The sequence below is a fragment of the Onychostruthus taczanowskii genome, unplaced genomic scaffold (assembly GCF_017590055.1).
Source record: "Onychostruthus taczanowskii isolate IOZ18803 unplaced genomic scaffold, ASM1759005v1 scaffold2, whole genome shotgun sequence".
In the NCBI taxonomy this organism is placed as follows: domain Eukaryota; kingdom Metazoa; phylum Chordata; class Aves; order Passeriformes; family Passeridae; genus Onychostruthus; species Onychostruthus taczanowskii.
In genome coordinates, this window is record NW_024499239.1 from 27,820,184 (window position 1) to 27,891,493 (window position 71,310).

General features: G+C 46.5%; 1 protein-coding gene across 1 annotated transcript; it reads right to left on the reverse strand.

Annotated features, from left to right (window-relative positions):
• Window positions 1-7,642: 7,642 nt before the first annotated feature.
• On the reverse strand, window positions 7,643-43,695 carry DDRGK1 (DDRGK domain containing 1). The gene is made up of 9 exons (XM_041403016.1): window positions 43,553-43,695; window positions 35,247-35,411; window positions 25,921-26,027; window positions 24,248-24,349; window positions 16,437-16,559; window positions 14,457-14,495; window positions 11,346-11,402; window positions 10,595-10,643; window positions 7,643-9,129 (listed from the first exon to the last, which is right to left on the reverse strand). Exons 1-9 carry the CDS (start codon window positions 43,638-43,640, stop codon window positions 8,957-8,959), a joined length of 903 nt encoding a protein of 300 aa, XP_041258950.1. The 5' UTR covers window positions 43,641-43,695; the 3' UTR covers window positions 7,643-8,956.
• Window positions 43,696-71,310: the final 27,615 nt, after the last annotated feature.

The following is a 71,310-nucleotide window of genomic DNA, read 5'->3' on the forward strand; positions in this document are numbered from 1 at the left end:
TCAACAGGAGAACAAATCAGGGGGGCTGGGTTGGAGGGGATCTTAAACCCCATTTCATTCCAGCCCTGCCACGGGCAGGGACACCTTCCACTATCCCAGATTGCTCCAGCCTGGCCTTGGACACTTCCAGGGATGAGAGCATCAGAGTGAGCAGAGAAGTGGAATTTATTGACTCAACAGAGCAGCCTTGAGGGGTTGAAACAACCCCTTCCAAACACTGCCCTTGCCCTCCTTGAGCAGCACTTTGAGATGTGCCCTGACTCCAAGGAAGGATGCTGAAAGTGGGAATGGCTCCCGCTGCCAGAGGGCAGGGGGGGATGGGAAATTGGGAAGAAATCCTCCCCTGTGAGGGTGGGCAGGCCCTGGCACAGGGGCCCAGAGCAGCTGTGGCTGCCCCTGGATCCCTGGCAGTGCCCAAGGCCAGGCTGGACGGGGCTTGGAGCACCCTGGGACAGTGGGAGTTGTCCCTATCCAAGGCAGGGGACAGAATGAGATGAACTTTAAGGTTCTTCCCACCCAGATTCTGTGATTCTATGGGAAACCCCTTCCTTGGAGCTCTCCAGCACAGCTCTGAGCTGCATCCCAGAGCTCCCCACCTGCCCAGGACTGTGGCATCAGCCGCAGATGGAGGGACACGTCCCTGGTGACAGCTCAGGGTGATGTCACACCCGACTGCCAAAAGCTCTCTGTGCAAACCCTGGGTCAGGCACGGTGCTCTCTGCTCTGGAGCCACATTAACAAACGCTAATGAGCTCCCAGCGCTGCCCCTGCCTGGGATCACAGCCCTGTGCTCAGCAGCTCCCCTGGGCTGGGAGGCTGGGAACAGCCCTTCCCAAACCCTGCCAGCCTCTGCTCCCTTCCCAAACCCTCTGAGCCTCTGCTCCCTTCCCAAACCCTCTGAGCCTCTGCTCCCTTCCCAAACCCTGCCAGCCTTTGCTCCCTTCCCAAACCCTCTGAGCCTCTGCTCCCTTCCCAAACCCTCTGAGCCTCTGCTCCCTTCCCAAACCCTGCCAGCCTCTGCTCCCTTCCCAAACCCTCCCAGCCTCTGCTCAGCCACAGCAGCATCTGAACCTGTCACTGTCACATTCTCTGGAAAAATCCCTTTGCCAGGATTTTTCTCTTGGGAAGCTGAGAAGCCTCGGTGAAAAGGAAAACAATTCTTATCTAATTTGCTTCTCCTGTGTTGTGCCCATGTGGAATGTGTTTGGAGATTGTTTACCCACAGGTGATTGTTTCAGTGGTTTCATGTGAATTGTTTTGACTTATTGGCCAATTGGGAGCAAGCTGTGTTGGGACTCTGGAGAGAGTAATGAGTTTCATTATTATCTTTTTAGCCTTCTGTAAGTATCCTTTCTGTATTCTTTAGTATAGTTTAGTTTAGTATTCTTTATCTAATATAATATCATAAAATAATAAATTAGCCTTCTGAGAACATGGAGTCAGATTCATCATTCCTTCCTTCATCTGGGAACCCCACAAATACAAAATAAACCCGCAAACAATTCCCTGCTCCCAGCCTGCTCTGATGACGCTGCACAGCTTTTGGGGTCAATCCTGCCCTTTTCAGTGCATCCAGCGGCGGTGTCATTTCTCCCGTGGCTTTTCCATCCTGCTAAAAGAAGTAAAACTCGGCAATTTTGGTTAATTGAACCCCAGTTGTTGTCACCTCGATGCTGGGCGAGGAGCAGAGCCCTGGGACGCCGGGAGAGGGGCTGGGATGGATCTCCCCAGCCTTGGGGTCGCCCCTCCAAGCTCTGGGGATGCTCGGGGGATGCTTAGCTCCCGTTGCCATGGGAACGCTGCGGGAGGGGGATGCGAGAGCTGCTGCTGCCATCTCCTGGAGGAGCCGGGATGGAGAACGGGGTCAGGGATGGAAGAGCAGGGCGAGTCGGAGATGTCCCGGGCAGAGACATTGGCACCGGGGTCTGGGCACAGCAGAGCTCAGCGGGGCCACCGGAGGCTGGCAGAATGTCACCCTGAATGTGCGGGCTGTCCCCAAAAAAACCATTAATAATTCCAATTAACGGCCATGACTCCAAGTCATAAAGTCATTAAAGCTGGAAAAGCCCTCTGAGATCATGCAGTCTAATCATTAACCCAGCACTGCCAAGGCCACCACTGACCATGTCCCCAAGTGTCACATCCACACGGATTTTAAATCCCTTAAGGGATGGGGACACCAACGCTGCCCTGGGTGAAGTCCCTTCACCCCTTTTGGTGAAGAATTTTTCTTAAATATCCACCCTGACCCTCCCCTGCCCAGCCTGAGGCCGTTCCCTCTGCTCCTGTCCCTGTTCCCTGGGAGCACAGCCCGATCCCCCTGGCTGTCCCCTCCTGTCAGGAGCTGTGCAGAGCCACAAGGTCCCCCCTGAGCCTCCTTTTCTCCAGCCTGAGCCCCTTCCCAGCTCCCTCAGCCCCTCCTGGGGCTCCAGCCCCTTCCCCAATGTCCTTTTTGTCACAGGCAGCCCAGAAGTGCCCCAGCACTGGAGGTGCCCCTGCACGGGGGATGTCCTGGCCCTGCTGCCACCCCAAGGCTGGGACACACGAGGATCGTGCCCAGAACTGCCCACGTTGTATTTTGGGAGCTTTGGGCACACCCTGTGCTGGGCTGGCCTCCCTGGCAGGACCCTGAAGGGCTGCTGAGGTCAGCCCCAGACAGAGAGAGGCTCAGAGGAGGCTGCTCCAGCAAGAGCCCTCAGAAGGAGTTAATGCCACCCTCAGTGCCCTGACGGGAGCAGCAGCAGGGGAACAAACAGATGGGAGGGGATGGCTGGGAGCTTCCTCTGCTGCGTGGGCACCACAGCGAGCGTGGGACGTGCTGGAGCTGCAGCTCAGCCTCGTTTCTCAGGGTTACAACCAAGAGCTGCAGCTTTGCATCCATCCCATCCCATCATCCCATCTCATCCCATCCCATCCCATCCCCGCCCATCATCCCATCCCCTCCCATCATCCCATCCCATCCATCCATCCATCCATCCATCCATCCATCCATCCATCCATCCACCCCATCCCATCCCATCCCCATCTCATTTTCTCTTATCCTGTCTCATCCCAGTTCCATCCCATTGCATTTCCTCCCCATCTCATTTTATCCCACCCCATTTCATCCCAATACCGTCTCATCCCAAATCATCCCAATTCTGTTCCATCCTGTCCCATCCCATCCCATCCCATCCCAATCTGTCAGCAGGAGCTCGTGGATCAGGGATCTCAGTCCCCAGCTTGGAAACCTCAGCTCCTGCTGGTGAAGGCGACATGGGACACACGTGGGGCAGGAGATGGGACACGCAGAGTGGATTCCTGGGATCGGCCATTTTAGGGAGAGCGACAGGAGCTGGAACGTGGGATTGCTTGTGCTAAAGGCCAGAAACACTGAGGTATTAAATGGCCTGAAACGGGGCAGCCTCACGCTGTGCTTGGTCACCATCTCCCAGGGAAAAGTGTCCTCAGGAGCTGCCAGGCTCCTGTGGGATGTCCTTGTTCCCACCCTGGGTTTGGTGGTTTTTTTTCCTGTTTTATTTTTTTTTAAATTTATTTTTTGGGGTTTTTAGTTTGCTTTTTTTTTTTTTTTTTTTATTTGGGGTTTTTTTTGGTGTTTTTTAATTTTTTTTTTTTTAATTTGAGGTGGGTTTTTATTGTTTGTTTTTTTGTTTTGTTTTTAATTGTTTTTAATTTTTTTTCCTGTTTTTGTGTTGGTTTTGTTTATTTGTGTTTTGTTTTTGTTTTCCCCTCCAATGCTCCTGCATTGGAGCAGATGAGAGAAATCCCAATTCTTGCTGCTGCCAGCTCAGCTCCAGCTGCACCTCCTGCAGGGATTGTCCCTTCCCAGCCTTCTCCCTGCTTGGACATCCTGTCCCTGTGATCCCCTCGGACACCTGAGCCCTGCCCTCCCCAGAGAGCTCCTGCCAGGGGGGAGAGATTCACACAGAGCATTCCAGAGGAGCATCTTCCTGGCTGGAGGATGGGGAAAATCCACAGCAGTGTCCCGCAGCTCTGCTGGCTGTGGGAGATGGCCCAAAGGCAGCAGATCCAGGAGACATCCACGTCCTGCTCCGGGGCTGTGGCACCCACACTCCCGACCCCCGAGTCCCTGCAGGGCCACTTCTGCTCTGCCCCCTGCTCCTCATTCAGTGCTGGCAGGAATTTGCTCCTGACTCAAACCAGGAATCTCTGTCCTCTCTGGGGACCTGGATCCACCTGGCCAGGAGGGGTTTGAGGAGGTGCCCACCCTGTGGCATTCACATTCTCTGGAAAATTCCCTTCGCCCAGGGTTTTTCTCCTGGGAAGCTGAGGAGCCTCAGAGAAAAGGAAAACAATTCTTCTCTCATTTGCTTCTCCTGTGCTGTGCTCATGTGGAATGTGTTTGGAGATTGTTTACCCACAGGTGATTGTTTCACTGCATTCTGCTGTGAGTTGTTTTCACTCTTTGGCCAGTCAGTGCCAGGCTGTGTCAGACTCTGGAGAGAGCCACGAGTTTCATTATTATCTTTTTAGCCTTCTGTAAGTATCCTTTCTGTGTTCTTCAGTATAGTATTCTTCAATATAATACAGTATAATAAAGTAATAAATCAGCCTTCTGAGAACATGGAGTCAGATTCATCGTTCCTGCCTTCCTCGGGCCTTCCCTGCAAACACAAACCCACCCCTCCTCCAGCTCACATCTGAGCACACAGCAAGATCCCTCTGCAACCATTCCACCCCTGCTTTTAGGTCACAAACAAATTTCAGGCCACTAAAAGGTCTGAAAAAGAGCGAGCAAAGGGAATTGTGTCTCTCTGGCTGCATCCCCAGGGCAGCTCTGCACAGCACCCGTGGGGTTTTTAGCAGAAAGGGAAGGGCAGCTCCTTGACTCAAGAGAGAAATGAACTGGGTTATTGGACAGTGAATAAATCTGGAGTTGTTCCTCTCATCTCATCCCCCAACCAGTTCACCCCAGTAAGAGCAGCCTTTTGAAGAACCATTTTGGTTTTGGTTTGGGTGGGAGGGGCCCTCAAGCCCATCTCGCTCAGGGACACCTTGCACCATCCCAAACTGCTCCAGGCCCTGTCCAGCCTGGCCTGGAGCACCGGGATGGGCGAGGAGGGCAAAATTCAGCCTGGACCAGGTGGGCTGGGAAGGGCTGGGCCACTCCAGGTGTGGGGCTTCATCCCAGCTCCTCCCAAACCAGCCCCAGGCAGCTGCTGATGCCATTCCTTGTTCCACCTTGTCCCCAGGGATAGAAAATGTCATTTTCATGGATGCAGAGAGATCATTAAATGTTCTCCTGTCTTCAGGGCAGGAAGGAGAAATTTCCCCCCTCCTTTGTTTTACTTTTTCTTTTGTATCAAAGAAGATGAAAAGAATTAAAGTGCCATCCTTGCAGTGCTGCAGGCACAAGACTCTCCTGGGTATCAGGTTTTTTTTTTTTTTTTTTTTTTCAGGGATCCCTGCAGCCACAGATTGGTATTAATGATCTGGATTTGCTTTTGGGGTTAAAAAGAAAGAAATCTGTGAATGCAGAACGTGGCTGTTCCTGTGCAGAGGGGAATATTGCAGCTTTGTAATTCACTGCCATCTTGTGATATTTAACATTTCCCTAAAATGATGAACATGCAACATGAATTAGAACAGAACCCCAAACAAGAATAAAAAACCCCAAATATGTTCCTAGTATCCATAGTTACACAGAAAACTCAGAGACCCTGAGGGTGATGGGTAGAAAAGCTCCTATCACAAAGAAATAAAATGAAAAGTTGTGACATTTTGTTGTTTTTAAGTTTATTTTTTAACCTGTAAACTCTTTGCATAAACTCCATTCTTCCATCAGACAAGAAGCTGGAGTTTTCCTTGATGAGCTCTCACTTTGTGTGCTCTGGAGACAAGGTCTTAAATATATATATATTTTGGTGTTTTTTTTTTTCTTTTGCCTTCAGGTGGAATGGCAAAATTAGGACAAGTTTGCTCCAATGAGCTAATAATAATAATAATAATATAATTCCTTCAATATATATATTAATATTATTATTCCTTCAGTATGTATATATTAATATATATAGAAATTATTATTTCTTCTGTATATATATGTATATATGTGTATATGTGTGTGTACATATATATATATATATATACACATATATATTCCTATATGTACAGAGTACCTGGGAGTCCTGTGCTACTTCACAGGGAAAACATGGGGAAAAATGCTGCATAATGCATGGCAAAGTTTAACAGGAAATAGGGAGTTTTTTGAAAGTCAGATAACAGGGGGATGTTCCACCTTTTTAAAACTGATGAAAGCAGATTGGGCAAAGCAGCAAAAAGCAAAATATCACCCCCAACCTGTCTCCTGCAGAGAGAGGCAGTGGGAGGAGCTGCCCTTGCCCATGGCTCATTTTGATGAGTGATTTGCATTTGGATCACCCCAAAGTGAGGAGCCCAAACTCTGCTGCCCAGAATTTTGCTGCATTTAGCATTTCCCCAGTGTTTTGCTGCCCTGTACTTGGTGCTGACTCTGCCAGGCTGTCAGGGCTTGGCCCCAGCTGGCAGCTGAGTCCCACAGAACCACAGGTCAGCCAGGGAATGGGATGAGGGAATGGGGTAAAAGTGAGAAAAGTCATGGTTTGAGACCAGAGAGTGATGGAATGGTTTGGGAAGAGACCTTAAATCCCACCCAGTGCCATGGCAGGGACACCTCCCACTGTCCCAAGTTTCTCCAAGCCCTGTCCAGCCTGGCCTTGGCACTACCAGGGATCCAGGGGCAGCCACAGCTGCTCTGGGCACCCTGTGCCAGGGCCTGCCCACCCTCACAGGGAGGAATTCCTTCCCAGTATGCCAAACTCTGGCAGTTTAGGTCCATTCCCTGTGTCCTGTCCCTCCATCCCTTGTCCCCAGTCCCTCTGCAGCTCTCCTGGAGCTGCAGGCACTGAAAGGCTGGAGGGAGATGAAGTCCAGCACCCAGACACTGGGGTTTATGAGGAGAGGAGAGCACTCCAGCAGCCCCAGTCTGTTCCACCTCTCCCCCAGGACATTGGGGACAACTCCCAAGTGAGCCAGGACACCCAGGGGTGCCCCTGCCTCAGTGCCAGCAGGGAGGGAACAACCCTCTTCCCATCAGGAGACTCTGGGATATACTGAATTTGTGTGTCGAATTCAGCAAAGAGGGAAGAACTCTCTTCCCATCAGGAGACTCTGGGATATACTGAATTTGTGTGTTGAATTCAGCAAAGAGGGAACAACTCTCTTCCCATCAGGAGTCACTTTGGGATATAGTGAACTTGTGCTTTGAATTCAGCCAGTGAAATCATTTTGGGGGCACAGCCCTGAACTTCTTCCCCCTCCAATTCCACAGACACAGACTGAAACAGCAGCTTAGCTTTGAGCTGCCTCATTTATAACCCATTAAACAAATGGCCTGAAGCCATTGTGTTCCAGACTTTCAGCTGCCTCCTGGGACTTTGGATGCGAATTCCTAGAAAACACCAAAACACTCCTTTAACAGAAACTGGAGCTGCAGTTTTTAGTGGTGGCTGTGGCCCAGGGTCAGAGCACCAACACCCACCTGTCCTCACCTCCTGCAGCCACTCAGGAAACTCAGAGAACTGCAGCAATTCCTTCAAGGCACAGCAGAGCTTGTTCCACAGGAGTTTTTTAGCAGAGTTCTTTAAATATTGTCAATTTTATTACAAGAATACTTTAAGACAGAACAAGAAAACAGTGGCAAACCCAAATATTTTTTAAAAATTTAATATGCAATCCTTAAGTCAGAGACTTTACAAGCCTCAAATGCTAAAAAACCTCTTTGCTGGCTGTGGTTGCACAGCACTCAGGATGTGCTGATCTTTCACAGCAGCACTGGTGCTGGTGGAACTCCACTCTCCTGCACTCTCACATCCAGCAGCAGTGCAGAGATTAAAAGGAAATGTTTCCTTCCATTGTTTTATTGCTGTCTCATCCCACTGATAAGGTGGCTTTTAGTCTGCTCAAGTTTGGCAGAGACAAAACCTCTTGTCCTCCCCAGTCACTGTTTATCCACATAAATTCTGCTGATTTCAGAGAGGAGAATGAATGGAAGATTGAAAAAATAAATATTCTTATGCAGGAAATACACTGACCCATACAATTAATACATTAATAACCATTACCTTGGAGCATTAATTGCATGACTCAGAGTGTCTGAAGCTTTTATTTAAAAACCCCCAGACCTGCAGAACACAGAGGCCACGGGGTGGGGGTGGCTGAGGCCTTCAGACACCCTGAGCTGGCTCTGACTTCAAAGGATGAATCACCAGGATCTGGTTGGTATCACAATAAATGAGCCCAGCCAGCCCTTCCCTGGAGGGGATTCTGTCTCTTGGCTCCAGGGAAATGATGCAGCTTGTCTGCAAGCAAACTTTTTATGTTACATAAACCAAGGAAAACATATTCATGTAGCAAAGGTTTCCTGAAATAGCCCCTGGAATTTTGAACAGAGCAACCATTCTTTCCAGAGTTTCAGGGTATATTTCAGCAAGGACAAACACACACTTATGAGTATTTTCTTTTTACTCTTTCCTTCCAATCTGGGTACAGCAGCCAATGCTGTGTCCATCACAAAGTTAAACAGCTCCACAGTGCAGAGCAAGCCTGGAGAATCCTGAATGCAAACAACCCCCAATTATTTGATACAGACATCAGAATCTGCAAACAACAAAAAGTTTGATTATAGCAACATGAGACTGGCTGCCAGGGGATAAATGACTGATCTTCCTGGGCTACAGGTGCATCAGTGTTTGAGCTTCTGGCCAGCCTCTTGTACAATCAACTTTTACCATTTAATAGCAGCTCTAACAGAAGGAAAAGCAAAAACTTCTGAGTTTGCAGCTGGTGCTCAAAAGATCATCCTACCTTCAGGCACCACCAACGGACCCAGGGGTTCTCGTTTGCTTTTAATTACAACGTGCTTTATTCATTCAGAGGCTCAACTCCTGCAGTGTGCGTCTCAGGCCAGGGTTGGAGCCACAGCTCTGCTGTCAGGCTGGAGGTTGATGAGGGAGTTGCTGGCCTGGGCCAGCTCTGCAATGGACACTCGGCCTCGCTGCTTGATGTACTGGGCCACGGCTGCCATCTCCTCTGCAGTGATGTAGATGAACTTTCCCCTGTCATCAATCACACCTGCAGGGCAAGCACAGCGCTGAGAGGCTCCCCTCACCTCCCCCCAGGCATCACTCACGGCTTTGGGAAGGGATGTTCCAGCTGCTGAGGAACTCCCTACCTAGGCCAGGCAGGGTTTTATCTCCTGGCACTGCTGGGAGCTGGAGCAGGGCTGTGCCAGCAGCCCAGGGCCCTGAGAATGCTCCTTTTGCTCAAAAAACATGTTCTGGCACTGGGAATAGCTGCCTGGGAGCTCCACAGCAGCTGCTGCAGGGATCCCAGGTGTCCTGAGCTGGATGGGACCCACCTGGATCACTGATCCAGCTCCTGGCCCTGCACAGGCCCCACAACAACCCCACCCTGTCCCTTGGAGCGTGGTCCAGACTCCCCTGGAGCTCTGGCAGATTTGGGGCAGTGCCCAGCACCCTCTGGGGAAGAACCTTTCCCTGATCTCCATCCCAAATCCCCCTGAGCCAGCTCCAGCTGTTCCCTGGGTCCTGTCCCTGTCACAGGAGCAGAGATCAGAGCTGCCCTGGGGAGGAAGCTGCAGAATTTGATGGATCTCCCCTCAGCCTCCTCCTCTCCAGGCTGAACAAGCCAAGTGCCCTCAGCTGCCCCTCACACTGGGATCCACATCCTCAAGGGTCTGGATTCCTCTCCAGACCCTTCCCAGCCCTGCTTTTTTGGTGCTCATGTTCCCAGCTCAGCGCTTCCAGCTTCCCCTCTGAAGGGAATGCAGCTCAGTTTCCATATTCCTGTGGCTCCACCCAGACTGAGAGCAGAACTCTGTTTTTATGTATTCCACCGAGGCAGAGCCTCCCTGGCTTTGGGCACAGCCAGCCAGGACAGCACACATCCTTTCTCCCTGCTTTCCAGGCACTTTTAGGGCATTTGAAAGGGTTTCCACATTGCTGAGACAGGCACAGCCAGCCAGGACAGCACACATCCTTTCTCCCTGCTTTCCAGGCACTTTTAGGGCATTTGAAAGGGTTTCCACATTGCTGAGACAGTTGTTCTCCAGCCACGAGGAGCACAAGATCAGGTCAATAAATGTTTGTGCTGGCACCTTCCCCTACTTCACCCTTGGAAAGAAAAGACTGCCCAGCTCTAAACCAGCCTTGTTCCTGCTCAGTCTGCTGCAATTCCAGCTTGGACAGGGCTGGGAACAAGCACTTCACTGGCTCCAGCACCCTGCAGTGCTCTGGGATGTCTGCCTCTCCACCCCAGCCCTGCCTTTAACCCATCCCAAATCATCCCAGTGACCCTCTCAAATTCAGATTTTAGAAGGCCCCATTTGCAGCTGGCTGCTCAGCAACCTCAAAAGGCCTTCAGCAGATGGGCAAATAAATAAAATAAAAATATCCAGCTATCGAGTCCTACTAGATCCTTAAAACAGGAATGACACTGGAATTCTCTCTCTGCCACAGGGAAGGCATTTTCTGCACCAGCAGCTACAGAAAGATCCCCTTTGTGCTTTGGCTGTCACCTGTCAGGGTGCCATCTGCCATCAGGTCCTGGATTCTGTTAATTGCATCCTGTGCAGAAGAGAAAAAGGAGAAACAGACTGATCAAAAGGGAAGCAAAAACCATCCCACACGTTCAGATAAACTCCAGAGGTTTACCTTGAAATCCCTCAGGGTTAAGGAATTCAGTACTGCCTCACAGAGAGGTGGAATCAGCCCCTTGGTCTTAGAGGGATAATTTTTTTTTTGTTGGCATTCAACATTAATTAAATTCAAATTAAATTTTGGGATGTTCAAATTAAATTCCCTACCCCTTAAAAGAGACTTTTATTGCCATTACTTGGCTGTTTCAAGGAGCAGAGGGCTATAGGAATCTTCCCATGGAAAGGCTGTGCAGTGCCATGAAGCACACTGAGATCCTTCTCCAAGGTCCTTGCTCAAAAATTCCACATTTTTTGTATCTTTTCCTGCTCCTTTTAAGAGCAAAGCTATGCTACCATCCCAAAGCAACAACTTGTTGAATTTATGGCTGGGTTTACTCTACAGTTACTCCAAGCATGCAGTTCCACTGCACCTTAAGTGTTGGTTCCTACAGCTCTACCTCTCTCTTTTCCTTGTTACATGACTGCAGAAGAAAATTATAATTTAGATTTTAACCAGATAAATTCCTCTAAGTAACCCACTGCACACTTAAATGGAGCTCTGGTTTAAGAGGGAGGCAGGGATCCAGCAAAAATTAATACTTCCACCCCAAAAAGCCAGGTTTTTTTTTACCTGTGTCCTTAAACCCAGATGTGAAGCCAAGTCCTCCAGCTGGATAACCTTTGTTTTCTGTGGGGACAAACAAGTGTTAAGCTGATGAATGAGAAAGCTGGGATTTTTTTTTTTTCCCATTCCAATAAAAAAATGCATTAAGCAGACAAAGCAGAACCTGTTCCTTTAAGTAACTTTTCCTAGTAAGCACTTTCCTGTGAAGAAAAACTCTCAGGTTACCTAAAGCAGGGAGCTCTGTGGAAAAACTGAGTGCTCTGACCCACTTAGGGTAAGACTCAAACACATCTGCCAGCCTTGATCCTGGACTTTTCCTGACACTGGGATGAGCACAAGGAACAGCCATGACTCTGCTCCCCCACCTCCTGAGTTTCTCAGCTGCTACCTTTAATTTCCAGAGTGTTTTATCAAGATCCCTTTCTTCTTTCAGGGATGTTTCAAAGCACCTTTTAAAACCATCACTGGTGTGTATCAGCACTTGCATAAAACCCAGGCAAGACTGGCAGCATTAAGTGCTTTAGTCTGTTTTACTGATGTCATGGGTATTAATGCCATAATGATCTTCCTAAGCAAGCCAACACCTTATTAAAATTGTCACTGCTGGAACTGCACATTGTCATTTTGCTTTTGACAGATGCTTCCTGCAGCTTTTCTCAGTCAAGGCACAGCCACCACTGCTCACATCTGGTTTTGTGCTTCTCTGGAGCTCCAGAGAAAACACCTGCAGGGCTTGTCTGGAGATACTCGGTTCCCGCTTTCTTCCCTGCCAAAGTTTTAGGAACTCATCTGTTGAGTTGCAAAAGTGTTTGCAAGGAGCTTGGAAAAGACAAAACTGTTGGAAAGCTCAGTTAATATTCAGGTTTACATTGCTAAAATCCATGTAGGTACAGCCACAGGAGCTGCATCTCCAGTAACAAATTAAATACTTCAAACAAGAAAGTCCTTTGTTTCTGGTCTTGAGAGCATACTGGGAGGCCACTGAAGAAATAAAGAGAGGCTGAAATAGATGAATCTTTTTCATTAATAAAATCAGACCCCAAAGAAAGGCACACACAGATTTAGCAGCTGTGAAGTTTGATGCAGCCAAGCTAGAGAACTGAATACCATGGACTGAACACATGGAACTGGAACCAGTCCATGGAATTCAGTTCTCAGAGCTGGGAACTGCCAACATTCGTCACATCTTCTTTTAAAGGGACTGGGGGGGTTGGTGCAAAGCCACATGAACAGGAAAAACAGGACTTAAAGCTTCACTTAAAGATCTTCCCCCTCAATGACCAAGTTTAGTGGAAGCTTTCCAAGACAGATCCTGCTGGGAATGAGAGCCCAAGGGTGTGGGGAGGGATGGGGATGCACCCCCCACACTCTGGAATACAACACCTAGAGGTCCCAAGGGAATCAAACACTGCTCCACATGCATCATGTTCTAGAGACAGGCTCAGCTCCCCTTCAGCAACAAAAACACATCCAACATTCTCCTGAATTAATTTCATTTTAAGGGTGATGCTGCTGCTGTCCTCAGCAAGGCATGAACCACAGCAAGAGGCTGCATTTTGCTCCCAACACCCTTAAGAATGAAGCATGGGGTGAGCTGTCTCCAGTATAAGAAATTATTCATCAGATGAGCTAAATTCAATTTTATTTTTTTAAAAAATGCCAATTACTCTTAATTTAAACATTTTTTTCTGACAGCTACGAGCAGCTCAGCACCGCTTCCTGTCAATGGTTTCTGTGAACAGAACAGAAGATGAGGGCAATACATAATCTATACATTAAGCACACTTTCAAGATTAAAGAAAAATACTTAAAACTTGAGAAAGAAAGCGATGCCCCACTTCTGCAGCTCAGCTCTGCAGAGGAAATCAGGTGTCAAATATTCAGACTTCAGTTTCCAGCCCAAGTTTAATTTCTCTGACGTCAAGATGAAGTGACTGATACAGAATTTTGTGCTGAAACACTCGACTGGGAGCTTGTGACTAATCTGGTCCATCCACCACAACCCCTGGGGCAACGAGCAGAGTCTGCCCTGGCTGTGTCATGCCCTGGAAAGCTCCCAGTGCTTGTGGAAGATCCCAAGGGACACCAGGATCTCCTTTTTTACCCACAGAGGTGGAGGAGAGGCAGAGAGCAGCCCAGCAGAGCTTCGCAGGGCTCAGCTCTGAGCTCTTGTGCAGAACTGCCTGGCAATCACTCCAAAGGACTCCCCAAGGAGAGTTATCCATGAGGCAAATCCCTAAGCCCAGGAGATAAACCTGCTGTACATTCAGGGTTTGGCTGGGATAATGGACGTGCAAAACATGAGATTTTGGGATACAAACTGATTAGCAGCTCACTGAGCGTCCAAGTGATTTGCTTGCTGGAGAAGCCTTTTTCACACAGGACGCACATCCTGAGAGTCCAGATTCCAGTAAAGGAAGAAAGGGATTCATTAGGAAAAAAGATTTGCATGACAGTGTTGGAGCGAGAGGAGAAAAATGCATGTGACCTTTGATATAGCAACAGTGGAGAGCATTTGCCCTCACAGATCAAAAGCATAATTGAACACAGCCCAGGTTTTAAACACCCAGCCATACAATGGGATGAAAGGGAGACTGACACACCCTGTTAAAACAAGGCAGCTGCTTCTTCAACTGCTCTCCTGAACATAAAAAAACCACTGGAAGCTGCATGGATGGAAAAAAAGTGAAGGAATCACAGGAAAAGTTGGGATTGAGCTCCCCAGTGCCAGGGCTGGAGGCTCCAAAACACCCTCCAGGTACAGCAGCTCTCCTTCCTGCTGAGCTCACGTGGAGACTGTTTTTAAATCAGTGGCTGATGCTCACAAACAAAAAAAGCCTGAATGCCCCAAATCCCAATCCACAGCAAACTTTGCTTCCATGAACTCTGAGGGAGATCCACCAGGCCACATCCTGCCCCAAAAGCCAGGACCCAGCTGGAATTCAATTATTTTAGATAATTTAATGTGTTTGTGCTGGTTCAGTAAATAACACTCATTGAAGGGATCACTTTTGACACTTGTTGAATATTTAAGTAAATGAAAGAGGAAGTAAAGATGCCCCTGTTTGACAAAAGGTATTTCACAACATCTAAGGAGAAAATCCAAAGGCACCTTACCTTAACATATTCCAGGAATTCCATCAGAAAGCTGCGAGACTGGAGACAGCAAGAAAAACAATTATTATTTTGAATTAATGACCATTAAATGCATCAAAAACTTGCTGAGTATAAATACTATGGAAGTGTTTAGGTTGCATAATTCCTAAGTTTTAACTACACACACTGAGATATTGAACTGGGAAGAAAACTAATCTAGATTTAATCTTCATAAGGGATTTCTGACAGGTATTGAGACAGAATGTGGCTCAGGTACATTTTAAATGTTTCCTGAAAGGTCACCATACAATTTTTTATTCTCCACATTACAAACACCCTGAAATAAGCACATCTGGGTGAGTTTAAGCATCAGTAAGTCACACACCCAGGCCATTCTGTGCAGAGGAAAACCCAGAGTGACTCAGGAGCTGCGGATGGCCAAGTGCAGCACAGCTGCTCAGCACCTGTGGAGGCTCAAGCATTTCAGAGCCATGCAGCTGAAATCCAGAGAGCAGCTCCACTGCAGGGGCAATGCAAACACTGTGCATTGGAGCTAGAAGGAGATCAGGTTACTCTGGAACCTCAGGAATCAATCAGCCTTAATTAACTGGTGAGCTCTGGAGTCAGGAGCTTGATTTTCAGCACAAGGCAGGGCCAGCTTTGCTGACAGGATACTGAAATGCTTCAGTACTTCAGCCACCACTTAATTTCCTTCTCATTTCTCCTGCCTCCAAATAACTCTGTACCTGTTATTATTTCTGAATATGACTTTTAAATCACCTGCAATTTAAGTTCTAGCTCCCCACCCCTAGCAAAGTGATCTCAGGTTGAGATGCAGGCATGTCAAACTCTTTTAGGTGAGGAACACCCTTCTCTTCTGACATGGAGGGAGATGAATTTCTCCTTGACAGGCAGCTGTAGGAACATGGACAATCACCACATTCCAGCTGCAAAGGGTGTTTGAAGTGGAACACAGCAATATGTAGGGATAATCTCATCTCCTAGCAGGTACAGATTTTTGAAGGAACTGTCAATAAAAATGTGCACTTTGCTGTTCACTGCAATTCCCCATCAGCAGACAGAACTTCTCTTGCTGTTAATCCTGGTGTGATGGAGGATTTTTTCTTGATGGGAAGGGGTCCATAGTGAGAACCTGTAAGGAGTCAATGGTGCTTGAGAATTGCTGTGCTCAAAGCCACTCTCAGCCACACTAAAGCAAATCCATTTAATTCCAGAGTCTCTTCAGCAGAGCAGCAAAGGCACACATGGCCCTGAAATAAATCCTTCCCAAGAAATGCACTGGACAGCTCAAATTGGCAGCTGCAACCCAAGAGCAATTCCAGGATGTGACAGCAAATAAATTGTGTCTAACAGGTTTTCAGCAGACAAAGCAAGAACTCTGCCTCCCACCACAGCAAAACTTCTTCAGGTTTGCTGTGATTTTATATCAAATATCACGTTTCAACCACCATCCCCAGCAGCTCTGCAGGCAGCCTCAGCAGCAGCAGTGTGGGTTTGTCCTGAGGATTCCCTTATCAGAAGCCTTTTGAGACAAGAGCTTGGCTTTTAATTTGATTTCACAGCAGCTCTCTTGGTGCAGAAAATAAAACCAAACCCAAATAACTGCCCCCAAGGTCTGTGGGCACTTTCCAACTCCAAATTCAGCTTTACTGGCTCAGTCTCTGTGGGTAAGGCAGAGTGCTGACAGTGAGAGATTATCTGAATTCCAGAATGGGTTTCAGTTCAGTTCTTAGACACAGGAAGGACAGAATTCATTTCCAGCAAGTTCTCTCAGAGCTCTAAAATACCCTGTAGGAGTCTGGTATGAGGAACAGCAGCACTCCCCAGGAAATATTCCAGGGTTAACCTGTGCCACAGACACAATTTAGCTTTCACAAGCAAAAACCTTTGGCTGACTCCTACTTTTAATTTCATTTTACACCAGACAGAATGCAGCAAGTCTAACAGGAGAAGAGGAACTGCAGAACCAGCCTCACATACCTGCTCCTCTGTCATTGCTTCTTCAACCCCTTCCTCTTCAACCACAAAACTCTCCTTCAGCTTCAGGTACTCCTCATATTCTCTCTTCTCCTCTTCTTCCTTTGCCTTCCTTTTTTCCTCTTCCTGGACAGAAAAGATGACAAGTGGTCAGTTTGCTCTTTCCCAAGTCAGGTTTGAAGTGAAGCAGCATCTTCTTTCTCTGCAGCCAGCACATAAAAAGCTTTTTAAGCTGAGTCTAAACTGTCCTTTGATGGCACAAGGAGTTTCAGAAGGCAGTGACCATCTCACAGCCAGGGCTGGCACTCAGCAGAGCTGACAGAAAACCTCTTAAATAGCAACCTGCCTGCTTCATTTGCATCAGTCTGCTGCTCCTCACAGGAAGTCCCTGCCCCTCCCTGCACTCTGAGGCAACGCTGACAATTTTGGTTACTGGCCCCAGGTCTGCTCTGCCACTGCAGGACACTGGGAGTGCTCACAAGGGACAGTGGATTACACTGGGGGAGAGAAAATGTAAAAGTTTCAGGTAAAATCACGTTTTCAAGGAAAACCTCTTTCTTATGATAACTTTCTTCCTATATGGAAAATATATAAAATTAAATAATACATAAATTATTATAGAAAGTATTTTAGGCACAGGAGGCAAGGCACGATTCTATTAACAAAAGGAGTTTTTAAATTTTACTTTACTTTTTGTTTGCTAAACAAAAGCTCTTAGTTATCTGCAATAAAAAAACTTCATGGCTTTCCCTGAAATAAATAGTAAAGCCCTCAGTAAAGCTGCCCCTCCCTGCACTTTGATGCCACATTGACATTTTTGGTTACTGGCCCCAGGTCTGCTCTGCCACTGCAGGACACTGGGAGTGCTCACAAGGGACAGTGGATTACACTGGGGGAGAGAAAATGCAAAAGTTTCAGGTAAAATCACATTTTCAAGGAAAACCTCTTTCTTATGGTAACTTTCTTCCAGCAAACTGTACCCTCCTGGATAATATATAAAAAGAAATAATATATAAATTATTACATAAAGTATTTTAGGCACAGGAGGCAAGGCATGGTTGTATTAACAGAATGAGTTTTTTACATTCATTTTACTTTTTGTTTGTTAAACAAAAGCTTTTAGTTATCTGCAATAAAAAAAAAAAAAACAAACTTCATGGCCTACCTTGAAATAAATATTAAAGCCTTAAAGGCCACAATAAAGCTGGCCCAGGAAACTCCAAGCCCAGCATCAGTGACCTGGTGATGCCTGGTTCTGTGTAATTCACACCTTCACAAACCAAAATGGTGATTAAACATTTGGGAATGTGACATATTGCTTAGAAAATGTTCTAAATGAGAACTGGTTTTTACTGGGAGCTCCTAAATTTGCAGTTTTCCATTTGTTTTCATTTAAAATTTGCTTTGCTCTTCTCCAAGAGAAGGCTGGACTGACGTTGAAGGTTGGATTTGATGATCTCAGAGGCCTTTTCCAATCTAAAAGATTCCACGGCTCACACAGAATAAAAATGTTTCCCTCCAGGAAATGTTGCACAGAGGAATTTATGTTTGTGCAGCACCTGGTACAAGGAGATTCCAGAAGGATCTGGCCTCTGGCTCCATCACATTCCAGAGGCTGATGGAAGCAAACACAGGAGTTCTTCAAATTTCAGTGACAATCCCAGGGCATTCCTCTAGCATCAGCAGAGAAATGGATTTTTTAAAGAACAATGATATTGATTTCTAATTTGACATTGATATGGTAATTGCTTCCTTAAGTAGCTGGAATGTAAATATTTGTTCCATTAAAAAAACCAAAAAAAAAAACAACAGGGAGAGACAGAACAGGTCATTCAGTATATAGAAAATACATCCATATTAAAAAAGATGTGGTAAAAACCAGAGTATTTGGTCCCCTTTTTATTTAAATATAAAAATTATTATATTATATAATTAATATATAAAACATAAAAATGTTTATCTTTTTATAAGAATAGAAAAATATATAAATATTTATATATATATAGATATTTTTGCATCAAATTCCCAGAAAGTCAGGAGAAAGAGTCCTGCCAACATCCAAGAATGAGAAAAACAGGACTGAAAGGACCTTAGTGTAGCTGCAAAGCCAAATCCATTTTTTAAACTGCTATCTCATGAAAAATCTACAGATCTGAGGAAGCTCTTGAGACAAAACAAGATCATTTTTGGGTCATTCATCACCACCACAATTAATCCAACAGCAGATTTTTTTTCCTTACATGCACTCCAGATGCCAAGAACAACATAACTATATTTCATTTGGAAGCAACAGCAATTGTTCTTTTCTTGTAAGTGCATTAAATTTAATCTTGATCCTGGAAAGACAAGAATAATGTTCTTCCCCTGGTCTATTAGAGAGGCTGTAATTCAGCAGGATTTGAAATGAGGAAAAAAAAAACCTATCACAAAGCCTCAAAATTGCTTTGGTAAATAATTTCTAGGTGATTCTGCAAAAAAATAAAAAAAAAAAAAAAGAAAATATCAGAAGACAGTATCCCATTTGTAACAGGGCAACAACAACTAAAACACATTTTCCTACTTCTGGAATATAAAAAATGAGCAAGGCTCCTTCCTGTGGTCCTTAAACCAGCACCTTGCATTTTTTGGAATTATCCCAGCAGGTTCCCATCAGCACTCCCATTCCCACCCCAGGCAGAAGAGCAGTCCTGCTGTGGGACTGGCAAAGCACTCTGCCCCCAGCCCCTCTTTTGCCAACAGGATTTGGTTTTCCAGATGCTGAATTTTGCTCAGCAGAGCCTTTCCAGGTGCTCTGAGGCACTGCTTTGGCACCTGAGGTGTGTCAGCCCTCAAAGCTTCCTGGTGGTTGTGGCTTTCTCCAGAACACTAAATATCTCCAGCTGCTTTTTTTCCATCTGAAAATTAAAAATTCATTAAGAGCCTCACATGCTTTACAACCTAAATTCACCTATGATTCAATCTATAGGGAAAAAAAGGATTTATTCAAAGTGCAGCTTGGTTCAGAGCAAGAGGAGAGATGACTTTGCACAAGTGCCCAGGGAGAAGCAAGGTGGAGGCTGAGTAGGGGAACCCTGGCACTGTCAGGATGGCTGGGAATATTTATATTTATTTAGATTATTTTTATATATTTATTTACAATATTTATTTCTATTTCTTTAGAATCATTCTATTTATTTAAAGTATTTTTTGATCAACTCTCTTTTCTCTCACGTGCTCACAGAGCAGCTGTGTGGGAGCTGCAGGCTCAAATTTAGGCAGCAGAATTCCCACAAAACTCAGTGCTGTCCACACAAATAACCCAGAAACACCCCCAGCCCCTCAGGGTCTCCTCACACACTGAGCCCAGGATTTTGTGCCAGGCACACAGAGGGCACTGGGCTCAAGCCCACCTTTCCAACCCCACATTTTTGGCACTCAGGCTCCTCCTGAGCTGAAACCCACCTTTCCAACCCCACATTTTGGCACTCAGGTTCCTTTTGAGCTGAAACCCACCTTTCCAACCCCACATTTTGGCACTCAGGTTCCTCCTGAGCTCAAACCCACCTTTCCAACCCCACATTTTTGGCACTCGGGTTCCTCCTGAGCTGGTGGCTCAGAGCAGAGAGTGGCTGGGCACCCCCCAGCCATGGGTGGGGTGCTGGGGAAATCCCAGCAGATGGAAATGTGGTAACTGCAGATGCTCATCTTCAGCTGCCTGCTTTTATTTTTTTGGTTTTGTTTTTTTTTTTTTTTTTTTAAGCAGGCTTGCCTCTCTCCTCACCCATCTAAATGTTACCCAAAATGGGGGCTTGAACAGAGTGAAGATTTCTTTTTCATTAGTTTATTCCACTGCATGTGAAGAACACATTATCCCACTTTGACCACACCTTTATTGAACAAATAAGTAAATAAATGATCACTCAAAGCTCTGTTTTCTTTTTCCCACCCAGCCTCCCCTGCCCACCAAGGACCTGGATGTGCTCTGAGGCTCCTTTCACCCTCTGTTTGCCCCTTGCCTTGATCCCAGGGATTATTTCCAGCACATCTTTTACCAGGTGAAACCCACAGCATCCCAAAAACTCTCTCAGGCTCCCAGCTGGAAGCACACATTGATTTTTGGGATCACAGATTGCTCAGGATGCTGCTTGGGTGGAGCAAACCCCACCGGCAGTGAGGAAGGCACAGCAAACACTGGACACTCTTCAGGCACCACCTGCTGCCAGTTATTCCTTTATTTGTGGCTGTTTCCTGAATTTTTAGGATGAGGAACAGCATCCTGAGTGTTTAGAGGGCCATGGACCAAAGAATTCCTCCTTCTACAGCATCCAGTTTTTGTATTGTCAGGGCAGGTTCTGCAGGAAGCCAAAAGGGACTTTGCAGAGAATAATTTGGCACAGAGCAGATGGATCTGTAGGATTCCTGCCCCAGACAGAATGAGTGTCCTTAAATCCCCAAAATCTGAGGAGAATGAGGTTTTTTGCAAGGTTTTCAACTTGTACTCCCTTAGGAGAAATTAATTTTGAGGGAAGTATGCACACTTGAAAACTGATGCTTAAACTGCAGTTATGGAGTGGTTCTCCATCAGCCTCAAGAAATGCAGGAAAAATGGATATAAATATCAAACAGATAATGAATTAAGAGATCTGCTGAGACACACACAAATCTTGCTGTTCACAAAATAAAACAACTAAAACTTGGTGCCCCTTCTTACATGATCAAAGAGTCAAAACTTTAGGGTCAAACCTTCCAGAGGATCCTTGTGATCCTGGCTGACCCCCATTTCTACAGCTCTGAAGATACAAACCATTTTGATTCAGGCACTTAAATGCAAATTTACCAAAATCTCTGTGCACAGGCAAAGGAAAAAAGAGCTTTTTTTTATTTTTTTTTGTGAGCAATCTGCCAGGTTTTGTCTGAAGACTCTGTTTTGCAACATCAGAGGAAATTCACTCTCATTGATAAGGTGTCAGCTGGTAAACCAGCTCACCACCAAAAAACTCCAAGAGTGAAAGGGAAATCCCCAGGGTAAAGCAGAGCTGAAGCAAATGCCAATTATAAAGGAGCCTCCTCAGGCCTGCAGCCAATCAGCTCAGCAGAACACTGGAAAGGAAACTTGAATTTAAAAATACATGATCTGGTTTGCAACACTCAAGCCAAGGGGCAACCACATTTTATTTTTAAGTGCATACAAATCTATTGACATAGAAGCAGAGGGTATTTTTCTCAAGGCTAGGCAAGATTTTAGCCCCCATAACTCCCTCAAGGTACAACTTTAGTAGCAGTTCTTGGGAAAAAGACTGAAAAAAAAAGGGTTTAAGTGGAATTTAGGTACCAAAGCTGGCTGTGCTTGTTTGGGGACTTGCCCCTGACAGTGAACCTGCAGAAATACTTTGGGAGAGCAAAGGGAAAAGGAGGTACCTGACAACTGCAACATTTCCCAGGCAAACTTCAGTGATAAACTGAATTTTTTTTGTGCCTTGTGGGGTTATATAAACCACAGCAATGTCAGTGAACAAAATGTCTCAAAAAAAAACCAGCTGCCCCCTGGCTTTTATCTCTTATCAGTCACTACTTGAGGTGTCTCTCAGAATTTTGCCTTTCCACCTCCAAATTGAGATGAGGGAATGGAATCATCACATGTGCAGTGCACAAGGCCTTCCTGGTGACAAGCCATTACTTGTGGCAATGAAGAATTCCTCCTCTGGAGGAAAATAAATGACATTTTATCCTGTGTATTCCATAAACCCAATGATCCTCTCAGAGGCTCTGCCTTTTCCATCACACCATCAGCCTGTAACAAGATTGGAAAGATGAGATGTTCTCAGCCTAAGGACAGGCTCTCTTCAATTTCTGTTTCCTGTTACAGGCTCCATGAAGACAAATTTAAAATTACCAGAAAACAGCTGAGCATGGACATTAAATATTGTCAGACACATTTACTTTGATCCACGCTGCAAATGTTCAGCAGTTACTGGATGATCAACTTATACACAAGCAAAAAAATTCAATATTGACAGCACTTTCCTCTGAGAGGCAGAATAATGCTCCTGTTGTAGCCTGGTGGGTGGGCTTGCTGTCCTGATAAATACTGGGAAAACAAATAATTAAACCAAACTAAAATAGTTTAAAATGACAGGATTTAAGTAGGAAAGTACTGGCTGAAGTGACCAAGCTGGATTCTGGCATTTGGAACAACTTTCCAAGTTCTAGGAAGTACTCTGTGGATTGTTGTGCACAATGTTTAAAATAAATAAACAAATAAATAAATAAGATCAGAGCCTTAGTTTGTACTCTTTTTCCCTGAGCCATGTGAAACAGAAGTGCTGCAGTGCAGTCTTTGCTAGGAATACTGCAAACTAAACCAGAAACAATTAAGATTTTCCTAATTCAACCAAAAATAAATTACGCAGCGCTCAAGTGAACAGAAACCAAAGTAAAAGAAGGTAAATAAATATTTCAGTGTGAAGAGATGTCTGGTTGAAATCCCACCTTTATTTTCTACTGAACTTTTCAACTGTGCCTCAGTTAACCCAGCTGAATGGCTAAAGCCCAGGTGAGATCCCAGCAGAACAACTCAGTCCTGTGCCACAGCTTTCCCTGGAGCAGGTTGGCCCAGCTCAGGTGGAATTTGCTTAAAAATTCACCTGCTGTGCTGTGCTGGCCACCCTACAAGGACTGGAAGTTCCAGTGTCACTTAATGTCACTGTCCAGCCAGGCTGTCACAATTCCCCCAAAGCACTGGAGTCATCTCGACTCGTTATTCAGGGTTTCAAGAGTTCTCAGAACTTTAGGAAAATATTAAAAAAAATAAATTTGTGCATCTCTCTTGGAAGGGAAGCTGTGGAATTGTTGGTCCTCTAGAAGTTTGGTGAAGCTGCTTTACAAAATCATACCTTGATGTTGCAGTGCTGACATCCTCCCTCTCCAATTTCTGAAATTCAAGACTTCTACTGATGGAAAGGAACTGAGAGTTCAAAAGGAAAAGGATTTGTGGAGAATAACCCCAGAGCTAAATGGAAATTCACATAAAGATCTCATGGATACAATCTGTATGTGTAATGTATGGGTTATTTTTTAAAATTGCTTTATCCTGCCTTCATGCCCTCGACAGAGGAAAGGAAAAATTGTCTTTTCCTTTTTAAAATATTATCAGCAACACACCCCACTTACACAACCAGCTCTTGGAGCAAATTAAAATAAATCTCCATGAAGCAGAGAGACAAATTTCCAAAAAAAAACCCCCAAAAAATTCACAGTGGGAGCTGAGGGCTGCAAGTTTTCATCTCAGAACCGTGCAGAACACCTCTGTCCTTTCCAGCACACAACTTGCAGCAGCACCAGAGCACCAAGTTCCCAGCCAGCACTGATGGCCTGAGCACAAAAAGCAGCTCTGAAGTCCAAGTCTTCCTCCCTCACTAATGAAAAGTATTCAGCACAAGCATTTCAGCTGAGCAGTACCTGTTTTTCTGGGTCACTCCTGCTAACATATGCACAGCTCAGGAATCTTTAATTGGGAAGCACATGCAAATACATAAAATTAGAATGAAATCATACAATTTCACACAACACTTGCAAAATCAGTTGCTGCTGCTGCTGCTGCCTTTCACTTTCTGCCCTGCTGGTTCCAGCTGGCAGCTCCCAGGGAACAGGGGAAGTTGTGAATCTCCATCCTTGGGAGACACTCAGAGCTGGGCTGGGCAAAGTCCTGAGCTCCAAATCCTGAGCAGGACAGAGCCTGTGGTCCCTGCAGGTCCCTGGGCACAGAACTCACCCAGAAACAATCCCAAAAGCAAAGCTGGCTCAGTATTTCCATAAATAAATACAATTATTCCCACCTGTCTTTCCTCCTCCAGGCGAATCCTCTCCTCTTCCTTCCTCCTCTCCTCCTCTCTTTTTGACTCGAGCTTTCTCCGTTCTTCTCTCTCTGCTTCTTCAGCCTAAAATAAACATGATACAAGCCAAGCCTTACTCTTTTTGAATCTGATTTTTGAATCTGATTTGAAAATTTCATATGATGACACCATGAGGGGGTTTCTTACCACCTTATAGATGCCTGCTCAGAAAGAAACATCAAAAAGAATAATAATAATAAGCCACTATCATTTCACTTCCCCTCCCCTTCAGCACACTCAACATTGCAAATTTAAAAATTAAACTTTGTAAAAAAAAAAAATCTAAATTAAATTTATAAATTTAGAAATTACCCTCCTCACTTATCTGTATCTCATTAATTTTTGGATGTGCCTATGAGCTTATTACAACAGTGGTATTACAGGGAATTCCAGTTCTCCTCACTTGAAGTTTAGTTAGAAAGGACCCTAAGGAATTAAAAAAAAAAAAAAAAAGGATTTGGAACACACACTGTAAAAAAAGTGCATTCAAATGTGTAATTAACCTGGGCAGAATCTCTTACAGAAAAAGCTGCAATGGTCTCTTGAAATAATTTTATTTTTGTTGTTAAGATAAAGAGGTTGTTGCAAAATGAGGGGAAAATAAAAAGGGTTTTGTCTTGGTGTGTTTAGCTTTTTAAAGATTTTTTTTTTCAGCTCTTCAGGATACTTAAATTTGAAAATATATTTAAGAGGATAAGCAGAAAATATTCCAGTGGATGATCTGGCTTTTAGTGTTTCAGAGAAAAGCCCCATCCAAGGAATTTATCTATCTACATGGGAAAATAAAAATCAGTGTGTTTTAAAATGAAACAGAAGATTCCTTGCTCCACCAACTGATGCTTATTCAACTTCATTCAACTTTGCTCACATTTTCCACTAAACAAAAAAAAAGAAAATTAAATTCAATGAGTATGGAAAGTAACAAAATGATGAAAGCACTGAGTGAGAAAAGGTTCATAATGGAAGTATATATATAACCAGTAATTAAGTTTATTACCAACTGCTCCATCTACTACACTGCATTTAAACCTCAGGTGACACTAAAATTCCCAACTTGGGATTTCACAAGCTTTAAAAATGTTCATACAGAACAATATAGAGTCTGAAAAAAAACCCAAAACAGAACAATTCCAAGGAAAATGCACAAACTGCTGCCTTCAGAAGGCTGAAAAGCCTCTTGCTTCCCTGGAATTAACACCAAAAAGCTTTTCATCTCCCCTAGTCTGTAAAAACAACAAATATGGCTAAACACAGATAAAACCAAAGCAGACTTCTGTACTCTGGGAGCACCTGAACCACTCCTCACAACTGCCCAGGGTGTCACACCAGCACCACGGGCACTGGAATGTATTTTCAAGGGGGGACAGTGCTGACATGAGGCTGGAAATCAGTGGAAACATCCAAGAAAGAGCACTCAAGAGTTTAACTCCTCTGCTCCCCACGAGTCTGAATGGAATGAAAATGAGACACAGTTTTCCACAGCCCTCTTGGGCCAGCAAAAGCTGAATTCACATTTTTAAGATAAACCAAGCCTTTAGTGATGACACTGCCTTTGCCTTTCTGTGTCATTCCCAGCTCTCTGCTGAGCTGTTCAATACGTGGCAGGAAATACTCACCTCTCTCTGTGCTCTCCTGGCTTGTTTCTCTTCTAATTTCCTCTGCTTCTTTGCTCCAATTTTCCCAGACACCTGAAATTCTGGCACCTCCTCAGCATCCTCTTCCTCTGCAACATTGCATAAAATGACAAATTTTAAATCATCTGTCAAAAAGTCCCTTGGAGAAACTTCAGTGCTGCCTAGGAAAGCAGCAGCAGATGAAAAGGAGACACACACACACTTCAGACAAGACCTTTTAGATGGAAAAAAGGGAAAAAAAAATCACAGGAGACTGCCAAAGCCACAGAACAGAAGTAACAAGGCAAACACACACTCAGTGAAAGGAGAAATAAAAATTTCCTTGATCCTTTGAAGGGAGGCTTTTCAGAAATATTTCTTGCTCTCCACAATTAAAAGAGAGATTTTCTCTGATACAGAAATTGTGCTAATGGTTGTCATTATTTATCTGCTCAACACTGGCCTGCAGAGACTTTTTTTTTCAGTTACCCCCAGGCTTTGCACAACAGACATCCACTGAAAAACTGGGATTCAGAGGCACCCCACTCATTCACTGGTTCTGACAGAAAAAACCTTTCAGGGATGAGGGGAGAAAAAAAAAATCCTTGAAATGCAAATCTTGGGTCTGCCTGCAAGAAAATGACATGTAAATATTTGCCTGTTGTATGACAAATGGTTGTTTACAGAGGTGATTTCTGCCAGTGGTGAAATATGAAAGGGTTTTATGCTCAAAGGGTGTGCAAATGAGGATTTCTGCTCACTCAAGGGCTGAGGAAGAAGAGCTTTTAATTCAGCCATTTCCTCCCAGCCACTTTATTTGCTGGTCTAAATCAGTGCTGGGGACTGAGCTCAACACTCCCAGAGAAATCCTCAGCTCGCTGCACAAACACTACACAACAAATCCACAGTCATGGCAGGCTCAAAATGCAAGTTCTCACACATGGATCCCCTTTTTGGGGAAAATAATTGGTGCTTTGAGCATCCCCAGTGCTGCTCTGCTCGATGCTGACTTCAGATCCAAACTGGAAGAGGTTTGTGCCAGGATGTTTTTTGGAGGGAGCTCTCCAGAGCACCTGGTTCCTTTTTTTGGGAACCCAAAAAGCTGCTGTGAAAGGAGCATATGGATGAATGACACTCCCACTTCTTTTTTACGAAGAATTAGGTTGGAAACATTCTTGTTTTACTAATTCCAAGACACAGAATGGGACTATGGTTAAACTACCAAGACATCATGAGAAATAAATGTATCTGAGAGCTGTGTAGGTGGCTCTCAAATAACAGCAGTGTTCAGGAGATGGAATTAATGTGAGCCTGGTTGCTGAGCTGGGCTTCAGAGAATTACTGGAGTCTGATTATTGAGATGATCAAAAGGGCTCCCCCTTCCTGCACCAGGGATACTCAGAGCAGAGACAGATGCTTCTATAATTTTAATGATGTTTTAAATAATTTTATTTGTATTTTAAATACAGCATTGAGGAGAGCTCCAAACACAACAGGTAAGCACACCCAGCACTAGCAGTTATTACTCCAAAATTAACAGCTCAGTTCTGGTATTACTGTTTAGAAAATTATTTCTTGCAAACACCACAAGTATAAAACACCATCTGTGACACTGTTCCACCTGAGGGCTTCTCAGATTTCATCTATATTAAGATTACCTGAGCCAGAAATCTAAGGAAGGCTTGTTTTAAAGCCTTTTTTTTTTCCCCAGTCCTGGATCAAACACACCTTTGCTGCTCAGGAGCATTTCTTTCCTCCTGTTTGAAGCATCTGATGTGATCCCTTAGGCACCACTTCCTCCAGTGTGTGGAGTTCCACCCATCAAAAGGCAGAGATGGGGATGCAGACACAGCACATGAGCCAGCAGAGCTGCAAAGGTCACCAGGGCACTAAACCTGGCTGCAATTAAAATTTACTGAATTAAAATTTACTGAATGAACCTGAATGTGCTGACAGCAACATCAAAACACAGTCAAAGCATTTTCTGAATCCATTTGTCATCACAGCTCCACCAAAAGCAGGGAGGGTGCTGCACCCAGCCAGCAATTCTTTATTTCATTTTAATCCAGCAGTGATTGTTTCAGCAGCTTTTAACAATCACTTTTCACACACTTGTGGCTGTGACAGCACTGGGAGACTCCGTGGGGAGTGAGTCCACAGGAACTTGGCCTCCATGTGTCCCTGAGCTTGGGAGGGGTGCAGGAGGGTCAGTTCATGAAAGCAGCTCAGCATCCCCCAAGTGCTGGGCTTGGGCAGCCTGGATTTGTGCTCAGCAGGGAAACCCCACGCTCTGACAGAATTAAAACTGAAAGAAAGCAGGTTTAGATGGAATACTGGCAATGAATTCTTCCCTGGGAGGGTGGGGAGGCCATGGAATGGATTTGCCAGAGAAGCTGTGGCTGCCCCTGGATCCCTGGAAGTGCCCAAGGCCAGGCTGGATGGGACTTGGAGCAGCCTGGGACAGTGGAAGGTGTCCCTGGCCATGGCAGGAATGGCACTGGATGGGCTTTAACATTAATTCCAACCCAAACCTCTCTGTGATTTCAGCAGTCCCAGGAGCTCCCATCCAGAGTCAGAAAGCACAAACTGCCTTACACAAACGTGGGGCTCTCTGCTGCCCAGCTGAGGGGTGGCTTCAGGGAAGTTTTGCTTTTCATTGATATTGTGAACATACTGAGAGGCAGCACAACAGGGAAGTTATCAGTCACAGATGTGTCTGAATTGCTGGAAATTTACAGACTTCTTTTAAAAAAATGCTTCCCAGTACCTTTAGAAATGTGATGTTCTCTAGCAGGACAGAAATCCAACAGAATTCTGTAGTGTGTACAGAACAGACAAAAACTTCCAAAATAAACAATCAGCATTGTGTATTTTAGTTAGCCCAGAATCACAGAATGGTTTGGATTGGAAAGGACCACAAATATCACCTTGTTCCAACCCCACTGCCACTCCCACCTTCCACCAGACCAGGTCTCTCCAAGCCCCATCCAACCTGGTCTAGCTGTCCTTGTCTTGCTTCCTTTTAAATTTTGGGTGAAGCAAATGGGTTCCCATCCATGAAAAAGAATGAGAGTTGCACAGGTACTCCCAGAAAGTCCTTTGGGCACAGCCAGCTGCTTTATTTACTATTTATGCAGCACCTAACAAAAGGAGTAAGAGAAAGGAGGGGGGGAAAATGCCAGGCAAAAGCAGAAAATGTTATTAACAGTAATTAATACCCAACAGATGTGTGACATCAGCCACTGGAAAGGTGTGGCCATTCCCCAGTAACACAATCCCGTGGTGGGATTAATTACACTCTAATAACTAGCCTTAATTTTTGTGTTTTTTTTTTAATTTTTCATTTAGAAACTGAACAAGAAACTGCTTTATTAATCTGAAGCCACAAAAACAGGCAACACTTAGGGCACAAAAGCGCAGCAGACACAAAGACCAGACCTTTAGAGCAGAATGTGAAGTTTATTCTCAGCTAAAAGCATCTGGCAGAAGTGAAAAACCACAGACCTCCCCCTGGCCAGCCTGGCTGTGCCTGAACAGGATCAGCCACTCACCGAGGGCACTGACAGCACCAAACTCTCTGCATGAGTAGCAGCAAGGCAAAACTGACTTTTGATTCACTAGTTGGGATATTAGTCAAAGTTTAACTGCACTAGAAAGGTTTTCCTACTGATTAAGCATTAAAATAATTTCAAGTACTACGCCAATTAAGGCAGCTCCGTTTCACAAGAACAGCGTGGGACCGCATCACTGCTTCTAAATTTACACATTTTCCAGAGCTTTCAGTGCTCAGAAAAGTGCTTATTTTAAGAGATTTCAGCACAAACGCATTCTTCTTGAACTTATGCACAATATCCATCACTTAATGGGGATGAAGAATTATTTTTATATTATTTTCCCCAAAAAAAGTAGCAGGAAACACTCATACAAGATTTTTTTTAGCTGCACGATTTGAAAGCTGAGCTTAGATGCCACACAAAGCAATAAAAAGCATTTTAAAATGCCCAATTATTATAATTTTAAAAACTTTTAAAACCTTGTTTTTTCCTTTCTTTCCTAACAGTAATTAATACTTAGAAAGAAAAATGTGAGATTCTCATCTCCAAACCTTGGCATGCACAAGAAGAGAGCAACTTATAATTTAACTTATGCAGCACTCACAGACTTTTCTTTACCATGTTTTATTTTACAAACCTGAGCACTCAAACTATCAAAAGTTGTTGGATTTATCATTATTGAGGCTGTGGAAGTAAAATAATTTAACCAAATGTTCACTGTACTGGAGATTCCAATGCTTGTGCTCAGCTGCACAATGCTAAAAGCTCAGAGAAAAGCCATGCAGATGTTGGGATATTTAACCTTTGGGAGTTTTATGTTGCTGCCAGAAGTAGAGAGCCCACAGACAGGGCTCTCTACTGTTATTTCTATTATTAAATAATAAAATATTAAATAATAATATTTTTAAAGAAATAAAGAATAAAAGCAACCTGACAAAAGCAGGTTGTTTCTTTGAGGGAGCCCTTACTTTGTTTGTTAAAAAACCAAACCAAAACAATGACCCACACAAAGCCCCATTTTTTGGCAACACATTTGGCAACAAGTCAAATCTAGTTTTGTGGGACATTTTGGGAAGTGCTGGCAGTTTTTAGACAAGTCTGGTTCTTGCTCACCACACCATGATTTAGGGCAGTTATAACCACCAATTTCTCTCTCCCTCACATCAACAGCAGCAAAGTTTTGGCCTGACACACCCCTCCAAGTGACAGAAAACCCTCACTATTTTAGCACAGCTGGATCAAGACAACCCAACTGTACCTGTCATCGTCTCATCCTCACGAGTTTTTTGGCACTTGAGAGGAAATTACGTTTTTGATGGAAATATCAGATGGATGGGTCACTTTTTGCTCCAAAATGCAGTCTCAAGAGAAGCACCTTCTTCACCTCTGAGCTCTCTGCAGTGTTCAAGGACAAGGAGCAGGTTTGGAGGGTCAAGCTCAACTTGAGAGCTGGAGAAGTGTTTTTTTCTGCACAAGAAAAAGCTCACAACAAAACACCCTTATGTCCACCCAGAGGTGAGCAGAATCCAAGGGGATGCACTCAGACAAAAACAAGAGCCAAGCACACCCTCCTTGGATGGTAAATAAAAGGAATTTCAAATGGGAAATGGGTAATGCTATTTATTTACTCTACCACATGCCACAAACATCCCTCACTCCAACTCCAATTTATCCCCTTCTCCCACTGCTTAGCTTGGCCTCTCTTGCCCTAAATGATTAATGCCTGAAATCCTCACCCATTTCTGCCTTGCAGCATTTTCATCTTGGCTGGAGCCAGTCCACAAAGCCAGCTCTGTCTGGGTTCAATTTAAATTAAGACACACAGAGTTAATTAAGTCTGCTAGCTGGGCTCTCCACCTAACCCCATGAATACTCAACTCTCTTTCCAGACTCCTTTTCCACAGGGAAAGGAGCAGCACCCTGCTCTGGTGTGCAGAGCACAGAGGTTTTTACCAAGACTCCCAGATTGCAGAGGGCTGCAGGAAAGGCAGAAGTGTTATGGCTGGAATGAAATTGGGCAATTTGAGGCAACCAAAACCATTTTTCTAAAGCCAGCCTGAAAGTCCCAGCTCAGGGGTCCCAGTCATTTTGAGAATCACTTTTGTCACCAAGGAGAACCATCTCCCAGCAATCCCTGGCCATCAGAGGGTATGTGCAGGTGATGATACCTGGAGGTGACCTCCTTGGAGCACTCACTGACCACCACTGCTCAGTGACCTGAAGCAATCAGGAACCCAGCACCTGCTGGTTTTTCCTTCTGGGAAGAAAGTCAGGATATTTGCTGCTGCACCATTGTCTGTGACAATCTGTAACTGATTTAGTTAGCTACCCCAGCAAGCTGAAGAATTACGACCTGGTTTTGGCCTGAGACAAAACCAAGTGACAGAAAACCCTCACCCCCTCGATTTTTAGCACAGCTGGATCAAGACAACCCAACTGAACCTGTCATCATTTCATCCTCATGAGTTTCTTGTCACTTGAGAGGAAATGACGTTTTTGATGGAAATATCAGATGGATGGGTCACTTTCTGCTCCAAAATGCAGTGGGTGTAGATTTGAATATTGAAAATAACCATTTACTATCTCTGTATTAAATGATTCCTTATCCAGACCTACAAGTAAAATTGAAGCTACAGAAGGGACAATGAAGTTTTCAAGGGTTTGAGCTTACTGCCCAGAGTTTGGGGTTGTTTTTCCTCCCCCATTCTCTGGAGAGATTTGAGTCCTGGCACCAACACAGCAGCTCAGCACAGGCAGTAGAAACCGTGGGCTACAACTTCACCCTCAAAGCTTCTTTCTCATTCTGGCATTGAAATCTGATGGTTAGATGGAAAACAGAAAACCCTCATGCTAACCACAACTCCAAAGTCTGCAAGTGCAGCTTTGGGGACATTTCCTAGAGTCAGCAGAACTGGCTTCCAACAGGCAGAACTCCGAGGTGGCAACAGCACTTCCTACCTGACTGCACTTTGTGACCATCACAGGGACACAGGGATGGCCAGGGCACCCCCACACCCTCCATGGGGTCACTGCTCAGACTCTTCCAGCAACGGCTTGGGGAAGAAATCACTTCTTGGCAGAAGTCAGAGTGACACACAGAAGGATCAGGCAGCTTTGCCCAAAGTTCAGCACAGGCCCAGAGTGGAAATTCCACAAAGGGAACTGAAATTTACCAGTAAAACATTGCAACAAATTGAAGCAAACAAACAAAAAAATCTGCTTTGGTTGCAGATGTTCAGAAGTTTTCAAAGGGAAGAGTGGAGAAACCAGACTGGCTTGGGTTTGGTGTTTCTAAATTGCCAAATAATTTTGCTCTTCAGCCCTGGTGCTGCACTGGGCTGTCTTTCCAAGGAGTCAATGAATTCTTCAGCACAAAACCCTGCTGTGGAGAGAACCTGCCATTCCAGCTGGCTCAAATGCAAGCAGCAATTCAGGCAAAACTGCTCTATACTGCAGTGACACAGAGAAAATGAAAAAAAAAAGAAAAAAAAAAGGGATAAATCCCAGAGTGATTCCAGGCTTGTGCCACATGTCCACAGAGAGGGCTTTAAAACATTCAACACATCCTTTTGAAAGGGGAAAACCCTTACAAAAGACAGGTATCTTAATCCCTTACCTAAGACAGGTAGCTCAGGGCCAGGCTGGGGATGGCTAATCCCAATTAATAATGGCCACTGATCACTGAGCACCTCAGTGCTGGGGAATCAGGGGCAGCTGCTTCTCTCCACAGCTCCTCTGCCCAAGTCTGTGCTCACTCTCCAAAGGCTTTGCTGCTCCTGCTGTGCACCTGTGCTCAGCCACTTGGAAAAAAACATCCCAAAATAAGAATAAAACCACCCACAGAAGCAAAAAGCAAGAAGCTGGTTTAATTTGGGTAAGAAATTAGGGAAAACAAATAAAAGAAGGCATGTCATTTCAAAGGGAACTTCATGCAAAAGCAGCAGCACTTGCATCTGATCAGAAAGCTGCAAAAGAATTATTTATAAAGCCCAATGACACAGATTCTTCTATTGCTAAAGTGACAAAGTAAGATAAGACAAGATGAGCCATTTGCTTTGACAGCTTCACTGTCGGCCCTCAGCATTCAAACTTTTGATGTCTGGAGTTGAAAACTGAGTATTTTTAGATTCCATTTTCTTTCCAGGATGTTATCACACAAGAAGAAATAACCAAAGTTGAAAAGTTCACACCTGTCCAATCTCCATCTGTGAAATGCTGAACATAATTAGCTGGAAAAGGACATTCACCTGCCAAAGTGAGGCTTCCTACAAACTGCAGGGCAAGGGAAGCTGAACAAAATGCAAACAGTCCCTAATGAAAGCATCACAGAGGTGTGTGCTCAGTGTTTCACCTCCTGCACTCCACAAAGACACCCTGATCTCCACTGCAAACTCCAGAACTTGAGCAGAAAGCCTGAACACTTCACCCACGATCTGAAAGTAGAAAGAATCCAGGGGGTGAATCATGGTGATCTCATCTCTCCAGCAATAAAGAGAATAATGTGTCAAGCTTCACCAGAAAAGGGAATTATACTTACAGGCTGTAGAAAGATGTTATTTATCACCATATTTTTGTCTACACTACAGAAATGTAGCTGTGATCTGCAAATCCAGCACAGGATTTACACAACACATTGTCAACAACCTGCTGGCAAAATGCTGCAGTTTGTGGTGATCTCCAGGAACTCCTCTTGATCCTGACCACCACCTGCATGGCTCCTTGGAGAGAGAACTCCATGTTTTGCAGAGATCACAGGGGAATTAATGCTTCCCACTCATTTAAAAGGAATCACTAATGCACTACAGCTTGTTGTTCAATGCAAGGTGTGGATTCTGTTTTCCCAAATTTACGGAATTCCCAGAATGACCAGGTTGGAAGAGACCTTCAAGATCATCCAGTACAACCCAGCCCCAACACCTCAATAAACCCTGGCCCCCAGTGCCACATCCAGGCTTTGTTAAACACACCCAGGGATGGGGACTGCACCCCCTCCCTGGGCAGCCATTCCAGAAATTTATCACCCTTTCTGTGAAAATCTTTTTCCTGATATCCAACCTGTATTTCCCTTGGTGCAGCTGGAGGCTGTGTGCTCTGGTTCTGTCAGTGCTGCTGGAGAAAGAGCCCAGCCCCAGCTGAGCACAGGCACCTTTCAGGGAGCTGTAGAGAGTGATGAGGGCACCTAAATTAAGGTAATTTAATTTAATTACCTGCATGGCTAAGAAGGAAACTTCCTAAAAAGATTTTAGAAAGGATGTGAAGGGTCTGGCACCACAAACAGCCAGGATTCACCTCAGGAGGAGGCAGAGGTTTAATGTAAGGGTTATACAGAGAAAAGGTTTAATGTAAAGGTTATACGAAGTAGGGAAAGAAGACATGTTGTTATTGAATTGTAAATTTTTTACACTTGGTGATTTCTCATGGGTAGCTCTTCACAGCACAGTTAACAAACTCTAGTTCTCTTCTTAACTAGCTAACTCACTCTTTTGTAACACTCATCTTTATCTAATACAACTGTAACCTATTAAAAACAAACTCATTCTTAATTTTTAGTAATTAAACAACTACAACTCCTCAAAAATAAAATTACTTTCTACGCTATCCCTATCTTTTTACATTTTATCCCCCCACAAAGACAGATTATGGCAAAACTGCAAATAATCCACCAGCAAAACCCAGCAACTTCCTCCAGGAGGCAGCTGCACCCGTTCCCCAGCTTGGACAGCTGCTGGGAAGGTTTGTTTCGATGCCTGCAAGATGAGCTGAAGGCAGAGTTACCTTCCAGCCCCTGCTCTGCCTGCTGGGCTCTCCTCTGGGCCATCAGCCTGGTGCCCATGTTCCTGCGGCGCCGGGGCATCCCCTCTGCCCTCTCCTCCACCTGGGGCCGGGGCCTGGCCCCTGCTGCTGCTGCTGCTGCCACATTCTGCTGCTGCTCCTCATCAGCTGTGAGAAAAAAAGAAAATATTCATGTTAATGCTGACTTTCCCTTTCTGAGTTAGCAAACAGCACAGACACAAAAGTGTGGTTTTTCTTTCTTGTGAAAAACGGCTTTTCGCGGATATTCAAATGATGTCAGAAAGTTGTGCTGTATTCATTTTCTTAAGTAGTGTGTTAAATACAGTTTTAGGTTATAACATAATGTGAAAATAGAAACTATGCCATGTAAGATACTTTTTTTAAAGAGAGGAATGAGGTACTCACACTGAGATAACCACCACAGGACACCTAGATCTTTCAGAGAAAAGGAATTTCTTGCTCCATTATCAAAGAAACTAACTTCTTCCTGCCTCACTCATTAAGAGGAAGAAGTTGGCACTGACCAGCCAGAATCCTTTGTTTGAATGGAATTTATGCATCCTGTATGAGGTGTATGAATATGCAACAGGCTGTTGTTTTTAAGGGTTAATCCTCTGTTAACGTGGGTCCTTTTTCGGGCTTATTTTGCTCAGAAAGAGGTACCCGGACTGTCTGTAACTCTTTGTTTTTATTGTCTCATATTGTCCTAAATCCAAATTGTCCAAATTTTTTTATTACTCTAACTTTACTGCTATTTTTATAACCATCTTATTACTATTAAGCTTTTAATATTTTAAAAACAAGTGATTGGCGCTTTTCACATTTCTGAAGTATTTTGATTTTTTTTTTATTTTAATTTGTACTTGTGTAACGTAGATTCATCTGATTGAAACCTCAGAGGCTGCATGTTTCAGGGAGGAATATGTAAATCATTCCACATGAAACAAACCCTGAAGAACAAAAAAAGGATCACAAATTACAGCTGAAATAAACACTTCATTCTACCCCGCTGATGTAAACTTCCCAAATCACAGGTAGGTACAAACAGGACACTAAGGCCCACTGCAGCTCTCACTGCCATCTTCTCTGCATGTGCTGCAGTTACTAATTAAGATCTGGAAAACGAAGAATATCCTGGGAGGATGGAACTGACCAGTGGGTTCATTTCAGAAGTTTTCCATAGAAAACTCTTAGATTTTTTTTTAGGCTTCCTGCTGCTTTTAACTATGTCAGCAATGCAAAAAAACCCCAAAACCACACAATGGTAAAATATCATCATCCTTGATACCTGCTTTGCATATTCTGTTGATAAGCCTAACTGATATCTGCTACCTGCTCAATCCTGCAAAGTATTAACTTTTAAGCTTTAATTCAAGCAAATATTCGAATGGTTTCATGGAAAAGTGCAGAACAACTAACTCACTTACTCCATCTCAGAACACATTTATTTTGTGATCTGATAGATTAAGCTGAGTCCCAGCAGGAGCACAAAATGCTCTGCACACCGTGCCAAGTCTCCAGCACCCCCTGAGCCAAACAATGCCCTCCTAAAAAAACTCCTATTAGCATATCTGCCGTCAGAAAATGGGATTTGTTGTGAGTGAATTATGCAGCACCAAAGGCGTGCCTGCAGCTCACCTCAGTCATCACAGCCTTCAAAGCACTGATTTTGGGGCTGGTAAGGACAGGCTGGAGCCCCGAGCTCAGCAGGGCCACCTCTGGCCAGCAGAGATGTCACAGGGATGCCAGCAGGTCCCCACAATGCTGTGACATTTGGAACTGAGCCACTGCCCTGTCACACTGCTGTCACCCTCCTGGTGCCATCCACCTGTGCAGACCGAGCAGGGCTGTGAGAAATCACTGAGTGCAGAGATGCCAAAATGCTGCTCCAAGCCTTGCCCAGTCCTAGTCACAGCTTATTTGGAATGCTACAGGAAACATTGTCCTGAAGAAGCAGGGCAGATCACTTCTTGGACACTGGTAAATGCCAAAAAAAAGCTCTGCAAAAAGCTTTTTATACAAATGCAGTATTTCACTTCCTAAGTTCTTGAGATGTGCTGCAATTCAAACCTCAGCATCCTTTCACCTGCAAGCTTCAGTAATTCCCAAGATGGTCCTGCCCAGCAGCTCAGCTGTGCAGTCCCAGCTCTCATTCATTCTGGTTTTGGTTCCTGTTGTCCTGTGAAACAGAGACTGCTTTGCATTTTATGAAAGAGGAATCTATTTATAAGCCATGTATTTATTTCAAACCGAAGAGCTCAACCCTCACAGTGAAAAACATGTGAACCAAGGTCTCTGCTCTTCTGCATTTAACTCACACAGGAGACTCAGTAATTCCTCAGTGACCAGTGTGGACTGGGCTCAGGATGTACCAAACCCCACCACACCTGACCCAGATCACAAACACATAGGGCAGCTGGTGGACGATATTTGTCACATCTCCGAAACGTGCACATTAACAGCAGACACCAAGCCACTATGGACTGTCATTTAGTAGGAAAAGAAATGTTTTAATGAAGATTTTTTCTTCCTTCCAGTTTCTAAAATATTTCTCCTGGGTGCAGATTGTTTTTCAGCAGCACACAGCTGGTTGAACACGAGCCAGTGGCACCTGGCTTGTGGCAGCAGGGTCAGGGCAGTGCCTGTCCCCTGTGCTGGCACTGCCAGGGCACCTCCAGTGCTGGGCTGGTTTTTGAGCCCCTCCCAGGAAGAAAGATCTGGAGAAAATCCAGGGAAGGGAACAGAGCTGGGGAAGGGTCTGGAGCCCCAGGAGGGGCTGAGGGAGCTGGGAAGGGGCTCAGCCTGGAGAAAAGGAGGCTCAGGGGGGACCTTGTGGCTCTGCACAACTCCTGACAGGAGGGGACAGCCAGGGGGGTCGGGCTGTGCTCCCAGGGAACAGGGACAGGAGCAGAGGGAACGGCCTCAGGCTGGGCCAGGGGAGGGTCAGGTTGGATATTTAAGAAAAATTCATAATGGAAAGGGGTGTCCAGCCCTGGCACAGCTGCCCAGGGCAGTGGTGAAGTCCCCATTCCTGGAGGGATTTAAAAGCCATTGGGATGTGGCCCTTTGGGACATGGTCAGTGGTGGCCTTGGCAGTGCTGGGGGAAGGGTTGGACTGGATGACCTCAGAGGGTTTTTCCAACCTTTTTGACTCGAGCATTCTAGAGCTTCTGTTTGCCAGGCACTCAGCTGGGCAGGGATTTGGAAAACATGAATGTTACTCACTCCATTTCTCCCTGTCCTTCACAGCAGGGGGAGAAAATCCTCATTTCCTCTGCTCTGCTGTCACACACCTGGACCTGCTCCCTGCGGGGTCAGGGCTCTGCCTACGTGACTCCAGACACAGCTTTTGTTGCAGGATGCTGAAGGTTCAGATGTGCCCTCCCTCCCCCTGAACTGTGGCACACAGAGGGGAGGCTTCACACAAGAGGACACACTTAAAAATCACTTTTCCTTTTCCTTGGGGCTGGACTAACCATCATATCTGAGCTCAAGAATGATCTGCTCTGGGGTCTGGCCCTGCTGGGGTTTTTTTTCACCTCCTCCTGCAGCACAGGGCGGGGTTTGGCTGCTGCACTTATCTGAGCACATCTCTTCATTTTCCTGGAGCTGCAGAGGTCTCAGCAGTGGCACCCCAGGCTAGCCAGATCATGCAGAGATTACTCACACAAGCACTAATTAGCCTTGATCCAGAGCCATCTGAGTGAAAATTAATGGCCAGCATTAAAGAGGTGAGACCAGCCATCCACAAGCTTTGCAGAATGACAGGCCAGGCTGAATTAATGAGATCAACCCCTCAAATTAACAGGTAATACAAACAAAACACTCAACAGCTGTCTGGGAAAGAGACACGGGCTCAGTTTGTATTTGTGGTGTCCAGGGTCTGACTCAGCCCTGAAAAGCCAAGAACATTTTTGTGCTGGGCACAGCAGCTCTGCCTGGGTGCTCAGGAAGCATCAGTGCAGGCAAGGGATTATTTCAGCTGACTTGTCAGCCAGGGCACAGCAGCAGCTCTGAGACTGCTGTGTCTCCTTCCTGAAGGGAGAGAGAACACAACTGTGCTCTGCAAGCAGAAATCTCTCCTGAACTGGATGTGAAGCACCACTGCAAAAAGCACCATGGAGTCATCCAGAGCCCAGAGCAGCACCTCATTCTGCACTCCCAGGCAGAAATCTGCCCCTTCACGAAACTGTGCAAACTTTTGCTTACAGCAGAGAGGCTTTTCTGGAGAACAAGCCCTTGCCTATCACAGCACCTTCCTCTCAGTTCCATCAGGTGGGTAGGTGACAGGAATGGAGGCAGTTCAGGGCTGCAGGGACAGGGACACAGCTCCACCTGCTGCACCCTCACACGTGGTGGCACCACCCAGCACCTTCTGCCTCCCTGCAAAACCTCCGAAATTCAGAGATTTCTCTTATTCAGAGATTTCAGGAGCTCAAAATTCAACAGGTGGAAGCTTCTTGAGGAGATGCTTTGGCCCAGTGGAGCTTATCAGAAAGAGAAGTGGCAGCCACGTGGAAAATCAAGAAATGCCACTTTTTGTTTTCATTTTCAATAGAACAAGTCCAGGCATGATCCTGCTGAAAACAACTGCTCCAAGTGACCTTTCAAAGAAACACAAAGGTACAGGATTTACCTCTCCTGACCCTCAGCTCCCTAAACATTTGAACATTTCTAAAAGCCAATTTCCATGAGATAACACAAAAGGAAGCTGCTGCCCCAATCCCTGCACATTATCAAGAAAAAGTGAGAGCTCCCACCACTTCTTTAGGTCCATCGTCCCTGGTTTCAAATCCTTTCCATGTGGCAACACAGATTTATTGGCACAATTGTGGTAGCTTCCATTTTCCACCTAAGAACACGGAATAGAAAAGGAAATTCCTGCTTAAAACTAGATTTTGTGGCTATTAAATACACCAAAATCCCAGTGTTCCTGAAAAATAATTTGTGTCGTGTACACAGAACAAAGTCATCTCCAGCAGCTGAAATTCTGTGAAGAGATTTTTCATATAGAAACCAATACATTAAAGTAAAAAAAAATCGTAAAACCACAGTAAAAAAAACCAAAAAACAAAAAACAAACAAAAACATGGCAAACATGCAAGTGTCAAAAAGTTACCACTAAAAAAAAAGGCTTCAATATGATGAAATTGTCCTGAATGTAAAATAACTTCAACCAACTTGCTCAAAATCATTATTAAAAGTTTGGTTTTCATAATAATTCACACTATTTAAAACAAATGCTTGGGCTTCAATTTAGAACTTTGAATGCTTAAAGAGAAAAGAAATTCTCCCAAACCTCACAGCCCCTGATTTATCCAAATAATGACAGGAGTCAAGCTCAGGAAATGATGCATTTCTCCAGGACATGCATCCCTCACTTCTACCAAAAGTTCATCTCTGAATTCATATGAATTCAAAGAAATGACATCAGTTTCCAAATCTTTCAAAGAGAAAGGGTTAGATCAGGTCTGTGGAAGCAGAGGTGTGTGAGAAACGTGTTGGAAAATTTAATTATTATCAGCAAAATCTGCTTTTAACACAAATCCCTTACCTGCACAGTATTGCACTGAGTGGCTGTGTTTGTCTTAAATGTGTGGTGCTTTTCCCTCTTAATTAAAAATTATCAATCAACTGCCCCAAAGGAAAAATAATACAAATTCCAACCCAAAACAACCCACATCCCCAAAATCTGTGGAGGTATTGACCAGGAGTTCAGAGTCTGTCCTGACTAAACATCTTAATTTGACACCTGGCAGCCAAAAACCCTGTCTCCTTCCGCTGAGAGAACACAGCAAGGGCAGCGAGTTCACAGCGAGCACAGCTGGCTCCTTCCCACAGCACCCAATTCCCACCCAGCACAGTGGAACTATGGCTGGACTCTGATTTTAGAGGTTTTTTCCAGCCCTGATTCCCTGATCTAACCCTGCCCAGCAGTGACACGGGGCTGGAATCATCCACCTGCTTCCCCTGAGTGAGGTGGGAAAGGAGCAGAGGTGGGACACGGCACAGGATTGACTCCGGGTGGCTCTGGAATATCTCCAGTGAGGAAAACTCTGCAGCCTCCCTCTCTGGGCAACCTTTTCCAGTGCTCCCAGTGAAGAAGTTCCTCCTCATGTTCAGGTGGAGCTTCAGTTCCTGCCTGTTCCTGCTGTGGCATTGCTGCCTGTGAAAAATGGGGATTTTATGATTGGCTTTTTGCAGATATTCAAATGAATATTGTATGTGTTATGTCAGAAAGTTATGCTGCATTCATTTTCATAAGTAGTGTGTTAAATACAGTTTTATGTTATAACATAATGTTAAAATTGAAACCAAGCTATGATTATGCTGTATTCATTTTTTCAAGTAGTGTGTTAAATACAGTTTTATGTTATAACATAATGTTAAAATTGAAACCAAGCTATGTAAGCTAATTTTTTAAATAGAGGAATGAGGCACTCGCACTGAGATAACCACCACAGGACACCTAGATCTTTAAGAAAAAAATCATTTATTGCTCCATTATCAAAGAAACTAACTTCTTCCTGCTTCATTCATTAAGAGGAAGAAGTTGGCACTGACCAGCCAGAATCCTTTGTTTGAATGGAATTTATGCATCATGGATGAGTTGTAGGAATATGGAACAGGTTATTTCTTTTAAGGGGTAATCCTCTGTTAATGGGTGTCCTTTTTCGGGTTTATTTTGCTCAGAAAGAAGTACCCAGACTGTCTGTAACTCTTTGTTTTTATTGTCTTATATTGTCCTAATCCCAACTGCTCAAGTTTTATTACTCTAATTTTATTACTATTTTCATAACTATTTTATTACTATTAAACGTTTAAAATTCAGAAAACAAGTGAATGATTGGCATTTTTCACACTGCCCCCCCGAGCAGAGCCTGGGCCCTGCTCTGAGCCCTCCCTGCAGACACTGCTGGATGTGGATCAAGCCCCTCTCAGTTTTCTCCTCTCCAGGCTGAACATTCCCAGCTCCCTCAGCCTTTCCTGGGCAGGAAATGCTCCAGCAGCCCCTTCATCATCCTCACAGCCTCTGCTGGTCCCTCCTCTCCTGAGGAGCCCAGAACTGGACACAGAACCCTGGATGTGCCTCCTAGGGCTGAGCAGAGGGACAGGATGGTTCCCTGACCTGCTGGAAACGCTCTCACCCCGGGAATCCCCTTGGCATTCCTGGCACAAGGGAACACTGCTGGCTCAGGGACAGCTCGTTGTCCACCAGGACACCCAGGTCCTTCCCGTAGCCCCTTCATCATCCTCAAAGCCTCTGCTGGTCCCTCCTGTCCTGAGGAGCCCAGAACTGGACACAGAATCCTGGATATGCCTCCTAGGGCTGAGCAGAGGGACAGGATGGTTCCTGCTGGAAACGCTCTCACTCCGGGAATCCCCTTGGCATTCCTGGCACAAGGGAACACTGCTGCTGACCTGCTGGAAACGCTCTCACCCCGGGAATCCCCTTGGCATTCCTGGCACAAGGGAACACTGCTGGCTCAGGGACAGCTCGTTGTCCACCAGGACACCCAGGTCCTTCCCGTGCAGTCACACGCCAGTGTCTGCTGGTTCTCAGGGCTGTTCTCCCCAGGTGCAGGACTTTGTGCTGAATTTCGGAAGGTTTTTCCCTGCCTGGCAAAGCTCCTCTGAAGGGCGGCACAACCCCCTAAGGACATCGGCCATTCCTTTTTTTGTATCATCAGTGAACTTGCTGAGGGAGCATCGACCCCTTTGTCCAAGTCACTGCTAAACAAGCTACAAACACCAAGCACAGAACCCCGGGGGCACCACTCGTCACAGGCCTCCAGCTACACCCTGAGCGCCGATCCCGAGCCTCCAGGATCTGTTCTCCATTCCCTCATTTGCAGGAACCTCAGGGACACCTTCCAGTCCCAAAGCCCCTGAGAGAACCCCTGATAGAGAACTCAGACTCCTAACCCGGCACCCCTCAGGCCGGGAACCGGGAACCCCCAGCAGCAGTGGACCAGGCCTCGGCGCCTGCACCCCGCAGCCTGGGGGGCAGCCCGGGCGGAAGGCGGGATTAAGACGCCGGGACAGCCCCGAAACCCTCCCCAGGACCCCCTAAATCCCCTCGGGACCCCCCAAAATCCCCTCTTCCCCCCAACATGGCTGATCCCCCTCAGGGGCCGCCCGAGGGGTGGCGCCCCCTGGCGGCTCCCGAGAAACGCGCCCCCCGCGCGCGTGCGGACCCGGGTGAGAGCAGGGCCGCGCCCACCGGAACGGGCCCGCGGTGGGGGGGCGAAAGAGACCGGACCGGTCAGCTCGGCGCCGCGACCCACCTGCCCTGGCTTGGCCGCGGAGGCGGGTGGCGAAGAAGAGAAGGACGGCGAGCAGCACGGCAGCGGCGGCGAGCAGAACCACGTCCATCTCGCAGCGCCAGCTCCGCCCACATCACCCTTGGTACGCCCCGTCCCCTTCCCCTGCCGCAAGGCCCCCCGCTCGCGGGCTGCCCCGTGGGATGCCTGTGGCGGCGCGGCGCGGAGGGAGCGCTGCGATCGGGCAGGCGCGGCGCGGGCAGCCCGAGGCAGGGGTCCTGGCTCGTTCCTGAGGCGGGCGCTGAGGGAGGGCGCGGAAAAAGGAATGAAAGGCTGAATTAAAGCCGGAGTTAAAGGTGAAATTAGAATCTATGAGGCAAAACCGGCCGTGAGCGCGGCGCTCGCGGGTCTGGCCGCCCGGCACGGCTGCTGAGGGCGGCTGGTGACGCGTCCGACCGCCACACACGGCGGGTGGGGCCAGGCTGGGCAGATTCTCAGCCGTGACCCCGCGCCGGGTCCGCCCCAGGCAGACCCTGACAGCTGTCGGGGTGACCCAAGCAGCGGTGAAACTTAAATTACACCTCTGAGTAATTTCTGTCTTCTGCCTATAGGTCTCTGGAATATGGGAATGGGATGAAGCTGGAGCTGCCTGGTCAGCAGCGTGTCAGGAGCAATGTCCTGACCTGGCCTGAACTAAACGTGCACAAAAATATGCAGAAACTTGCACTGGAGATGGAGAAGAAATTTCCCCCCCCTTGCATGGTCACCACTGTTAGATCTGAAATTTTGTCAGGCTCTGCCCCAGTCCTATGAGTGAGGAGAGAAATGTTCTAAGCTTTACCCATTTTCACTTTGTGGTCATGAAGTTCTGGCTGATCAAGCCCTTCCGTGCTTCAGAAATGCTTTCAGTGTGACTGTTTAAAGCACTCTTGGTGGGGCAAGGTGTTTTAATAAATTGAAAATGCAAATTAGAGGCTGTGGGACATCTAAAGGTGATCAAAAGCACTGTTTAGCTAATTAGTCCTTGCTGTGGGAGTCCTGGCTGCCTGTGTCCCTGTCACGAGTTTGAGATGAGTTCAGATCTGTCAGCAGATGAAAAACAGCTTCTGCTGAGGGATTTGCTGAATTTTATCCATGTAGAACCAGCAACACAGTGGGAAGCTCTCAAAAAAGAAATGAACTACAGGCTCAATGCTTTACGACAAAGTTTTATTTTAGTAATAGCCTTTAAAAAAATCTTATTTTGGGAATCATTCATAGAATCGTGGAATGGTTTGGGTTGGAAGGAACCTTAAGGATGATCTTGTTCCATTCCTTGCCATGGGCAGGGACAGCTTCCACTATGCACGCGTGGGCAAGCTGGAGGTTCCCAGAGCCCGTGGGTCATCCAGCCCTGCGTGCAGGACACACCCCTGTCAGTGCTGAGTGGTTTATTTCGCTGCACGGTCACTACTGCCTTTACTGAGGAGTGGTGTTAATGGTGGGATGTCAGCTGCTCCTCTCTGGGCTGCAGAGGGAGCAGAGGAGTTTTTCCTGTAGGTGTCACCAATATCCCGTGTAGAAACTGAGCTTAAACTGCCGAGGAAGGACGGAGCGTGGGATGCTCAGGTCGGTTTGATACAACACCAGAGTCTTTGAAATATTTGAGATCCCTCGGGTTGTGTTTCACAGAAGCCTTTCTGTATTTTCCTAATTTAAGTCTGGAAAAATCCCTCTGGTTTTCTCAATAACCATGGAAATTCCAGAGGATTTTGAGGCTGGCTTTCTACCAGGACACTGGGAGAATGTGTGAAGGCTGTGATGAGCTGTGGGTGGTGATTGAATTTGGTGGCTGCTGCTGGAGCGTGACTTGTTCCACTCAGTCATGCAAACACTGCAAGAATATCACAGAATCATGGAATGATTTGGGTTGGGAGGGACCTTAGAGACCACCTCGTTCCATGGGCAGGGACACCTTCACTAGCCCAGGGTGCTCCAAACCCTGCCCAGCCTGGCCTTGGATAATTCCAGGGATCCAGGAGCAGCCTCAGCTTCTCTGGGCAGCTGTGCCAGGGCTCAGCACCCTCACAGGGAGGAATTCTCTCCTTAGTATTTATTCTAAATCTGTCCTCTTTTAGCTTAAAAATGTTTCTCCTTGTCCCAGCAGTTGTAAATCCTTAATCACAATAATACAGTATTTGCAGACCTAGGGAATTTTCTCACCCAGCGTGGGAGCACTGCCTGATCCCAGTACAGGCTGTTTTAAGGGAAAATTGGTCTTTTTTCAATTTATTGTGACAAAAGGTCAAATAGCACATTCCCCCTCAAACACCTCATTGTACAGAGGAATTACATAGAATCGCAGAATAAGTAAGGTTAGAAAAGCACTCTTGAATCATCAAGCCCTGCTATTCCCCCAGTGCCAAAACCACCACTAAACCACCCCGAAGTTCCACCTCCACACTTAAAATCCCTTTAAATTCAAATCCTTGTGAGGCTGGAGGCACATCCACGTGTGTGAGTGCTCCTCACTTCCTTGGAGCAGCCGGGAGAGCTCGCCCAGCTGGCAGAGCAGCCCCGGGGCTTCGATCCAGTGTCGCGGTGGCGTCAGGTATCGGTGCCCGGTAATGAGGCTCTAATTCCGTGCGAATAAACTAAAGTGCATCCAGGAGCTCGGTGTATCCCGGGGCCAACTGGCACAAAACGCCCTCTTCCACACTTGTCAGCTTGCCTCGCCTTCCAGGAGAGGGTGGCTGCATGCAAACTGCCTGCTGGGAGGTGTTCCTGGACTGCTTTGAGCCGGGAATTATCTCGGAAAGTGCAGCTTGGCACCCAAGTTTGTGCAGAGGGATTTCTAACCATTTTCTCCCATGGATGTACCTCCCAGTGCCTGGTGTCAGGAAAATTAATCCACAAACATCAGAGGTTTATGTCCAAAAGGGAGACAGAGGAGTCTTTTTACTTTATTTGAATAAAGGGAGAGGCCATGGGGCATTCCCTTAGGATCTCTCCAATTTTTGAGGACGCAGCCTCCTTTTTATCCTAATTTCCTGGTTGCATTTCCCTTCTCTTTTTCTCCATTTCTGAGGTACTTGAGAGGTACAGACTTCCCAGAACACCTGATACCAAAGATTTCCCTCTAATGTATAACCCTCCCTTTTCATTTTTAATTGACATGGACTGTAGAGGTTTTTCTTCCCCATTGTTTCTTTCATCTTTCAATGTCTAATTTCATTTACCAGCAAACCTAAAGTTTATTTGTAAAAGCAAATATCTTTCTCCATTCATCAATCAGTGGAATCATTCCCATTGTTTCTTTTCTCTCCCAGTGCTAGTTTTATCTACCAGCAGACCCACAGCTTGTTTGTAAAGACAAATCTGCTATTCCTCTCACTGGGCACGCCTTATTTTCCAGCAGGGAGGCAACCTTTGTGCAGCAGGATTTATTTACAGGGAGAAATGCTGCAAGTGCTGCCTTCCAGCTCCCGCCCACTTGGAGATGGACCTCGGCTGTTCTTCCAAATGCTCTGGAAATGTGCTGATGAAGGGAGCGGTTCTGCATCGCTCCTTCGTGCCAGTGGGACACAGCACCTTCCAGGAAGCACTCTGGATTGCAGGATCACACTCTGGGAAGGAGCTGGATCAGAGTGCCAAAGAGCTGCAGATTATTTCATAATTGTAGGGCAGTGAAAGATCCGGATCAAAGCGCCAAAGAGCTGCAGATTATTTTATAATTGCAGGGCAGTGAGCTGGTGACCCTAAATGTGGGGTGAGCTCCACCCAGGAACCCCCTGCACCATCCTGGAGCTCAGTTTCTCCCCAAAGCCTCTGAAGAAGCTTCTGAGACCTGTCTTGCTCTTTTCTGGCCCTGCTGCTTCCTTCTCACTGCTCCACTTTTGTCACTTGTTTTAGGAGAAATAAAATGGTTTCTTGTTGCTTGAGATAGCTTCCAAATCTCCCTTAAAAAGCGAAATTTAAACACAAGTAGTGGTCATAATCAACATAGAATCTTAGTTTTTGAAAACAACGTTACAAAATTAAGAAATGCATAAAAAATTGAAGGCTTGAAATCATTGTGAGGTGATCCCCTCTGTGTTGTGTTTTGTAACAGGTCATCTCTGCTCTGAAGGTTTCACTGACTGGTCTAGTTCAGCCACAGCTGCTTCTGGGCCAGGATGTCTGAGTGATGCAGGGAGTGGGACTTGATCAGATAACGGCCTTTTTTGCCTTAAAAGCTGGGGGAAGATTTGAAACAAATGAATGAATCTAAAAGAAATCCAGCCAGGCTAAGGATTTCTTTGAACAGGTCTTCAAATATATTTGGAGATCAAGACTGTTGTGCTGACAGGGGATTAAAGAAAAAAAGAGTGGTGAAGTGAAATCCCTACAAGTGAAATTCAGGTGCTTTCCCTCCTGTGGCCCCCAAACCAAAACCTTTCAAAGGCTCTTTGGTGACCAGTGAAGCCACAGAGGTGGGGTGGGTTTGGATGTCCCTGGTTAATGCCTTGAGCACAGGATTCAGCCTTGTGGCTGTTAGGAAAATTAATCCACAAACATCAGAGGTTTATGTCCAAAGAGGAGAGAGAGGAGTCCTTTTACTTTATTTGAATAAAGGGAGAGGCCATGGGGCATTCCCCTGGGATCTCTCCAATTTTTGGAGGACGCAGCCTCCTTTTTATCCCAATTTTCTGGCTGCATTTCCCTTCTCTCTTTCCCCATTTCTGAGGTCCTTGAGAGGTACAGACTTCCCAGAACACCTGATACCAAAGATTTCCCTCTAATGTATAACCTTCTCTTTTCATTTTTAATTGACATGGACTGTAGAGGTTTTTCTTCCCATTGTTTCTTTCATCTTTCAATGTCTAATTTCATTTACCAGCAAACCTGAAGTTAATTTGTAAAAGCAAATACCATTTTCCCATTCATCAATCAGTGGAATCATTCCCATTGTTTCTTTTCTCTCCCAGTGCTAGTTTTATCTACCAGCAGACCCACAGCTTGTTTGTAAAGACAAATCTGCCATTACTCTCATGGCTGTGACTGCATCTGTGTCTGTCTTTTCAGCAATTCATCTACAATCTTTTCTTCGTCTCTTTTGGCTATAAACTATTCCAGATGGTTCTTAACCAGTGTTTCTTGGGCATGGACACATTCCTAGAAAAGACCTGTTGTAGTGCCCATCCTTGGAGGTGTCCAAGGAATGACTGGAGGTGACTCTGAGTGCTCTGGGCTGTTTGACAAGGCTGTGGTGGGTCAAAAGTTGGGCTTGATCTTAGAGGTGTTTTCCAAGATTTAGCTCCAGCTGCATTATCTGAGCATGGTCCCAGCACTGGGCAAGCTTCTCCTCTGGAATTTGCTAGCTGAAAATCAAAGATAAAAAGACTGGTTTTCTTCCCAAAGTCAGTCCTGGGGAGGACAACCATCACAGAAACAGCGGTGGTGGAAATGTTCAGAGGAAATAGTCAGAGGTTGCTGCTGTTCTGGGTGTCTTTGTCATTCAGAGCTGCTCCTGCTGCAGAGCTCTCTCCTCTCATGCCCATCGAGCTGTTTGTCTAGAGACTTAATGAGTTTCCTCTATCTTTTCAAAATGTAAATTGTAACCAATTTACAAGTCATTACTTGTGAAGTTGGTCACTGCAGCCCGTCCTTAATTTCACCTGTCCCTTCCCGTGTTTCCATTAAACCCCATTTAATTACAAATTAATCTCATTCTCGGGGCATCAGCTGCGTTTGCAATAAATGTCCCTCAAAATCTGTGACTCAGCTGACAACACACGAGCAGTGACCAAGAGCTGGATGAACAGGATTTCCAATCCAAATTAACAAAGAACTCTTCTCCTGTCTCCAAAAATCCACCAGCACAAGGGGAAAGAAAACCAGAGAATTCCAAAATGGAATTTGGTTTCTTTGCTGCCGGTGAAGAAAAGGGGAGCAGTTGTGACCCAGCAGTACCTCCCTCAGGTTGTCCCCAAGGACCACGGGCACTTGCAGCTGTAATGGCTTTGCTGCCTGAGGGGAGGCTTTTAGCTGCAAAAATCCACCTTTCCAGCCAGCTCCCATAAATCCAGAGCGTTTAGCTGGATTGCAGACTCCCATTGCTTAATGGCAACGTTGCTCACCATTTCACATCCTGGTTTTGGCATGAGCAGCTGGAGGCATGGGCTGCATTTCTGTTCCTGGGTGCAGCACAGAAGAAATCACTTTTATTTTGGATTGGCCGGAGACTGAACTGTGGGGTGCCTGTTGTCTTTGGAGCAAAACCTCCCCTCCTCTAAAGGCTTTCCCCCACTGTTCTCAGCATCCCTCTACCTCTGCCTTTCCTCTGTGCTCATGAGCACATGATGGAATGGGCCAGGGAATGGATCCTGCCTTCTGACAGCCTTTTTATCAGCAGAAGATGTGTCTGTGGCAGAACAGCATTACTGGAGTAACCCAAGGGTGGGTGTTCACCTGCCTGCATTCATCTCCCTTCCAGACTTCTTCAGGGAGGCTGGACAAGCCCAGATCCTCTTGCTCCCTGCCCTAGTGGTGCCAGACTTCACTTAACGTGTCTGTCCATCCTTCTGTCTTGCACATGAACAACTTGGCTGATCTAAGGGTCTCTTTGAGTTAGGTTTTATAAGTTTTTGGACATTTATATCACACTAGATAGCTCACCTACTTCAGATGGCATGAAATGAGCAGGATGGCTTTTGTGGCAGTGTTGGAAACAAAAGAAAAGTTTTAATAAAAGGCAAAATAACAAAGCTCTTTGCAGAGAAAAACTGAGCTAGGACAAGAGGTTCTTGCTTTTGGTAAAACACCTCACAAAAGTGATTATTTCCTTTTGTTCTCCTTTTTCTAGTAAATTGCTTAAGTGGGACTTCTTGGCTTCTGTCCAATTGGCTATTCTTAAGTTTGAGGTGAAGTCCTCAAGGTCCTATGAGATGTCTGTTTACCTAATTGAGGAGAGAAACTTCTGGGCTTTTTTCCTTTTTTAGGAGACAAAGGATAATTTTGTCACTCCGTCACTTGGCCAGTTGTGGTCTTGCCTTGTGAGATCCAATTTCTCTTTTCAACTTCATAATTAAGATTATAGAGAAAGGAGAGCCTAACTCCCCTCAGAGGTGTGTGATAAAAGGATGAGAAGCAACAGGCTTAGGCTGCAGCAAGGGCAATTCCATAAGGCAAAGAACAATGTTTGCACTGGCAGGATGGAGAAATGCTGGACCACGAGCCCAGAGGGGTGGGGAGCATTGCTTCCCTTGGAGGTGTCCCACACTCGGCTGGACAAGCCTGAATTTTGATGCAATTCTGCAAATGCCTGTGAACCAGAACAGAAAGAATTCCATGTACAAGCAGAGATGAGTGTGGATGCAGCCTGCAGAGGCTCCTTATCTGTCTTTGAAATGCCACTGCTCCACGCTGACAGCAGGCCAAGAGCTGCATCAGCGACCAGGAATATTCGCTTTTCTCCTCGGACTGCGTGGAGTGCACAGATAACTGTGGGAGCAGCAAGGCTGCTTTCATCTTCCTGGAGCTAATCCAAATGGATCACGTTGCTGGGGGAAGTCAGGGGAGAGCAGGAGAAGACAGAGTATCTTTATTTAAAAATAAATTAAAGAAATCCTTAAAATCAAAGCTCTTAGCAGGGGTTCAGCAGGATCAGGAGGCGGCAGTCCTTGCTGGTGCTGAATTTATTGCCTGTGTTAAATGTCTGGACTGAATTGCCTTGTCTTCCCACAAATGGAACTGCTCTTACCTAGTGATGCTTGGGCAGTGGGGAAAAGGGAGCAGAGCTGTCTGTGCTGTCCCTGTTCTGTGGATAACAGAGGGAACAGGGAGTTTTGAGGACTGTCAGGCTGGATTAGGCTCGAGGCACATGGAATCCAGTTCCTTGCTTGCTTTGCTGATCAGCACAGCAGGTTTCCAGGAATCATTTTAAAAGCATTTCAGAGGAAAAACTGTTCATTTTGTTCCCCCTTTCCCCAAAATACTGGCCTGCCTGCTATCCTTGCAAGGTCGGCTTTAAAAAATCAGGAAGATTTCCAAGAGTTTGCAAGGCTCTGTGTTGCTGGTGGTGTAGACCCACAGGAAGTTGTAGGGACAAGTAACTGAGGTTGTCACAGCAGCCTGGGCTGTGGGAACAATCTGGGGAAGACAGCTGGGATCCCCCAGGGAGGTGGGAAAAGGTCAGAACAGACACATGAGCTTTGCCAGAGGTACCAGGAATCTTTCACTGCCTCTGTATTTGAATAATGAAAGGTGTTGGATCTGGGTGATCCTTGTGGGTCCCTTCCAATTCGGGATTTTCCATGGTATTCTAAAGGAAAGGGCAGGGAAACCCAGGCTACAAGTGTCCCTCAAAAGCAGCCATGAAAACACTTCTGCAGGGATCTGGCTCCAACAGAGGTCATGGTGCCTAGAAATATCTTTGCTCTGTGTTGCAGACCCTAAAGTAGCTAAACTGGATCCCCAGGAGAGATACAGAACCAGTAACCCCATGAACAAGATTCACTGGAGTTCATCTGCCACTGGCAAACAAATCATAGAATCACAGACTGGTTTGGCCTGGATGACACTTTAAAGATCATCCCATCCCACCCCCTGCCATGGAGGAACACCTTCCACTATCCCAGGCTGCTCCAAACCCCCTCCAGCCTGGCCTTGGGCACTTCCAGGGATCCAGGGGCAGCCACAGCTTCTCTGGGCACCCTGTGCCAGGGCTCACCACCTTTACAGTCAGCAATTAAATAATTCTAATCGATCTAAATCCATTCTCCACTCAGCCTGTGTTTGTGCTCAGGATTGCCCCTGCCCAAGGGATTTAAAGGAATGCCTCCTGTAAGTCTGTAAGTGAACAGGAGGGTGTGGATACCTTGTGAGTATCTGTGGGACTCAGCAAAGTGGATTCCCAGGGCTCTCACAGCCTTCTCCACGCTCCTCAGGCACTTCCCATCCCACTGCTGGGCATTATCCCAACCCTAAGCCAGGTGAAAAGTGGGGAGATGAGCTTAGTTTGGCTGCTGGAGGATTTCCTGTCAATACATCAGGGGCGTGGGGACAGCAACTCTCTTTAGTGCCATTAGTGCAGGGGTGGAGGATGAATCCATGGCCAGAGATGACTGCCCAGGTTACTTTGTCTTCTCTTTGATTTAAGCACTGTACAATTAGTCCAGAGCTTGAAAATTATGCTATTAAACATTGTGCTGTCCTTTTTTTAATGGATGGCTACTGGGAGAACTTACTGGAAGATTTCCAATACTCCTGTTTTCCATAGGAAGTGTACAAAAGGAGAAGGGCTGTTCACCCCAAATTCAGCATCACCTGCATCACCTCTACTGCTGGATCCCTAATATTTGCCTGTGTGCTTGAAAGCCACGTGCCCTGTCCCACCTCCAAACCCTTCCAGTTCATAACTGTCCCTGTCACAGCAAGGGTTTCCTTTATTCCTGACCTAAATCTTCCTGCAGACAATATAAGCCCAAGATCATCCCCATCCCATAATGAATATTCATCATTTTCTCTAACATAATGAAGGTCGGTGTTCTTTAATAAGAGAGAAGAAAGGCATGCAGGAGGTCCATTTAATAACAGAGGTGACTGGTACAAAGAGCAGGGAGATATTGTAATTAACATCACAAGGGTGGGAATGTGCTCAGGAAAATCCTGGCAACCAGGAGGAAGGGATGCCATGAAGTTTTCGCTTGGAGAAGTTAAAAAAAGCTTTGACTGAAGTTAATGGAAATTCTGCCCGCATAAGAAACACAGGTGGAAGGGAAAATCTGCTTATTTTAATCAAAGTGAGAGGGAAAAAAACCTCAACCCTAATTTAAATCAGTCCAAGTGATTGCAGGCTTAATTCTCTCCCCTTATTAGACTCTTCAAGCCTAACCCTACAGCCCTAAGAGATGTCTTTACACTGGAGGCACAGGAGTTTGATTTGTATGCACGCTGACCTCGAAGTGATGGACTGAATCCATCCTCAGTTAGTGGGGCGGATTCCCAATTAAATCTGCTGGCAAAGATGATTACACAACCCCATCCTTGTCTGGAAGTGGGATGGCTGGGGAGGTTCCCCTCTGTCAGTGCTCTCAGCTCTGAGGTGCTGGGTAATTGCTGTGGATGGAAAAAGGAGGAGGAGGTGCTTTGCTCCTGTTCTGAGCTGGAGGGAAAGGGGGGATGAAGCATCTGGCCATGAGGAAAGGCTGGGAGAATTGGGATTGCTCAGCCTGGAGAAGAGAAGGCTTTGGGGTGACCTATCTGGGGCCTTCCAGGACCTGAAGGGGTCCCAAGAGAGGTGGAGAGGGACTTTGGGCAAGGGATGGAGGCACAGGAAAAGGGGGAATGGCTTCCAATGCAAAGAGAGGAGGTTTAGAACGGGTGTTAAGAAGAAATTCTTCCATGTGAAGGTGGTGGGCCCTGGCACAGGGTGCCCAGAGAAGCTGTGGCTGCCCCTGGATCCATGGAAGTGCCCAAGGCCAGGTTGGATGGGGCTTGGAGCACCTGGGATAGTGGAAGGTGTCCCTCCATGGCAGGGGGTGGAACAAGATGAGCTTTAAGATCCCTTCCAACCCAAACCATTCCATGAATCTGTGATGAAGTTTAAAAAGGAGGGTGGGGCAAATCAATCAGGGCATGTTTATTTTATTGAAAAAAATTAATTCCCAAAATGTCGTTATTAAAAATAAAAATAAAAATAAAACCCCTAAGGCCACAGCTTTAGTTTTCTTTTCCTCTCTCCTGCAATTTTTATCTGCTCTGCAAAAAGAGAGAAGCAAGGAAAAGGATGCCAGGTAGATGTTACTTTAGAAAGCCCTGATTTACCTTGATTTCAATGGGGTTCAGCCAAAACTCTTACCAGGACATAAATGTGAACTCATTCCTTTCCTTCCCATTTCACTTTTTTCCCATCCCAGAAATGACACAGGCAGAGAGGTTAGAAGCAGCCAATTCCCATGAATAAGTGGAGGAGAGACCCCATTTCATCCTGGCAGTCGTTCCTGAACTGGGGCCAATTCATTAGGCAGAGATCTCCTCATCCCTGAGCAGAACAGCCTGTTCTGCCTGCCCCGAGTGCCTCCTGCTCTCCCAGCATCCGCAGAGGTTGCTGCTTGGACAGGGACAGCCTTGGAATCCTACCTTGAGATACTTATATGGATTTATGTGTTGAAAAAAAAAAAAAAAGGCTGATTTTGTTGCAAAACTTTTAATTTTTCACTGTTCCCATCCACCTTCTTCTCCATCCACAGAAAGCATCCGACCCGGGAGGATTCATCCAAAAAGAATGGTGTGTTTGCAGTTATATTGTTTTTTCTTCTTTGGTTTGTTTTTGGGGTTTCATTTGGGGATTGCTTTTCAACAGAAAAGCAAAACTATCGCTGAGGAAAAAAAAGATAATTTGACCTCCCCTCATCCCTGTCCCTTTGCAGCCTCGGGTCGGGCTCTGCACTGCCAGCCCCAGCCCTGCCGTGTCCCGGTGCCAGCAGCCAAGAAGGACCGGGAAAGCCGGGCTTGGGGACTTCCCAGTGACAGGTTTTGCTGCCATCCCGTGGTCACTGCCCTTTGAAGCCGCTGGACTGATCTCAAGGCAGGGACTTGATGGTCTGGCAGTGACCCCCCCCAAAAATAGGAGCTGGACACACTCCCACCGAGCGAGCAGAGAGTGAAAAGCCAAGAGAAAGGGACAGGGATTTCTCCTCCCATCTCCTGCTGGAACACGAGGACAGGTCATGAAGGGGCAGGTGCTGAAACAAAGAACTCAAAAAAGGTGCTTAATCACCTTCCAGCATAAGAATGCCACTGGGATCCTATTTCCATCTGTATGTATCCCCAATTTCTTACAGAATTACAGACCCAGGGAATCTCCTGAGATGGAGGGGACCCACAGGCATCATCGAGTCCAACTCCAGGCCCTGCATTGTCCTGTCAGGGTCCTGTCGGTGATGGAGTTGTGCTCAGCCTTTCTCCCATGACACTCCTGAGTCACTCAACCATTCCTGACTTTTCCTTTGCCTGCAGAGAGTGGAAAACTAAACCTGGGTTTAGTTTTAGCCCTTCCAGACAAGAAAGACTGAGGGGCTGGAGCGTGCCCAGGAAAGGGAACAGAGCTGGGAAGGGGCTGAAGCCTCAGGAGAGGCTGAGTGAGCTGGGAAGGGACTCAGGCTGGAGAAAAGGAGGCTCAGGGGGACCTTGTGGCTCTGCACAACTCCTGCCAGCCGGGTGGGTCGGGCTGTGCTCCAGGGAACAGGGACAGGAGGAGAGGGAACGGCCTCAGGCTGGGCCAGGGGAGGTTTAGATTGGATATTTGGGAAAATTTCTTCATGGAAAGGGGTGTCCAGCCCTGGCACAGCTGCCCAGGGAGGTGGCAGAGTCTCCATCCCTGAAAGTGTTGAAAAACCCTGTGAATGTGACACTTGGGGGTGGTTTAGGGGTGGCCTTGGCACTGCTGGGGGAATTGTTTGGATTCACTGATCTTAGAGGGCTTTTCCAACCTTAACAATTGTGGGTTTCTGTGGTTCTGGGATTCTGTGGCTCAGTGGTTCTCTCTACCTGCCCACTCCTTGTTTTAATGCATCAGGTCTTTGGTGTGAATCAAGCTGAACCTTCATCTCCCCAACACAGTCTGGATCAGAGGGAAGCAAAAAATGCAACAGGAGCTGGAGGAGAGCAGCCACTGTCACCTCCTGGCTCATGGGGTGACCTAAACAGCTCCATGATTTTGGTCCAGATCCTTTCCATGAGCTCTTGGCTGGATTCCAGCATGGACCAGGAGCTCTCACACCCTTGTGAGGGATTTCTGGGTTCTAACTATCAGTGAATTATCCAAGGCTTGTTCTTTTCATCGAGTCCAGGTGACTCTTCCTCATACATTTCAACACCCTGAACCCCAAAATCAGGCTCAAACATCCTGGGGGATCTGATTCCACTGCCACTGGAAGTGTCTGGGCCACCATTTTCCAGTCAGTGCTTGAGTGGCTGGTGTGGATTTAGTGTGTCAGAGCAGAGACTCCACAAAAAGCAACATTTCCTGCATGCAGCACCATATTTCAGCATCGAGGATAATTCTGTATTCCCATCTGCTTTATTTTAAGCAGCCCCAGGGATGGAAAGAGCCACCTTAAGAAAATACAGCCAGCACTATCCTGCTCCAGCCGCCCACGGGCTGACAGATTAAATCTCATTTGCTTGTGCCAGAGTCTTGCTCACTTGTTTGTCATTATCTGGAGTTTTGTTAGGCTGTGTTAAAAAACAAAATCAGCAAAACAAAACTTTTTTACCTCTTTTTTTTTTCCTTTTAATAAAAATAGAAGCTGTGTCAGGGATGGAGAAAAGTGCAGGCACACTCTTGGAGAGCAGCAGAGCAGCAGTGATCTAGTCCTGCCAAGGATGTGGGGATGGGAAGGTCTGGGAGACTGACAGGAGGAACTTCTGGCTGTGCCTCACCTTGGGTACTCACCCATCCCCACAGCCTGGCTCCAGGGCTTGCATGGCCACCTCTAATGGCATTTTTAAAAATTCCTTCCAAAATTTGCTGTTATCTTTGGAGTTCTCTTATCATGCACATCTTCTTCCACCCACGCTGGACACCAGAACGATATCACAGTGAATTACATCCTTCTCCATTCAAATTCAAGTGGAAGAAATCCAGTGAAGAGCTGAGCAGACACATTTTGCCACCCTACATCAGCTCTCCATGCTGGATTCACATCCCTTTCTGGGTTTTTTTTTTTTTTTTTTTTTTCCTTCTTACTGCACATCCTGATCCAGAGAATAAATCAGCTGGACTGAAATTCATTACTTGGGAAGCCACCACTTCCCAGACCACGGAATCACAGAATCCTGGAATGGTTTGGGTTGGAAGGGACCTTAAAGATCATCCAATTCCGCCCCCCTGCCATGGGCAGGGACAACTCCCACTGTCCCAGGCTGCTCCAAGCCCTGCCCAGCCTGGCCTTGGACACTGCCAGGGATCCAGGGGCAGCCACAGCTTCTCTGGGCACCCTGTGCCAGGGCCTGCCCACCCTCACAGGGAAGAATTTCTTCCCAATATCCAACCTGAATCGACCTTCTTTCAGTGTGAAATACCAGCTTTTCATAACCTCACCATTTGCTGCAATATTTTTGACAGTTCCAAAAATATTCAGGCCAGAAGAGCGCAAATGTTCCTGCAGCTCATGCAGACCAGCCTGGACCCAATCCTCTGGGCTCTGTGAAGTCATCTGAGTGCCCCTGGGAAGTGCAGCTGTGTCCCAAAGCACAGCCAATGTCCCCTCTGCGGCTGCAGGAGAGGTGACAAACGGGTAGAGGAAAGGTGAAGGTCTAAGGTGGATCCAGATTGTGTCTGCAATCCCTAAAGGAGGGTTCCAGAGAAGATGGACTCTGGGAAGTGCACAGGGAAAGACAGGAGGTAACAAATCCAGTGAGAGGCAAAGAGAGAAGTTTCCACCGTGAGAGTGGTCAGACACAGGAAAAGAGGAATCAGAGAGGCTGTGGATACTCCATCCTTGGAGATACTTAAAATTCTGCTGGACACAAACAAGGGCAATAAATTGGTGTTAGAACAAGACTCATCTTTGATCCAAAAGTTGAACTGGAGGCCTTGAAAACCCTCCTCCCACCTCAATTATTCTGCAGTATTGACACATGGAACAGATGGAGGAAGGTGAAATTATTCACATCCAATTTCTTGCAAAGCAAGACAAGGAAGGGGTTGTCCAGGCTGCTCAAGGCAGTGGTGGAGTCACCATCCCTGGAAATGTTCCCAAAACATGTGGATATGGCACTGAAGGATGTGGTGAATGTTGTGGTGGTGCTGGTGTGGCTCGGTGATCTTAGAGATCTCTACCAGCCATAATGATTCTGTCATTCTGTGCCTCCATGATGAGTTCTCCCACCCAAATCTAAGCCTGGGTGACCTTCTGAGGGGCATGGGGTGAGTTTCTGGCAGGGCCACAGAATGCCACAGAATCCAGGCATCTGAATTCCAGAGGGCAGAAATTCCACCTGGATGTGCTGTAGGAAAGAGTTTAGATCAAGAGCAAGGCCAGTTTTAGGACGATATAACTGCCTATGGTACATAAACCTCTGCAGCACAATTCAAATCATCCTTTTTTACTTAAGGGAAGCAAAAACCCACAAGTAAAATCAACTTTTCCCTTTTTCACCCCTTCCTAATAAACTGACGAAAATGACAGCCAACAACCTGCGCAGAATTTAGGAGTTGAAGCTGTACTCATCTCTGGTTTTGTGTGTATTATATGAGAGGACCTGGAGAGTTACACTTTTAACACCAGGGACAAAAGGGAAAAGGGACAAATGAAGCCTCTGGATAGGCTCAAGCACAGAGCATCCTGTTTTTTCTTCACAGCCCATTGCAGTGTCATTACATCGACTCAAATAAATTGCCCAACAATCAGGACCTGCCTTCTATTGACCTCTGGGGACCGAAGACAATGGAAGCTCCAGTGCTTGAATCAGGCTGTAATGAGAAGATTGATGGGTTTGGGAAGACTTGCTGACTGCAGCTTGGACCAATCCACCAGGAGTTGGGTTTGAGGGCTGGGATTTGCTGGAGCTGCTCCTCTCCAAATGGTTTTCCCATGGAGAGGCTTTGCTGGGAGCAAACGTCTTCCAGCATCCTGCTGCTCTTGGCTGGAGCAATTCCACTTGAAATAACCTCTCTGGCTGTGCTGCTCTCTGAAGAGAGATTTATTTTCATGCTTAAGAATGCTGGAGGAAAGTGCCAGAAAACAACTTTGATATTTTTTTTTAAATTTTTAATTTGTTTTCCTTTAAAAATTATTTTTATAAATTTTATGAACGCAGACTTGTAGTTCCAGTTATACCAACAGTAAATCCTTGATTTTATATACATTTAGGTTGGAAAAGCCTTCCAAGATTATTGAGTCCCACCATTAACCCAGCACTGCCGAGGCCACCACTTAAATGCATCTCTAGATATAAAAATAAGGGGTGTTTCCAATTTGCCCATGCAAAGTGGTTTTAGTGCAATTCCGTTAAGTCTGTGTCTGCAGTGTTTTAACCTGATTTGCACCTTTCTCCATTGTCAGAAATGTCATTTTCCCACCCTGTCCCAGGCTGATGTGCCAGATGGATGTGTGACCATGGAGGGTGGGCACATCCCAGCTGCAGCCAAACCTGCACATCCCAAACCTCCCGTAGAGCTGTCCAGCCACCACTGCTGAAAATGTTCATCCCACCTGGAAAAGGCTCTGGGCAGCCAGCTTTGACCTTCAAGTTGACCCAAAGGGTTGGACTGAAGACCTCAGAGGTCCTCCCAACCTCAGTCCTTCAAAAGTTTGTGAAGGTGACCTTGAAAATGGCAGAACACCACTGTGTCAAGAAGTTGAAGGGAAAAAAACCCCACACAGACTTGCATTTAAATCCCTTTGAACTTCTCCAAGATCAGCCAGAAGCTCTGATTTGATTTGATTTTACTTCTTTTTTTCTCACTTTACAGCCTTGACTTGATCTGAACTAAAACCCATGGAACTGTTAATTGAAAACTGAGTGTCAACAGCAGTTCAGAGCAGAAAGAGTTTCAATTAAAAGCAATCTCTTCTTGCCATCCAAAGTAATATTTTCCCTCCTGGCTAAATTTTAAGTGAAGCACAAAGTGGTTGCTTGTCAATGCTTTAATGGGATCTGAGCTATTGTGTGGGAAAACTTCCTTTCACTTGGAGGCCAAGGAGCTTTTCATTTTTTGGAGCTGAAAGCAGAGGAGTGAGGGTTTTTTTGGTGTGATGTGGCTGATTTGCTTTTCTCTTCTGGGCTGTGTGGGTGAGGAGTGAGGTGTGATGAAGAACACTATCCAAAAATCAGGGCTGGGTGGGAATCAGTGTTTCTCACTCCCTACCACCATGGATGGATCTCCATCCACTCCTCTCCAGGTTGGTGCTCTGGTATTTATCCAGGATGGTTGAGCTGAGTGGGGACAACGTGGCCAGGAGGTCCCCAGGTGCCCTCAGGAAGCTTCAGCTGGGTTTTTGGCCAATTGATGCTGGGTGGGACACCCAGGGACATGAAGTCTGGAGGGTTCCCAGAAGAGGGGAGCAGAGGAGAAAGAGATATTGAGAGGGTGCTGAGAGGGGAGCTGGCTCTCTGGGGCTGTGGAGAAGGCTGCCATCAAACCTGGTGACATCTCCTGGGAAAGGAGGGCTTCTTGCAGCAGGAAGGTTTTGGATCACTTTCCCTGATGCAATCCAGGATGGAGATCATGTGAGAGTGAATTGGATTTGGGATGAGAAGAAACAGCCTCAAATTGTGCCAGGGCAGGTTTAAGTTTAATATCAGGGAAAAATTCTTTACAGAAATGGTTGTCCAGACCTGGCACAGGCTGCCCAGGGCAGTGGTGTGGCAGAGTCTGTAATTAAATCATCCTCACAGCTTCCAAAGATCTGGCCTTGCATCCTGCTCCCTCCCGAGCCATCCTGGGTGTCCTTGCATCAATCCCTTCTCCTCCTGGTCCCCAGACACTGCGAGGATGTAACAGGGTGTCACCTTCCTGGCTCAGTGTAGAAACCTCTAATGAAGCCTGCAGGTGGTTAAGAGCATTCCCAGCTTTCTTTTCCTGAAGAAGTGTCTAAAACACCCTAAAAGGAAGTGGTGAAAAGCGACAGCTGATGAATAAACTGCTCCTCATCACTGGGAAATATAGAAAATGCTCTGCCTGCTGTTTCAGGGCTTCCACGTAAAAAGCATTTGGGAGAAAGTTGTGGGGGCTGTGAGGTGTTCAAAAACAGGAGATCATTTTAGGCACAAACCCACTGAATGCTTCTATGTGCACCAGCTCCACTCCCTGCTTTGTTTTCTGATCAGCACTAAAATGCTCCTTAGCATGAAATTAAGGAGGTGAGGTTCATATCAGCGCTGCTCCCAGGCGAGCAAAACGGATTTGAAGGTTGTGTTGGGACCTCCTTTTTCATGTTTTAGCTAATTCCATTTAACCATTAACTGTGTGCACGCTCTGCTCTGTATTTTCTGGCCAGATGTGCTCAGCATGCTCAGATCTGCTGTGGCTCTGGGCTTCCAGACTCGTGTTTGTGTGGGGACAGCCCCAAACACAGGGAATAATCAAAATATGTGAGCCTACACCAGTCCTGGGGGAACCAGTCTCGGCCAAAAGAGCTGCTTTTGTCATCGTGGGAGCATTTCTGGTGTGCACAGGGCAGCCAGTGCTGGGGAAAGTCAGAATTGCTGTGCTATAAATGTGTGATCTGGTAATTTTTGTCCCTTTTTATATGAAAGGAAATCACTTGGGATTGGGAAGATGTGGGAGCTTGAGCTGAAACTTGCACCCAGTGCACAGTCCTGTTGCTTTTTGTTTTGCAGAGTGAAGGAGTTTCTAATACTGGGAAAATGTGGCAGCAAGCATTATTATCTGGCACGTCTATTTATAGATTTTATATATTTATATATTTATACATATATTCATATATTTTTATATATATTTTATATATTTAATATATATACTTATATTTTAGATATATATTTATATATTTATTCAAATCCATTAACCCTTTCATAAGCAACGATAAGGGAACATCATTTCCTATTTCTCTGTGTTCATCTCTAAAATGGGGAGATGGCACCTACAGGTTCCCTCACAAATCTTGAGATCCTACAGAGGATGGGTTACCCCAAGAATCCCCCCCTTTTTCTGAGCTGGTCTCTGTTCTAGTTTTGTGTTTGGATTCTTTTTGTCCTTCTTTACTTCAAAGGTGCTCAGGAGATGAGCCAGGCGTAACCGACTGAGATTTATCTCTGTGTGCATTCAGCAACACCCATAAATCACTCCTGAGGTAGGTAAAGCATTGAGAACAGGATCATTTCCATTTTATTTTGCTACAAAGCCTCCTGGAAGAGTCATGGCAGGTTGCCTTTGTGCTGGAAGACACAGTGAAGTTGATAAAGAAATTCCACGAAGAGTTGATGTCAAGAGAAAATCTTTGCCAGACAGATGGGACCTGGAGCACTGAATGCAGATAAATGATACCAGCAGAGTTCAAAAACAGCCTCAGCAGTTGCTGCCTGTCCTGTGGGTCGTAAAGAGGATGGTGATTGCTCTGCAGGGTACCCCTGAGTCGTGTTTGTCGTGGCAGAGCTCGGGCTGGTGTTTGGCACGTGGGTGTGGGCAGGAAATGATGGGGAATTGGGCAGATGTCCCCTGATCCTTGGTGCTGGTCTAACCTGGGCCCCTCTGTGGGCAGGATTTGCCTGTAAATTATGGGAGATATTTCTGCCTGTTGTTTTGGGCAAGATTCAGCAGGTTGGTGTCCATCTGTCCAGTATTATCCTGGCATGATCCATCCAGCATGTTCAGACACCAGTCTAGGAGCAGCAGGGCACAAGAGGAGAACAGACCTCGTGCAGCAGACTTTGGCTTTCCAGGCCTTTGAGTTTGCAGAGAGCCAAAGATCCTCCCTGCCAAACCAGGCAGGCAATTCCCTCCATTCCCAGTAACTTCCTATCAACTTGCAGCACCCTCAGTGGTTTGGTTTGCAGACAGGTTTGTTAACCAAAGGATGTGGGAGACCTTCCCCTGTGAAATCCTTGCTAGGTGTCTCTGGAAGTGTCCAAGGCCAGGCTGGACAGGGCTTGGAGCAACCTGGGATAGTGGGAGATGTCCCTGCCCATGGCAGGGGGTGGCACTGAGTGATCTTTAAGGTCCCTTCCAACCCAAACCATTCCATTATTCTACACATGTAAAATTAAAGTTAAATAGTACAACACTTGTTCAGGAAAAACAAGCCAACAACCAGCCCAAACCCTCTCATTTTTATGTTTTTCAGGATTCTCACTTCCTTACAACCTTGGCAGGACTGCAAGATATGATCCAGCTGATGATTCACAGCTCTGGTGCTCCCAGCACATCAGTTCTGTCACAGGACCAGGGTCACAGAGGTGTCACAAAATCAGTGACTCCTTTGACTGAGCTTCTCTTGGTGCCTCCAATACCTAAAGGAGCTCCAAGAGAGCTGGAGAGAGACTTTGGGCAAGGACATGGAATTACAGGATAAGGGGGAATGGCTTCATGCTGACAGAGGGAAGATTTAGATTAGATATTGGGAAGAAGAAAAAACCTTGGTGTCTAAGTGCAATTCATCTTCTAGAGTCACCCTGGGACCTGCTATCAACAAGGCTCCTCACCAGCCTTCCTTGGGGACATTCAGGAGCCCAAAGGACAGGACAAGAAATGGGCTGAGAGAGCTCTGCCGTGGCAGCTCCAGGGAGTGAGCACAGAGGTGTGTCCTGGGAAAGGCTGCTTGTCACTGTCCCAAACTTTGCAGCTCTCATGTGGTCCTGAAGCCAGCCACTGTGGGCTGCTGTCCAGCCTGGGTTTAGACAGATCTTGGTCTGCACTGGGGGGGTTTAGGTTGGAAATTAGGAAGAATTGCTTCACTGGAAAGGTGCAGGCTGTCCAGAGCAGTGGTGGAGCCCCATCCCTAGAGGCATTTAAAAGATGTATGGATGTGTCACTTGGGGACATGGTTTAGCGGTGGCCTTGGCAGTGCTGATTGGACTGGATGATCTTAGAGGGCCTTTCCAGCCTAAACAATTCTCTGATTCTGTTGTTTGGACTCACCTGTGGTGGGTCAGCTCTTGCCAGAGGTGTGAGGAGCTCACAACAGCCCTGCCCAACTCCTGACACTGAGCATGCACACAAGGGAGACCAAATGTGGTCAGCCTCTCCCAGGAAACTCCCCAGGCAACTTTCAGCCCTGTTTTCTCTAAAGCATTCATGAGCCTTTCAGTCATAGTGATATGCCATCAAATTTTGATGTCTAACGAAGGAGCAATCATCTCTTCACTTCCCTTTTAGAGCAGCTGAGGCTTTCAGTAACATTATCCTGCCGTGTTTTGACATCTGGCTTGTCAGCAAGAACATTATCTACCCCAATATGTTTTTTCCAGGAGCAAAACTTTGACATCAATTCCCTGGCAGGCTGGAGAGATGCTGCAGTGTGCAACACCTCCTGCTCCCAAATAGTAAACACACTCCCAGACACAGGGCTTGGAGCCTCTCTGCTATCCCCAAACAAACTGAGATGGGAAATCTTGCACCAAATGACTGTGCCATGAATCCCAGGAATCTTGTTGGTCCCTCTTTGGGGACAGGGTGATTTCTTCCTGTGTCACCACCATCATCACCAGTGAGGGGTTTTGCCAAAGTTGAGACACCCACGCCAGTGTCCACGGTGCAGCGGTGTGTTTTGGTGGCCTGATCGTTGTGCCAGAAGCCACCTGAGGTGCCCTCGGGAATGTGGGAGGCTGTCAGGTGTGACACAGGTGGGGAAGGTGGGGTTTCCAGCTCTGATTGCACAGCCAGGCCCAGCTGCCATCTCCAAGCCTTGCTGTTGGCCAGTTTTTAATGAGTGATTTTCAACCTCTGCGGATGCAGTTGTGTCCCTGGGATATATCCCACCCTGGGATGGACCATCAGAACAAGACGAGCTTGCTGATCACTTATTCCACCTTCTTCCCCACAGAATTGTTCAGGAATGGTGTGTAGCACCTCAACATCTTCCCACCTTTTCATCTTCCTGCCACGGTGGCATTTCTGGGACTAGCAGCCATCCACGTCCTCCTGCCATCAGCGCTGCTGCCAGGAGGGATTTAACATCTCCAGTGACTTCCATGGACTCCTAGCGTGCTCCTGGCCCCCTTCCACCCCTCCCTGCAGCTGAGTTGGCATCTTTGGTTTGTTGCCATTTTATCCTGGAAGGCCTTGGCAGTGCTGGGATTTGCCAAGAACAGGGATCTCAGGAGCAACTCTGCCAAGCCCAGATGGCATTTCTTCTTCCCTTCTCCTCCAGGCTCCTCTCCATGCCCTGGCCAGCACACAGGGTGGGTGTCTCCAAATCCCAGTTTGAAGATTACTGTGGATTCAGGATAAACCTCCACATCCTGCTGCCCTGTCATGGTTTGAACAGACAGGTGGCTGCCGAGGAAGGCAGGAGCCTCTCTTGGAATGGAGAATGTAAACCCCCTCCCTCTGGAGCCCCAGCCACCTCTTTCAACCCAAGACATGCCCAAAGGCCAGCAGGGGTTAGAGCTGTGCTCAGTCCTGTCCCATGGCAATCCTGTCCCCTTTCCCATAAATCTGGACATTTGCCCAATGATTGATTGCCAGGGGAACCCCTCTCCCTCCTGGGAGTGTCGATACTTGGGGGAGAATTTCAGGGCCATCTCAGAATCCCAGAGTGGTTTGGGATGGAAGGGATGTTAAAGATCATCCCATCACCTGAATTTAAGGATGGGGAGCAGGCCCTGGCACAGGGTGCCCAGAGCAGCTGTGGCTGCCCCTGGATCCCTGGAAGTGTCCAAGGCCAGGCTGGATGGAGCTTGGAGCAGCCTGGGACAGTGGAAGGTGTCCCTGCCCATGGCAGGGGTGGCACTGGATGGTCTCTAAGGTCCCTTCCAACCCAAACCATTCCAGGATTCCAAGACACCCACTGGGAAGGAGGACACATGGGGCCACCTGTGTGTTCCACCCCTGTGTGTCATTGCCCTCCAGCGTTCCCAGCCAGGGATATTTTGTTCTGTCTGAAGCTTCTCCCACTCACCAGCCCGGAGTCTTTTCTCCTCCTAACGAGATGTGAAGGCAGGCAGGCCCTTTGCTGGTGCACACAGCTATTTTTGGCTGCAGGAGGACTGACTGTAGCTCCTTCTAATTGCATAAGCGTTTGTATAATTCATTGGCACTGGATTTCCTCTCTGGGAATGCAGAAGGACTTGTGCATTTCCCCTCTGTCCTTTATTTCCTCTCCAGCGACTGTTCTGCAGGCAGTGGGTTTAGTGCCAGGTCAAATCCCCTCTGCTGGCAGGAAACGCTCTGTTTCATCCCTTTCCCAGTTTCTTGAGGAGTTCAGGGCAAACCCAGGAGGATCTGAGAAAGTCTTTCCTCCCACAGATTGCAGAGCACATGCCTGGGAGCGGCGGATGGGGAGCTGGAAGCCGAGCAGCCGAACAAACTCCCAGGGAAGAGCTTCTGAAATGGCACGGGTGGGTTTGGTGCTGGCAATGACTCACACAGCCGAAGCTTTGGGATCTCCAAACAACCCTGAAAAACAAACCTGGGGCCACCCCCTCCCTCCTTGGTGGCACAGGCTGGGGACATGTGGTACCCATGGATGCAGAGACCTTTTTGTGCCCTTTCCACACTTTCCACTTCCCCAGGAGAGATGGGGACAGACTTTCAGTTGGGTCTGAAGGAACAGGACGAGGGTTGATGGTTTTGAACTAAAAAGAGGAGAGATTTAGATGCGATATTAGGATGAAATTTTATACCATGAGGTTGTTAAAATATTGGTGCAAGTTGTCCAGAGTAGTTTCCATCTCTGGGAACATTCAAGGCTGGGTTGATGAGGCTTGGAGTAACCTGGGATAGTGGAAGGTGTCCCTGCCCATGGATGGCCTTTAAAGTCTCTTCCAACCCAAACCATTCCAGGACTCCATGATTCTAGGATTCTGTGACTCTGTGACTGCTGGGAAGGCTTTTGAGGAGGAAAATGTGAATCTTCGCCCGGGGAACACGACAAACATTAATGCTCTTCACAAGCTAGAGTCTGGCTCATGATGATCATCCCCTGTGAGTGGTGATGCCTGCAAGGGCTCTTATCTCCTTAAGATCATCCTTTTGCTGGATATTTTCACCCCATTCCATTGCAAACTAGTCAACAGGTGGCAAAGATCAAAGCAGAGGAGTGGGGTGAGCAGGAGGGGAGTGACACAGACAACTCTCCTTCCCTTAGCAGCGTGGAAACAAAAAAAATTAAATTATAATAAACCAGAGATTAGTGATCATTAGCCCTGCTGTCAGCACCCAGCAGGAGAGCACCCAGTGTGGGCTGGAGGCACGCCTGGAGCTAAAATGAGCTCTGCAGCTGCTGCCACCGGGATATTTTGGGTGACAAGAGGAGTCTGTCTGTGAGCGCGTCGAGATGCGTCGTTCCATTAACGCGGGGGCTCTGCTCTGCCTCCCCTTCCCTCATCACATGTCCCCGGCATGCCAAGGTTAACAAAAACTCGGATTTAACACCTCCAAAGTGATGGGATTGCCTAAAACAATCCACAACAGACTTGAGACTGAAACAGGGCTTTGGGTAAGCTGTGGGATGGGGCCGAGACAAAACCCGCTCAAGTTCTGACTTGCTTCACGACAAAAGAGTTCAAAGCTTTGGTTTAAAAAACAAAAGTTTTGCAAATCCCAGAGCATTGTATTTTTAGGCATCTGAGGCAAATAATTGCTGTGGAAGAGGAGACTTGCTGGCTTCGTGACAGGGAAAAAAAGTAGCTGCCTGTCTTGCCAGCTGCCTCCTTCTAACAATGCTCCATGTCGTGCTGGGGGACCTGAGCCTTCCTCCACCCCAAAAGATACTCATTACATCTTAATTACATCTGGATCATGGTCATTTGTGCCCCTGGTTTTTCATACTTGAAATCTTAATGTCTATTTTAATTTTTAAAATGTTAATTTTAATTTAATGTTAATTTAAAAAGTCCATTTGAAATGTTTTATACTTTATCTTTTAAATTGCAGAGATCCCTGCTGCCTGTTCTCCCATGCCCACAACCTGGATAAAGGGGGCTGAGACCCTTCCCTTTGGCAGTTTCATCCTTTGACTCAGGCTACCCCAAATTCCATTGGGATTCCCTTGGGATGAATTGTGCTTTCAGGGTAGTTTTCAGGCAGCAAAAGTGTTAAAAATCAGGTTTACCTGTCCAGAGGTGTCAGGGGGATGTTGAGACACAGTCAGCTCAGCTGAGGGGGCTAAAAGTCCAGCTGAATTTTTGAATGTCCCAGTGGATATAAAGAGGCTGCCCTGGAATCTGAAGAAGGTGGAGACAAACCTATAGGACTGTACAGGAAATTCCTGTATACAGGAAAGTACAGGAAACCCCAGAGCAAGGACAAAACAACTCATGGGAGGAGCAAATGAGGAGGAAAAGTGGGCAGCCACTCTCTCCCTAGGCTGAGGTTTTATACTCAATTCCTTTATTTTCAGTCTTGTGCTATTTCAAGGCCTCTTGGTGAAATTTATGAGAGGATGAGAAAATCCTGGAAAGCACAGGAGCTGTTCTTTGCTCTTGCTTCAGTGAGTGCCACGTATTTTGGGAATACCCACTCTGGTGGATGTGCTGGGAGCCTCAAATTGAGTGGAAGGTGATGCAAATTGACACTCTCCTACCCATGGAGAACTCCCAAAAACAGTGAAACCTCTGAGGGGAGAAGGGAGGGCAGAGATGCAGCTGCTGTTGAGCACAGTGAAGATGTTTAGCTCTGCAGCAGTACTCAGAGTCACAGGGAGCAGGCACAGGGCACAGGAGGGGCAGCACAAAGTCCTCTGCTCACCTGGGCAGGCTGACCTGGAACAGAGATTAGACAGAGCTGAAGAATAAAGCAGGGATTTATTAAAAGGCCTCAATGGATCCACCTTGGGCAGCACAAGAGCCCAGCCAGGGCTACACCCAAGATGAGCCAAAATGATCCCAAAATGCACAACTGGTCACAGAGTCTCTCACTTTTATCAGCTCTTCTCCATTTGCAGATTGCAGTTCATTGTCCAATTCCAGCTCCAGCCCATGCAGTCCCATCCTTCTTGTCTTTCTCTCCAGCCCATGTTGTTTGTGCTCTTGGGCTGAGATTTTGGCTCATTTGTCCTTGGTGCCCAGCTGGAGCAGGAATTGTTTTGTCTCCCTGCTCTGTGCACAGAGCTCACCATCCCCTGATATGAACCCAGACCCACACAATAAAGCAGCACAAAATCTGAAAAATAGAAAATCCAAACCCTGAGGCATCAGAATAATGCCACTTCCCATGGAAATGAGCTTTAAAGGGACTGGAAAGGGCTTGTTCCTGAGTGGGTGTTGCAGGAAGAGAGGCTGGAAATGGGATTTACTGTGCACCAGGAGAGTGTAAAGTCTCTATGATTTGGTCCAGCTCCTCAGGGGATGCCTTGCAGTGACACCCCTGTCCCGTGTGTTTATACCAGTCCTTGGCTTTTTTAAGGATGATGAGATGTCCTGTTGACTTTGAGGCTCTTTCACTGTGAAGGGCTTTGTCTGTGGGTAGATCTTCTAAAAAGTGGTGGCCTCTCTCCCTGTGGCTCCTCTCTTCCCACTGTAGAATCAGAGAATCTCTTGGTTTGGAAAAGAGCTCCAAAATCACCCAGTCCAACCATTCCCCCAGAACTGACCCATGTCCCCAAGTGCCACATCCCCATGGCTTTTAAATCCCTCTAGGGATGGGGACTCCACCACTGCCCTGGACAGCTGTGCCAGGGCTGGACACCCCTTTCCATGAAGAAACTTCCCTTAATATCCAACCTGACCCTCCCCTGTCCCAGCCTGAGGCTGTTCCCTCTCCTCCTGTCCCTGTTCCCTGGGAGCACAGCCTGACCCCACCGGCTGTCCCCTCCTGTCAGGGACAGCAAGAAGACCCTTCCAGGGCTTTGAACACTTCCCATGCCCTACCCAAAAGCACGGAGACATGGAAACACTCCAACACACAGCAGGCAGGCCCTGTGGGCTCTGCAAACACAAGGCAGGGTGTCAGCAGGACGTGGCCAACATTCCCTTGTCTGTTTGATGTCCCCCTGCAGGAGAATGAACAAATATGTGGAGACCCAGAGTCAAGAGGAGAAAATAAAAGAGATGTCCAAAGCCACTCTCACAAGCTTTCTAGGGCTGAGCTGAGGGGCAGTCAGAGATTATCCATCCAGGCAGGTTCTGATCTGGTTGTTTTATTAATAATACCTTTGCTAATTAACTGTGGTTCATTCCCCTGCCTTGTCTGTGGACAGATCTAACAGTGCATTAACAAACTCTCCAGCTTAATTAATCCTTCTGTTTAAAGAGAGCAGAGCAAGCAAGGCTTGGCTGGCTCACCAGCCACAGGGGAGATGTGGTCAGAGCATCATCCAAGAGGATGGGATGGAAATACTTCCATGGGAAGTGCCTCTATCCACCAGGTGCAAAGCTGACAGGGAGAAGCGTTCTTGCATCCAAAAAACACAGCATGATCCTTGTCCAAACAGAGGCTTTATGCATATTTCACACAGAAGGATGTACCTTCCAAGGAGGACAAGGTTTTATTAAGTGCTGGAGGCTCTTTTTTAGTTTCTGGGAAGCTGAGTGCTCCCAGCTGTCAGCAGAACAGCAGCGATCCCATCTCTGTGTCCCTTCTCCCTCCTCCTGTCCCTGCTCCCTCTTCCCGTGCTCCGCTCATTGCCATCTGCAGCCTGGGACAGCCTGGCCTCAGATGAACGCCAGGGAAAGACTCTTACATAAAACCCCTTCATCCATAATGGATGAACAGCATCAAAATTCAACGGCAGCCTCCGGAGCCTTTCCGGTGCCTCGCCTACAAATTTCTCCAAGAGGCTGGAAAAACTCAATTTAGCAGTGCACAGTGATTAGAGAGGAGCCCGGGAATTCTGCCTCCCTCCTGCCTAGGGAGTCTCCATCCTCAAAGGGTCTTTTAATGTAATCAAGTCCTTTTTCAACAGGAAAATTATGTTTTGGCCTGGGTGTGCAGAAGTCCAGCGCTGGGCTCGTTCAGCCCTGGAGAGTCGGGATGTGGGTTGGCAGCTGGGAATGATGGTGCAAATAAAACCACCAGTGGCAGGAGATCCTGGCACCTTCCCCTGGTTTTTCAGCTGCTCTCTGGTCACACAGAGGCACCTGCAGGCCTGAAATGTCCCCTTAAGCTTAATGGTGAAGTGTGGGAGTGGAGGAGTACGGGAATTTCAGTGCAGCTTTCATATTGTAAAAGCAGGTAAGCCCTGGCGAAGGGCAGA

What these genes read in the sequence shown, in the direction of transcription:
- DDRGK1 (XM_041403016.1), bottom strand. Translation starts at nt 43,640, where the DNA reads ATGGACGTGGTTCTGCTCGCCGCCGCTGCCGTGCTGCTCGCCGTCCTT. An exon ending in CCGCGGCCAAGCCAGGGCAG is followed by an intron (nt 35,412 to 43,552) that starts GTGGGTCGCGGC and finishes TTTTTCTCACAG; the next exon opens with CTGATGAGGAGCAGCAGCAG. An exon ending in CCAGGAGAGCACAGAGAGAG is followed by an intron (nt 24,350 to 25,920) that starts GTGAGTATTTCC and finishes TGTTTATTTTAG; the next exon opens with GCTGAAGAAGCAGAGAGAGA.